Raw genomic sequence first — 72,089 nt, 5'->3', positions numbered from 1 at the left:
GAGGAAATGTCCTTGAAATGGGTGTTCCAACAAGACAAGGACCCCAAACACACCAGTAAACGTGCAACATCTTGGTTCCAGACCAACAAGATTGACGTTATGGAGTGGCCAGCCCAATCCTCGAATCTTAATCCAATAGAAAACTTGTGGGGTGACATCAAAAATGCAGTTTCTGAGGCAAAACCAAGAAATAGAGAAGAACTGTGGAATGTAGTCCAATCATCCTGGGCTGGAATACCTGTTCACAGGGGCCAGAAGTTGGTTGACTCCATGCAACACAGATGTACAGCAGTTCTCAGAAACAGTGCTTATACAACGAAATATTCATGAAGTGATTCAAAGGAAAGCAAAATCTTCAAACATTTTTCAGTTTATATAGTGAATGTTTGAGTTTGTAAAGAAGTATACAAACACTGCTATTTTTTTGAACAGTCTAATATTCACTTTTCTTAATTTGTTTAGAGGAACAACACAACTTTGATATATTTTTCTTCATGGTTTGATTTGGAATAGAATGTGTAGTGTTCCCAATGCATTTGTGTGTAGGGAAATAAAAGTTAGAAGGATTTTGAGCTTTATTCACTTTTTTCAACACACTGCTATTATTTTGAACACAACTGTATATCCAATGTACAAGCAGGTATTATCAGCAAAGGAACTAAGGAGTCCTGATGGAATTATGCACATACACCTGGGTATATATAGTTATTAATACAGATACCTCCAGATTAATGTTGCAGCAAAGTCCAGTTGCAGGGGGCCCTGAGGATGATACGACATCTGTGTTTGTGTCAGAAACCTGAAGACAAGATCAATGGTCAAGGAGAGATCCTCCAACTGTTGTCCAACCAGCCTGGAACAAAGCTTTGTACCGGCAGGAACTGTGGTGCTGCACTGGAACTCAGAGTCAGCTTATCTACTATGTGCTTTTGTCCTTCCCCAGTAGTTTCTAATCTAACATGCAACCAGACCTTTACCAGAAGAGGTCATTGGATGCCTAAGCTGACAAAATCTCACATAGTGTGATATTGCCACATAATATTAGAAATTTCAAAGTATAGCTTAAGGCCACTCACATATCATCGACTTGTAAAAGGCACATTTATTTATATACAGTAGACTCCAGGTAAGACATGAACATTTCCACAGCCTTTCTTATTCCAGGGATCTCACATCAGCCATAGAACAGAGCAGAGACTCCACACAGACCAAACAAGGCTCCCAAAGAGCTTTCTATACTTTGAAATTTCTAATATTATGTGGCAATATCACACTATGTGAGATGTTGAAGATCCCTATAGAGTGAATGCAAAAGAGGGTTTAGGATCCCTGTAAAAGTCCTTAAAGGCTTTTCACTCACCAAGTTCTGGTGAGTGCATTTGATGTTGGTTTCTGCACGGGTGGAAGGTGGAAGTTTATTTGGAATTTTCTGATCACACATGGACTTTTTGGTGTCTGATAACAATATAATTAAGGATATGCACTATTAATTTTTACACTTTATATAATAATATTCCTTATGAGTGGATTAAGAAGTCTAATTTTGCACTGTTTATTTATATTTTTTATGGTTTATGTTTTCACAATGTGCACAGCAGCAGTTTAGATTTAGATTGTGCAGTTTTTGGCGCAGGACTAAGTTTTATTATATTTTATTACATCTTGAAAACACCCAAGGACATCTCTGAGTGATGGAGAATGTACACTTCAACTCTGGAATCACACCCTCCCTTGCCAACATTTGGAGGGCTGCCTCCTCTATGCTTGCGAGGGTTGAGATTCCAGCACCAGACACTGAGTGGGATGGTGCTTTAGCAACTAATGTTTTAGCCAACCCTAACAGCTGGATTCCAGAGTTTAATAATCTCCCCTTGGGAATCTACCCTCTGTATCAAGTGTGGAAACAATTGCACCTTGTGAAGAAACCTTGTATCAGGGGGGATGGTGTAGCTGTGTTGAGAGGCTCCAGGAGTTCCAGAGAATGATATGAATACATCTGTGCAGCGAGACACAGTTGAGGAATCCCAAGACAGGCTTGGGTACTTGCCCATTTATGATGGCTGCCAACTCCTATGTCTTCCAGGAATAGGGGAAAAAAAAGAACTCCTAAGCTTGTTTGCAGCAGTTCATGAATCTACATATAGCACTCAAATATGGGTGGGAATTTCCCTTTTTGACTGAAGAGTTACTTGATCGAATTGTATAGCAAAGGGACTGTTTATACCAGCAAACACTATGGGAATATCTAAGTGTGTTTTTTATGAATGACGAAAACCCATACCCAACCCATGGTGTTTAATGTATGGCCATGTACAAAAGCCTTTAAATGCTCAGTTGATTTGGGTGGAAAGGCATGAATACAAACACTTACCTTACTCCTCACTAGAACTGGCACCCCGTCCACTTTCAGACACTTCAGAATGTGGGTTGGCTTCTGTCATCCTTTCATACTGTATGAAACAGGGCTACTGGCCCTAATGTTTATATTAGGAAGTGAGACTAGCCTGCGGCGAAGCATGCAGATTTTTGGGGGACCAGTTACATGGAGATAAGAAAGCCAGTGAGGAATAGGCAAATGTTTCTACTTTTTCCTTTCTTCACTAGCTAAATTAATATTTATTCCACGCAGTGTGGGGGAAGACCTAACAACATGGCTAAACTTAACATAAAACTGGACATTTCACTAAAGTGACATAAACTTTACTTGAAAAAAAATTACATTCAAGTATATATTCTTAACTCAAAAAAGTCCCTTTGATTGCTCTCAGCCTCCTCCAAATCTCCTAATTCCTTTTTTTCTGTTGCTGATCTGACTTCTTGTTGAGGGTGGCTATGTTTGGTCTCCATGGTCCCACTGTATGTTGAACCTTGCCACCCTCTTTTTCTCACTGCCAAGATAGACTAGAAACTATGGACTATGATATTTGTAGTGTGCACATGATGCTTATGTGGGAAGACAGAAGATGAAGAAAAACAGCCCGGGTGTGAAGGAAAGTGAAAGTCATCCCAGGCCATACTCCCAACATGTTTCGCCCCTCCTACAAGACTTAGTCTTAGGCTTACTAATGCCCTGTAGGTGGGGTGAAACATGTCAGGGGTGTGGCATGGGAGGAGCCGGGCTGAAATCGATTTCATTTTCCCTCACATTTGGGCTGTTTTTCTTTGGAGAGCAGCTTTTCATTTTCTCTCTTCCCACATGTGCACAGCGCCAACACCTCCATCAATGGGAGTCACCGGAGCACTATAGGACTTTGCTTAGAGCGGTTCCGAAGTCTTTAGGGTTTATGGTAAAGTGCAATGCTTGTCCCAAACAAAATGAAATGAGGGTCCCATGGAGGCAAAAAAACACAATAGGAAACAATTTCATGCCATACAGATTACATGGCCATTAAAGTGTTACTAAACCCACAACAGTAAAATCAGTCTGTATTTGTAGTAAATCATGCTTGCTATGCTCACTGTGGAACCTAAGGGGTTAATCCCCCCCACTGTGTTTAAAAAGCTGTTTGATCCTGTCTTCTCTTATCTTCCCCTTCTTCCACTGTCCCCAGTCCATCTTCTGATAGAACAGAGCCTTGGGGACAAACTGCACATGCTCAGTTTGGTGTGTATTGCTAGAGAGTTTTTTTTCTCTTGGGAGAGTGCATGTGATCAGCACAGGGCCAATTAGCACTGTCCAGACAGAGAGTCAGGAGTAATGCAGCCTCATAGGACAATCAGGGGAGAATGAAAACTCCTCCTAGAAGCTTTAACCAGTGCACTGCTGAACACTGATAGAAGTCACAAAACTACTCTAATTGCTGATGAGAAAAGGTATTTAACAATTTATATTTACTAAAATAACTGCATTTCCATGTTCGGTGTACTGTGTACTGTGCAGAGTCATGGGTTTAGTAACACTTTAAGTGGTAGATATGTATGGATTATTTTTGGAGAATAATGATATTGTTTATTGTTACTTTAACAGTATCCAAGAAGAGGACTTTAAGGACCTATTTGATTCAGTAAACTCTGGCATTTTGCTGCATGAACATACATGAAAAGTAGAAATCCCATTCTTTTATACAGTCCTGTATGTGATTGGTTCAAATCTCGCCAGTGCAGTTTAGTGCGAAAGAAAAAGGGAAACTTTATGGGCCTATTTACACCTACAGGCATGTGTTACCATGCACACAGAACAGTGTAAAACCGGTCTAAAACATGACTGAAAGATGTTCCAATCAGGTGTAATTTACAGTTCGTATTACAGTATCCGTCTTCTAGAGGTGGCTCCATTGACATGGGTTACCCTGTGCACACCAGCATCTGAGGCGAGGAAAGATAAATAAGGTGACAGCCGCTTGACCTGCTTGCAAGATGTTTAATGTTCTTCTTTGAGTAGAACAAGGCGAGCAGGTTTTTCTATCATGCCATTCTCATTACACAGGATCCAGTATCTGGCAACAAAGACCTTCACAAAGCTGCAAGAAAGTATATCAAGTTCTGCGGTTCAACTTCAAAACACAAAGGAAGAATGCTTAGGAAATCGCCAGATCTAACATGTAGGCTGATTAATTCTTCAACTGCAAATGACTTACTTCCCCTCTGTGGTTGGTATCTAGAGCTGAGCGGAACAACCATTGTTAAATACCCTTCTGAGAAATGTGCCTATTAAAGAATCTGTCCACTGATAGCAGACGTTTCACTAGGAATATCTGTGCCCCCCACAACTATCCCTGTCCCCAGGAAGTCACGGTGTAATTCAAAGAAGCATGAAACTAACAATGAGCCAAAACAACCCATCTGGAAGAAAAATATATTTGAAATATATTCTTAAAATGTTCTTCCTGAATACATTGACATATATTTGAAATGCTACAATTTTGGCCATATTCAATATATTTCAAAATAAATTTCAATATATATATATACAGTTGTGTTAAAAATAATAGCAGTGTGTTGAAAAAAGTGAATAAAGCTCAAAATCCTTCTAATAGCTTTTATTTCCAAACACACAAATGCATTGTGAACACTACACATTCTATTCCAAATCAAAACATGAAGAAAAATATATCAAATTTGTGTTGTTCCTCTAAAAAAATTAAGAAAAGTGAACATTAGACTGTTCAAAAAATAGCAGTGTTTGTATTCTTCTTTACAAACTCAAACATTCACTATATAAACTGAAAAATGTTTGAAGATTTTACTTTCCTTTGAATCACTTAATGAATATTTCGTTGTATAAGCACTGTTTCTGAGAACTGCTGTACATCTGTGTTGCATGGAGTCACCCAACTTCTGGCACCTGTGAACAGGTATTCCAGCCCAGGATGATTGGACTACATTCCACAGTTCTTCTCTATTTCTTGGTTTTGCCTCAGAAACTGCATTTTTGATGTCACCCCACAAGTTTTCTATTGGATTAAGATCCGGGGATTGGGCTGGCCACTCCATAACATCAATCTTGTTGGTCTGGAACCAAGACGTTGCACATTTACTGGTGTGTTTGGGGTCGTTGTCTTGTTGGAACACCCATTTCAAAGGCATTTCCTCTTCAGCATAAGGCAGCATGACCTCTTCAAGTATTCTGATGTATTCAAACTGATCCATGATTCCTGGTATGCGATAAATAGGCCCAACACCGTAGTATGAGAAACATCCCCATATCATGATGCTTGCACCACCATTCTTCACTGTCTTCACAGTGTACTGTGGCTTGAATTCAGTGTTTGGGGGGTCGTCTGACAAACTGTCTCCGGCCACTAGACCCAAAAAGAACAATCTTACTTTCATCAGTCCACAAAATGTTGCGCCATTTCTCTGTAGGCCAGTCAATGTGCTCTTTGGCAAATTGTAACCTCTTTAGGACATGTCTTTTTTTCAACAGTGGGACTTTGCGGGGGCTTCTTGCAGATAGCTTGGCTTCACATAGACGTCTTCTAATTGTAACAGTACTCACAGGGAACTTTACACCTTCTTTGATCTTCCTGGAGCTGATTGTTGGCTGAGTCCTTGCCATTTTGGCTATTCTTCTATCCCTTCGAATGGTAGTTTTTTGCTTTCTTCCACGTCTTTCAGGTTTTGGTTGCCATTTTAAAGCATTTGCGATCATTTTAGCTGAGCAGCCTATCATTTTCTGCACATCTTTATATGTTTTCTCCTCTCCAATCAACTTTTTAATCAAGGTACGCTGTTCTTCTGAACAATGTCTGGAACGACCCATTTTTCTCAGAATTTCAGAGAGAAATGCACTGTAATCAGCATGTACAACATTTGCTGCCTTCTTTCCTTAAATAAGGGCAATAATTGCCACCTGTTTTTCAAAGAATGAATGACCTCACTAATAGAACTCCACACTGCTATTATTTTGAACATGCCCCTTTCAATTAGTGATTCAATTACACAGAATCAGAAGCATGCATGTCATGACTGTTGGGTCTGTTGGATTTCTATTACTCTACTACACCTGCTAGTAAATTATTTGCCATGTAGAAATATAATTTCTACCAAAAACAGTGACTGATCAGGTTAGAGATGTCTGACTGCTATTATTTTGAACACAACTGTATATATATATATACTGCATGTTGAAATGTGTTTTTATTACAAAATATATGAAAAATATTTTTTAAAATACATTTAAAATAAACTGTATGTCTTTAAAAATACAAATCTACATTTTTGGAATGCATTTACAAATATATGTAAATATATATGTTAAAATGACTTTTTTATATGTTAAAAAAATCAGAAGTATATATTTAAAAAAATATATTTTTAAAAACATTTTTCATATATTTTGTAATATATAAAAAACGCATTTCAACATGCAGTATGTATATACATTGACATATAGTTGAAATGCTACAATTTTGGCCATATTCAATATATTTAAAAAAAAAAAAAAATAAAAATAAAAAAAAATATATATATATATATATATATATATTGACAAAATTGTAGCACTTCAAATATATGTCAGTATATTTGGGAAGAATATTTTTAAAATATATTTCAAATATATTTTTCTTCCATGTTGGAAAACCAAATAGGAAACTGCTGCCAACATCCCTATAAATAGTACAAAAAAGATACGACCAGAAGGTCAGAAAACCCCATGGGACTTTAAGGGCAGAGAAGTATAAGACACACAGTTTTAAAGACCAATAGTCAATCTTTATTCATAATAACAAAGAGTGGCCAAACGACCAGTAGAGCAAGATAAAACATAGTATGATACACCAATTAAATGTACCAACATATACCCAAATGGATTATGGATACACCAATGTAGATACACGTATTGATTAGCAGTGGTGTATTCTTCCCATAGCTCCCAACATGTTTTGGAATGAAGTTCCTTCATCAGGGAAAAAATTAATAGTATAGTGGTACTGCAATACAATAATATCATATCAATAATACATATAATCAAAATAACAATGCATATTCCAAGTTGTAAAGGAATGTAAAACACGACAAAACAGTGTATGCAAATGCCTCCATGAATAAGAAAACTTACAATTATTGCATTTATCAGTGTAACTTGTTTCACAGAAAGAAATATAGTAACCACGATCAAACAGAGGGTTTTCAGATAATAGTACCCACACCTCCAGCTTTCAGAAGGCCACTGTGTGACGGGAGTGACTTTGGGTGGGGGGAACATGGAACACAGCCCCCTTTGGAGAGGTGGGGAGACCCCTGTCTCAGTTCCCCATATTCCTATTATGTGTAAGTCACCCTGTGCCTGTTAGGGGTACAGGGTGATCTGCCCTGATATTGTGTAGACATGTATAGGTGGGGTGCGGGGGTTGTTCATTGTTTACTACCACGTGGTCCTGCTTGGGAACAAACTATTATGGGATGTATGGGTTTGTGTATTGTCTACTGCCACGTGGTGTATCCCATTGTTCTGTTGTGTGTCTTGCTTGGGAGTAAAGGATTATGGGATATATGTGTTTGTACTGGCTTGGTGAGTGGTGTTTCCAGCAGCCCTTCCCCCTAATGGGATGGCATGCTGATGTGTTTCCTGTTACTGAATGTATTGCCCGGCCCTGTGTATATATCTTGTACTGTATCTATGTTAAAATAAAGCAGTCCATTTCCTGTTTTAAGACGAGCCTGGTGCTGTTTCGTCTTGTATGGTCAGCAGTGGTGTCCATGGATCTGTGTTCGGACAGTGAAGTGGGAGGCTAACGGAAATACCCTGGTGCAATTGGGGTCCGGTTCCGTTACACACTGCAATGATCCTAATGAGGCACCACCCATAAGAGAGGCCAATCTATATAAAATACATAAATCAACTACAGTTTGGCTCACTGCCAAGTGAATACATACGGCATAATAAGGGCCCAAAGTTAGGAGTGGTTAAAAGTAATAGTAATGAGGTATTAATGTTACAGCACAATAAGTCCAAAAAAGTATAGCATAACACTGACACCTACAAATTGCATAAAAATAACATGCCAAATGGGTGTCAGCAAAACAAGTATGTGTCTGTGTTCTGAATATAGTGATGAAAAGCAGTTATGTTAAGATAGCATCATACCTGGTCAGAAGGGTGTATCGATCACCATGGAGGTATGCCCAGCAGGGAAGTCCAAGAGTTAATGACTGAATGGTAGGTACTGTATATATGGATAAGAAGAAGGGGATGATCCTCAAAAATGGCCAATGGAGTCCCTGGAACAGGGAATGCACGCCCACTGCACAGGTGCATCGCAGTGCAGCATGCAACCTAGGATCCCCAGACATGGCAGTGCGTGGCGTCGCCACATCAGACCGGTGCGCAATGACGTCACGCATCACCATGCCTCTGGCGCGTTCTTGACAGCCACCGTGCCAGAAACCGATGCACAATGACAGAGGGAGCACATCCAGTGCCCAGAGACCGAGAGGGGAGGCTCCTCCGCCAGGCCAGCTGACAAAAAAATTGTTATTTGTACTAATTCAAAGAAGCTAATGGCAGTTTTATCTTTCCATCTCTAATTTCCATTTTTATATTATGTAAGAAAATTATATATTAAGAATCTGATCACATACACAGAATTTTTTAGTTCCTCTTTGTATATAGATATTGTGTCTATGTTCTCTTTGCATTAAGAATAGCTTCTTCTACTGCACTCCCCATTACTATTCTCATTGATATTTTAGAACTCTCCAGTTTTAGTAAATTCAGCCCTTAGTTTGTTAAAGCACTGTGTCTCAAAATACCAACCTAATTGTTCTCTTTGATAAAGACCTCCTGCTTTCTAGCTCCATTGTCACCTCCTCTCATGCTCACTTCTAGGACTTATTCTGAGCCTCTCCCATTCTCTGGAGTTCCCTACCCCAATTTGTCCACTTTTAGATGATCCCTGAAAACCCTTCTCTTCAGAAAGGTCTACCCTGCGCCCTACTAACAACTGTACTTTAATTTCTCCGTCAGCTCATCCCTTACAGTTATTACCTTTTGTATCTCTTCACCCTCCCTTCTTTCTTTTTAGGACAAACTGGGCATTTTTGGTGATTTTGTTTTACAAAAATTATTTTAGTTTTTATGTGGCTGAAAGAAAAAGGACCTAATAAAACACACTCTTTTCTACTTTAATGAATGTTATTTTTTAAATATTGTCACTGTAGATAAAATGTATGCATTTAATAAAATGTCCTATCTCAAATGTCACCAAAATTATGATTCTGGTACAAAGCATTACAAAGTTTTCAAATTAAATGAAGCCTTCTTTTCAATTTTGCACTTTTTATTTGTAAACAAAATTATAATTATTATTATTATACAGTATTTATATAGCGCCAAAAATTTGCTCAGCGCTGTACATTATAATGGGAGACAGTACACTAACAATAAAATGTGATACACGAGGAGTTCGAGGGCCCTGCTCCTTGGAGCTTACAATCTAGGAGGGAGGGGAGAGTGGTACAGGAGGAAATAGCTGTGGGGGATGGAGTGGTGGGAAGAGCGGAGGAGATCAGCAATTAGGTGAGGGCTGGGTAGGCTTCTCTGAAGAGATGGGTTTTCAGGGTGCGCCTAAAGGTGAGAAGGGAAGGTGACAGTCTGACGGATTGGGGTAGTGAGTTCCAGAGGATGGGGGAAGCCCTGGAGAAGTCCTGGAGATGGACATGGGAGGAGGAGACCAGGGAACTGGAGAGTAGGAGGTCTTGTGAGGAGCGGAGAGTCCGTTTTGGGTGGTGGATGGATATCAGGTCGGTGATGTAGTTTGGGGCAGTGTTATGGATAGCTTTGTACGTCAATGTTAATATTTTGAATTTTATGCGTAGGGCAATCGGAAGCCAGTGGAGGGATTGGCAGAGGGGGAAGGCGAATACGGAGCGGTTGGTAAGGTGGATGAGTCTGGCCGCAGAATTCAGGATAGACTGAAGCGGAGATAGCCTGTGTTGGGGTAGGCTGGCGAGGAGGGAGTTGCAGTAGTCGTGATATGATAAGGGAGTGAATGAGTTGCTTTGTGGTTTCAGGAGTTAGGAACGTGCGTATTTTGGAGATGTTGCAGAGGTGGAGTCTGCATGAATTTGTCAACGTTTGGATCTGGGGCTGGAAAGACAGATTGGAGTCTAGAACGACACCAAGTACTTTGGCTTATGGGGTGGGGCTGATGGTGGCATTGGTTGTGATGGAGAGGTCAGGGGGGGGGGGGCGTGGGCGGGGGGAAAAACTACTAAGAGCTCAGTTTTAGCAAGGTTTAGTTTGAGGAAGTGGAGTGACATCCAGTCTGATATGTCGTTCAGAAGGCTAGTGATTCGGGCAGAGACTGAAGGGGTGAGGCGAGGGGTGGAGAGATAGATTTGAGTGTCATCGGCATAGAGGTGGTAGTTGAAGCCATGTATACAAATATAGAAATGTATACAAACAAAAAAATATACATTGTATTAGAAAAATAGAAATAAGCAAAAACAAAATCAGCAGGAAAACTGAATGAATGAAAGGGCTAATTACAGTAAATAATAAAAGAATAAATAGGATCAACTTTTAATTAAAAAGATTTTTTTTTTGTCGGGTTGTTATAACTGACATCATATACAGATCAAAGCTCATCCCTTTATTTTACAGATAAAGAATGGATACACAGGTTGCAAAATCTCTCTGTCTTGTGTCTGGACAGTGTTTATAAAAAAGAAGGTCCATTTTTTGACAGCAATAGCCTTTACAATTGCTTTATTTCCACAGCAACTCCTGACTTTGATTTTGACAACTGGGAATTGCTAGCTAATGGAAGGGGGGCAGCAGGGGGCAAGAACAACAGGGCATTTTACACACACCATATTTACTTTGAAGACGTTTTTTAGGCATGTATAGCAAACCCAATGTCCACAACTGATTATGGTTATATGACAGTTGAATGATTTGGTTTACTTATTTTTTAAATTACATGCAGGGTTAAAAAGCGTTTTTATGACACTGCTATTTTTCTGTTTATCATTTGTTAATTGCTGTGTGAGTATTATCCATTTATGTGAATTTTTCAGTAAATGTACAATGATGATATCTATGTCCAGAAAATACGATTCTAACTCATAGATTACACTGTATTGACCTTAGAGTTACCCCTGAAGAAGGAGGTATTTGACTTTGAAATGCCTTGGGTACTTTCCACAGTCTATGCACATCAAGTTTCATGTAACAACCCTGTACCTGAATATTGTTACATTGGTAGTACAGCATTCATGCATGTATAATTCATAGTCGTGAAACCTCGTTTATACTTCTTATGATGTTTCATTACAATAACGATTGATGTAATTCTTTTAACAATTTGTTATATTTCTGCCATTAAAGTATCATTTAATGGGGGATTATTTTTACAATAGACTGCAGACAGAGATTTTCCAGCACATTTATATAATCTACTCTGGTAATTGAATGCTCATCCTGGACCTTCCCATTTGTGTCCAGATTCCCAGACAACTAGGCAATCTTCGCACACCTGCTGCCAATGTCAATACCAATAATCAGTGTTTTCTTTGCAGAGGAATGACGCTCAGACATCACATTCAACATTGTGTCTCTGCAGAATGGCTCTTCACAATAGACACCACATGATTGTGTAACCTTTGGGCAGATCTTATCTATACACTTCTTCAGGCCATGCCAGTTTGTTACAACATTACAGAGAATACTGCTCTAGTGTTTGATGCCAGGCACTGTGGGGCAAAGCTATTTTAGTAATCATTGACCCATCAACTGCTCTACAGATTTTTTTATCTTTATTTACAGCGTTGGTTGCTTTGTTGGTGTAGAAGGAGGTTTGGCATGGCATTGGAAGAACCAGACAGGACAACTTCATGTCCGACCAAATACTGCAGATTTACAATCCAAACACATGGCTGCATGGTCTACCTTAAAAGAGAAATCTGCAATCAGACTGGTGAGGTGCGCCAATGTTGTCCTGGTGTACCTGGTCTTGGCATGGACATAGTATCCAACTGCTGTTCTGTGCAGAACTTGCTATAAAGACGAACACCAGCCATCCCCTGCATACTTGTTTTGCTTTGTGTCTATTAAGGTTCTTTGCGGTATAAGCCAAGGAAGCAATTTAAACTCTGTAATATATTAATGTGCCTTACTAAACAGAAAGGCTGCACATACAGCTGAAGGAAACAATTAACAAAATATGCACACAGTATACACATGCCTAAACTATCAATCCTTCCCAACAGATAAGCATGGAAATGAATGTAAGAGAGATACAGTAAAAGTTACTTAAACTTGTTCTTTCTGGTAAAGGAGTCTTCTCATAGCTGCTTGCTTTTGAGTCCTCCAAACAGCTGTTTCCTCCAAAGTCTCAAAAATCCCAAAGCACATTTCCTTTGTCTCCTGAGCACATGGCTTCCAAATCCCTCCCCCTATTTCCTGCTACATCATATCCTGTAGTGAGCTTCCTGTGCTGAGCTCACAAACCAGTCCCACAAGTTCATTAGCATATCAATAGGGGGAGCCTTATCTTCCAAACACAACACAGTTAACTAAAATAACAATTAACATATCTAAGCTATAAAAAAAAATCACCAATATATCCATAGCAGCACAACCCATCACACTGGCCATATTTGACCCCTTTCTTAGTGGCAGGTGCTGGGGGATCGTCGGCTTTCTTTACAACTTACCTTTTCGTGGAGCGGGTCCAGTGTCACCACGTATAGGTTGCATGCGAAGATCCAAACCATCCTGCAGGGATCGTCGGCATGCAACCTATACGGGGTGATAAATATAAATAAACAGCGCAAACATAGACCTCTATATCAAATCAATATATAAAGTGCAAACATATATAGAAAATTATATTAATAGTGAAAGTCCATCATGATAATAGACAACAAAAGTTCATAAATCTCAAAAAATTCGTGCAAAAAGATCAAAAATTCTTCTAATGCAAAGAAAACTTCCACCTTCCACCCGTGCAAACCAAAATCCAATGCACTCACCAGATTTAGGTGAATGAAACGCCTTTTAGGAATTTTTATGGGATCCTAAACCCTCTTTCGTATCCACTCTATAGGAATCCTCACCTTCAGTATAGACTCCACCATACAACCGGGGAGAGAAAATCTCAGATAGTGTGATATTGCAAAATACCGTTTTTAAATAAAATCAAGGATTAAGGCCACTCACATTTAAATCACTTTAAAATGGCATATTTATTAGGACAAGCTTCTTCCAGATGGACAATGAATGTCAGACAACCTCCTCAGGAATCTCACATCACAGCTCCAGGATACAGCAGAAGCTCCACAGAGACCAAACATGCACAGATCCCAAAAGATGGCCGCTCAGCGTGCGCTCCACTCACGGGAAGTGACGTCAGACGTACGGGGTAAAGACCGGAAATGCGTTAACGCGTTTCGCCCCTCCCATCGGGCGTTCTCAAGACGTCCATTTCCTGTCTGAAGCTCCCTTAAATACCCAATACGGGGTGACACTGGATCCGCTTCACGAAAAGGTAAGTTGTAAAGAAAACCGACAATCCCCGCAGAATGGATCTGCGGATTGGGGAGCATAATGGATCAGAATCCATTCTGCATGGATCATCAGAATTTGTGTCACCAAGTGTTATCGCACCATGTGACACCAACCCTAGGGATGCCCCTGCCATTTCTTCATATGCATTTAAGGGGGTTCACCAATGAGATGACTTAATCTCCCTTAGTGAGTTTTTTGTTCGCACTGGACTTTCTGTGATTGGTGGATTTCCCCATTCAAGAGAGATCATGTCAGCTTGCAAAGTTTGGTGGAGCACAGTTAAGAGGAGATCTGAAGAGTGAGATGTGTCTTGGATCTCTGTAAAGATAGGTTGAATGGAAAGTCACTATGTAGTCAGTATCCTGGCTCCCTCAACCCGGGGGAGTACAGCACTGTTACCAGTGTTCCCCTTGGTATTGACCATTACGCTTCCTCTCTGGGGTTGAGGCAAGGAGGAGTCATTGGTCCTTGGTGCAGATTAAGCAGCTTAAAAGAAAGTCTTTCTGGGAAAACATTGCTCATGATAGGAGGCTGATACTGGAACTTTAAAACTATGTTCATTATGCACAGAACACAAAAACATTTCAGTAAAATAAGTTCAACGGTTAATTTTAGTAGTGTGCACATTGACCACTCCTTACACATGAGGGGAAAGGGGTTGGTTAGGACAACAGATGGGTCACGAGTGCAAAGATGGTTGGGACCACTGAAAAAGCATATGAGGCTTTTTGTATTGGGAAGCTTCAGTTCTCCCCAGGAAAGCCCAGAAAGAGATAAAGATACCTAACCTGTTGTTGACAGGGCAGAGGTGCTAGCAGAGTATATGTTGATGGGTACAGCAAACAGAATAAATTGACTTCTATTCCACTTTCTGCTCACTTTCTAGAGAGTGACTTCAAGTAAATTTCCTAGTGGGACTTTTTCAGTTTTAGAACATGGTGAGGAATTGAGGTGATCAAGTTCAAGGATGTACTGTAGATTATACCAACAGACTTTAGGTTTGTCATTTGTCAACTTTTTTCTTACAGTTTTATTTGCTTATCAAACTGTACATCACAATATGATTTGTTTAACATTTTTGCATTATTTGAATGATGTTATTCATCTTACCCTTTAGTGGGAATTCATAATGATTTTGACATGATTCTCACATTTTACTAGTTTTTTGTATCATGTTTCAAATTTGAATTAGAATTTTCCACTAGTAGTTATCTTTATGTCCTAAAAGGCAGTTATCAACCTTTTCTGAATGACTGCTGTGATTAGCCAATCTTCTGTTTTCAATCGAAATGGTCAAACTTGAGACAAAGGACAAGAAAAGCTGGTCGTGCACCAGCAGAATTTCATTGGAATATTCATATTGAAATACGGAAAAACAGTTTGGCAAAGAATTTATTTCATTATGATCAATTTCAATTATTATTTCAATACATTTTATATGAAAATCCTTGCCGATGTATTGAATTCTACATTCAATCTCAAGATGCACACGCATCTTATAATAAGTGAGATCTTTCCCAAAGAACACTACCTACACAGTTAGAATTTTATTTGTTCAAGAAACATTTTCCATCCTTCTTCAATTTTCATTTTCACTAAGATTAAAAGTGATTATCGATTTCACTCCATTAACTATTAGAAAGCTGAATGAACATTCCAAAAACAATTTATTTTTTTAAATGAAATTCTACTGGTGTACTGTATAGCCAGGTTTAATTACCAACTGTAATAAATAAATAATTACGAGAAGGAAATGCAGCACATATTTGGCAAATATGGATTCCTCCCATGATTATACAATTAAAGAGAATGTACTTATTTGGTTTATATTTAAATTATGTTTATTATAATTAAGACTCAAATCAAGAACATACTGAATAACTCAAAAAGAGTGATACATTTGTGCTTCCTGTACCTAGGAGCCCTAATGTCAGGTCACAGCAATGTCAGATGGGGAGTCAGGGAGTGTGCCTAAAGTTGTCTCACTCCTGGGGTCCTGGAATATTTATTTGTCATAACAAGAGTTTCTACAACTAAAAATGTTATGTTAGTTTGCAAACTAGCAAACGAAAAACTTGAGTTGAATAAAAACTATTATATTTTCCCTTTAACCACTTCCTTACTGCGCTATAACTGAAATACAGCTACTGCATGGCTTTGTGGTTCTGGGAGGGCATCCATGGACGTCCTCCTGGAACCATGCCCCTTGCGCGCCCCTGTGGCCCACTTCTGGCAATCTTTGATCACAGATTGAGGTAAAAGGCCAATCACAGTGAGCCTTTAACATGTGATCAGCTGTCTCCAATCACAGCTGATCACAATGTAAACACTCTTGCTATTTATCAGCAGTGCTTTCCTCACGCACTGTTAGTGTGAGAAGAGGAGAGCCAGTAACTGACAAGTGTGACAGGGGCATGTTCACAGATACATTATTATTTGATTATCAGTGCAGCCTCATCAGTGCTGCCAATCATTGCCCATTAGTGCTGCCCATCATTGCCCAGCAGTGCTGCCTATCAGTGCCTCCTCATCAGTGCCCCCTATCAGTGTCACCTATCAGTGCCCATCAGTGCTGCTTATCATTGCCTCCTCATCAGTGCCCCCTATCAGTGTCACCTATCAGTGCCCATCAGTTCTGCCTATCGGTGGCCATTAGTGCCGCATATCAGTGCCCATCAGTGCCCATTAGTGCCGCCTATCATTGCCTCCTCATCAGTGCCCCCTATCAGTGTCACCTATCAGTGCCCATCAGTGCTGCCTATCATTGCCTCCTCATCAGTGCCCCCTATCAGTGTCACCTATCAGTGCCCATCAGTTCTGCCTATCGGTGGCCATTAGTGCCACATATCAGTGCCCATTAGTGCCGTCTATCAGTGGCCATTAGTGTAGACTCATCAGCACAAATTATGAAGAAGAAAAATACTAATTTGCTAAATTCATAACAGAAACTAAAAAACATTGTTTTTCCCATAAATTTTCAGTCAATATCATTTGTTTAGCAAAAGATAACAATGGTGATTAAATACCACCAAAATAAAGCTCTATTTGTGTGAGAAAATGATAAAATATTAATTTGGGTACAGTGTTGCATGACTGCGCAATTGGCATTCAAAGTGTGGGCAGGAAGGGGGTGAAAGTGCCCGGTATTGAAGTGGTTAAACAAATATGTACCAAACATCATGCAAAAGTGGGCAGAATATATTTATTAACATTAATAGGTAGTTCAGATGTTACATGTTAGTAGAGTAACTCTTCCACTCTAGTAACTTTACTTCTTATTTTTCATTGCAGGTAAAGCATTATAAGCAGAAGCAACTTATTATCATTGAGTTCTTGATTAAGGAGGGGTGCAGGCTGTCTGACATCCACAGAAGGCAACAGAATGTTTATATAAATTACACCATTGCCATGAACAATGTCTTGTCATTCATGACTCTTGTCAATGGTGCCACCTCCATAAACATTACGTAGCTTTCTATGGGTGTTGGACAGCTTGCACCCCCTTCTTCATCAAGACCTCAGTGACAGCACATTGCTTCTGCTTGGAATCTATTATTTACCTGCAATGAAAAAGAAAAATCAGAAGAGTTACTATAGAGGAAGAGTTACTCTACAAACTTGTGAAACTTATGTAAGTTAATAAAAAGGTTTTTCCCACTTTTGCATTACTTTTCGTACATTTAAAACATTTTTACATAATTGACACACACTGAAAGATGACTAAAGTGAAGTTCCAATTGAATAAAAAAAAATAAAAGTCAACAGCTACAAAATCTGTAGCTGCTAACTTTTAATATAGACACTTACCTGTCCCTCGATCCCGCAGTGTCCTCACCATGGCGCCGGCTTCTTCAGTGTGGGCACCTGGCCAGGACAGCTTGCAGCTTCACAGCCAGGTTCCCACTGCGCATGCACAAGAAGCGCTGCACTTTGTAAATGGTCCCGTAGACTTCTGGGACCTGTCACGTGTCCCAGAAGACTATGGGGAGGGAGGGGGAGGACAACTTCTGATTGCCTTAGGTGATAACACCGGCATTGGGAGCGGGTACCTGTCAAATACTCGCTCCCCCCCGCTCCCCAAAGGGGCCAATCCTTAATGGGGAGTGGGGGACAAAGGCTTAATGCGGAACGTCTCCTTTTTTTAAAATAAATTGGAAAACCTGTGTAACCCCTTTGCGCTGGCGCCTCCCAGCCCTTTAAGGGGTTTCTGTGGCCGGGCAGGGTTTAGGGTCATGTGACCGCCATGATTGGCTGTCACGGCGGTCACATGATCGGAAGATGTCCTGATCACAAGAAGAGATCGGGACCTTTCCGTGGGACATGGATACATGTTCTGGGACCGCGCAGAGCGTGTGCTCTCAGCACATTATTATTATTATTATTATTATTATACAGTATTTATATAGCACCAACGGTTTGCTCAGCGCTGTACATTATATTGGGAGACAGTACACAAGACAGTACAGTAACAATACAATACAATACACAAGGGGTTCGAGGACCCTGCTCCATGGAGCTTACAATCTAGGAGGGAGGGGAGAGTGGTACAGGAGGAAATAGCTGTGGGGGTTGGAGTGGTGGGAAGAGCGGAGGAGATCAGCAGTTAGGTGAGGGCGGGGTAGGCTTCTCTGAAGAGATGGGTTTTCAGGGTGCGCCTAAAGGTGAGGAGGGAAGGTGACAGTCTGATGGATTGGGGTAGTGAGTTCCAGAGGATGGGTGAAGCCCTGGAGAAGTCCTGGAGATGGGCATGGGAGGAGGAGACCAGGGAACTGGAGAGTAGGAGGTCTTGTGAGGACCGGAGAGTGCGTTTTGGGTGGTAGATGGATATCAGGTCGGTGATATAGTTTGGGGCAGTGTTATGAACAGCTTTGTACGTCAATGTTAATATTTTGAATTTTATCCATTGGGCAATCGGAAGCCAGTGGAGGGATTGGCAGAGGGGGGTGGCGGATACGGAGCAGTTGGTAAGGTGGATGAGTCTGGCTTCAGAATTCAGGATAGACCAGGGGTGGACTGACAACTCATGGGGCCCCCGGGCAATAGGGGATCATGGGGCCCCTGGGTCCTTGCCCAAACTCAAAGAAGCCTATGAAAAAGGTACCAGGGGCATCTCATGGGGTCCCCTACTGACCCTGGGCCCTTGGGCAGTGCCCGAGTTTCCAAATGGTCAGTCCACCCCTGGGATAGACTGAAGCAGGGATAGCCTGTGTTTCGGGTAGGCCGGCGAGGAGGGAGTTACAGTAGTCAAGTCGGGAGATGATAAGGGAGTGAATGAGTTGCTTTGTAGTTTCAGGAGTTAGGAACGTGCGTATTTTGGAGATGTTGCGGAGGTGGAGTCTGCATGAATTTGTCAGCGATTGGATCTGGGGCTGGAAAGACAGCCCCATGTTTGTTTACAAACGGTACGCAAATATTCTGCCACTCAGCGATAAGGCCCAGCCGCCAAGAGGCCACATATTTGCGTACGCTCGGCGTGAAGGGGTTAATAACATTTTCAGTAAGGTCATTTTTGTTGTAGATTTACTGGTACAATAATAATGCCTAAAGTATATGTAAATCCTAGCACTGAACTTTTCTTATACGATCCCTTTTTGTTCATTAGAGCTCATGCACACGTTTTTTTAACCACTTGCCTACCAGGCACTTTTACCCCCTCGTACCCTGGCCAATTTTCAGCTTTCAGTGCTATTGCACGTTGAATGACACTGTGCCCATATGACATTTTTATCATTTATTTTCCCACAAATAGAGCTTTGTTTTGGTGGTATTTATTCGCCACTGGGGTTTTTATTTTTTGCACTTTAAACAAAAAAAGAGCAAAACATTTGAAAAAAAGGTTTTTCTATTATAAAATTTTGCACACAGGTAATTTTTCTTTTTCACTGATGTGCGTTGATGAGGCTGCACTGATAGGCAGCACTGATGGGTACTGATGAGGTGGCATGGATAGGAGGCACTGATAGGCTGCACTGATGAGGTGGCACTGGTGTGCATTGATAAGGAGGCACTGATGATGCTGCACTGATAGGCAGCACTGATGGGCACTGACAGGCGGCACAGATGGGCACTGATAGGCAGCACTTATGGGCATTGATGGGCGGTAGTGACTGGCGGCACTGACTGACAGAACTGACCGGCGGCGTTGACTAACGGCACTGACTGGCAGCACTGCTGGGTGGCATTGATGGGCAGCACTGATGGGTGGCACTGCTGCGCACTAAGGGGCGGCACTGATGATCAGGGCACTGATCATCAGTGCCTTGAATATCAGTGTGGATGTCCTCTGTGTTATCAGCATTTGCTCTTAGTATCTAAATAGTGATAACCTGTGTATCCATGCACTCTACTTTAGGAAAGTAGCGTTTTTCCTTAATTGCATTAGGGTAAAAAACCTTCCACTAGTTGTTCCCCTCAACCCCCTTCCTAAATACTGACTTGAGTCCTGTATCGAACCAGTGCTTTGCCTGTCTGCAGCAGCACTGGTGCTCTCTTTCCCATCTCACAGCTCAAAGCCAATGGCTCCCACTACTGTCAATCAAATGGTGTGAAGAGGCAGTGTTTGTGGGGGAGGGGGGCGGAACCAATCCGTACTGTGTGTGTCAGTTGATGCACACAGCCTACCTCAGGAGTGAGCTTGCAAGTGTGCCATCATATGAAGTGGCTTCCTACTGGGGCGCACCAAGCAAAGGAGCGCTGGAAGAGGAACCAAGAAGAGGAGGCACGGGGCTGCTCTGTGCACAGATATGAATAATATGCTTGTTAAAATCCTAACAACTGATTTAAATATGCATTGTTATCTTTTTTGAGCTGTTCAAAAAAATACCTTTAGTTTTAAAGGGAAATCTTGTGATTTGATAAGTTCCTGCGCTCTCTGCATGCGCTGGCTTTTATTCATTTCATGGTTCTTTAAGGACTTCAAGGCCACTCCCCTCTATGCCATGGACAATAGAAGAAGAACAATGTTCCATAGTGCGTTTTCGATCTATCTTCGATAGAAAGTGTTGCAATCCTAAGACTGAAAGTGTTTTACCAGGATCACAAGGTAAAAATAAAGGAAATACGTCTAAAAAAAGAAAACTAATGAGTCACCACATTGTAAGTGGTTGTAAGGGCTGAAGGTTTTTTACCTTCATGCATTCTATGCATGAAAGTAAAAAACCTTCTGTGTGCAGCAGCCCCCCAGCCCCCTCAATACTTACCTTGTCCCAGGGGCGGACTGACAACTCATGGGGCCCCCGGGAAATAGGGGATCATGGGGCCCCTGTGTCCTTGCCCAAACTCAAAAAAGCCTATGAAAAAGGTACCATGGGGCATCTCATGGGGCCCCCTACTGACCCCGGGCACTTGAGCAGTGCCCGAGTTTCCAAATGGTCAGTCTGCCCCTGCCTGAACCTCATTGTGATCCAGTGATGTGAATGACAGCCTTGGGTCTCTGTCTCCTCATTGGCTGAGAGAATAAGTGGGAGGCATTGGCTCCCGCTGCTGTTAATCACAGCCAGTCAGCCAATGAGGAGAGAGAGAGAGCAGGGCCAAGCCTCAGCTCCTTGGGAGAATGGACACACAGAGCAGCTGGCGCCCCCATAGTAAGCTGTTTGCTGTGGGGGCACCCGGCAGAAAGGAGGAGCCAGAAGAGCCTGTGGAGGCCCAGAGAAGAGGTGGATCCAGGCTGCTCTGAGCAAAACCACTACACACAGCAGGTAAGTATAGACATGGCTGTTATTTTACAAAAAAAAAAATTAACCTTTAGAATCGATTTAAGGACTGACAAGCTACAATATTTATATAACTTTTTTCTTTGTTGTTTTTCAGTTTAGAAACACTTTGACGATTAGAATCTTGTTTTGTGTTCATCCCAGAACCCCAACTCTTTAAATGTCTGCTTTTTTTTAGAGGTAAAACTTTCTAAGCTCCTATGTGGTTAGGGGCAGACTGACAACTCATGGGGCCCCCGGGCAATAGGGGATCATGGGGCCCCTGTGTCCTTGCCCAAACTAAAAAAAGCCTATGAAAAAGGTACCAGGGGCATCTCATGGGGCCCCCTACTGACCCCAGGCCCTCGGGCAGTGCCCGTGTTTCCAAATGGTCAGTCCACCCCTGTATGTGGTTCATTCCTCTGGGTCACTACGTCACTATTGTGTTCAGTAGGGGTTGGAGAAAGGAAGTAAAGAACTCAGAGGAGTTCAATACTCCCAAAATTCTGAGATGCTGAATAATGAAAATGACCTCAACCCATTATTAGTTTACCTTTAAGCACAGCTGCTGTGTTTGCTGGAATGCTTTAGTAACTCACTGGTTGGTTTCACTTGCTACTGTGAAATATCTGAGATCATCAAGCTCGTAGATCATATACTGACTCGTTTACAAATTCTTTTGATCACTACTATATTATTATGTGTAAGTTTGAGATAGTTTAACAGGGTGTGATCTGTTGAAACACATACCTATGGAGGAGATATTGCGACATGAGTACCCGTGTTCTATATATGCATGCTATACATACATTCATTCCAATATACACAAGTGTGGATCTACGCCTGAAATCTGATCTGTCAGCAGGCTATAAAGAAACAAAAGACCCGATCAACTGGAAAAACAAAACCAAGCAAAAGTACTTTAGAAACATACACACTATATATATATATAGTATATACACACTGTATATACACTATATTGCCAAAAGTATTGGGACAGCCCTCCAAATCATTGGATTCAGGTGTTCCAATCACCTCCATGACCACAGTTGTATAAAATCAAGCCCCTAGTCATGCAGACTGCTTCTACAAACATTTGTGAAAGAATGGGTCGCTCTCAGGAGCTCAGTGAATTCAAGCGTGGTACCGTGATAGGTTGCCACCTGTGCAATAAGTCCATCCATGACATTTCCTGGCTACTAAATATTCCACGGTCAACTGTTAGTGGTATTATAACAAAGTGGAAGCAACTGGGAACAACAGCAACTCAGCCACCAAGTGGTAGGCCATGTAAAATGACAGAGTGGGGTCAGCGCATGCTGAAGTGCGTAGAAGTCACCAACTGTCTGCAGAGTCAATAGCTAAAGACCTCCAAACTTCATGTGGCTTTCAGATTAGCACAACAACAGTGCATAGAGAGCTTCATGGAATGGGTTTCCATGGCTGAGCAGCTGCATCCAACCCTTACATGACCAAGTGCAATGCAAAGGGTCAGATGCAGTGGTGTAAAGCACGCCGCTACTGGACTCTAGAGCAGTGATGATGTGTTCTCTGGAGTGAAGAATCATGCTTCTCTGTCTGGCAATCCGATAGACCTGACTGGGTTTGGCGGTTGCCAGGGGAACGGTACTTGCCTGACAGCATTGTGCCCAGTGTAAAGTTTGGTGGAGGGGGGATTATGGTGTGGATTTGTTTTTCAGGGGTTGGGCTTGGCCCCTTAGTTCCAGTGAAAGGAACTCTTAAGGTGTCAGCATACCAAGATATTTTGGACAATTTCATGCTCCCAACCTTGTGGGAAGAGTTTGGGGATGGTCCCTTCCTGTTCCAACATAACTGCACACCAGTGCACAAAGCGAGGACCATAAAGATATGGAGGAGCCAGTTTGGGGTGGAGGAACTTGACTGGCCTGAACAGAGTCCTGACCTCAACCCAATAGAACACCTTTGGGATAATTTAGAGTGGAGACTGCGAGCCAGATCTTCTCGTCTGACATCAGTGCCTGACCTCACAAATGTGCTTCTGGAAGAATGGTCAAACCTTCCCATAGACACACTCCTAAACCTTATGGACAGCCTTCCCAGAAGAGTTGAAGCTGTTATAGCTGCAAAGGGCGGGGCCAACTTAATATTGAACCCTATGGACTAAGACTGGGATGCCATTAAAGTTCATGTGTGTGTAAAGGCCGGCCGACCAATACTTTTGGCAATATAGTGTGTATATATATTATTTATTTCCGGTACTTATATAGCGCCATCAATTTTACGCAGCTCTTTACAAATATATTGTACATTCACATCAGTCCCTAACCCTCAAGGGGTGTACAATCTAAGGTCCCTAATTAACATTCTCATACTAGGGTCAATTTAGACAGGAACCAATCCACCTATCAGCATGTCTTTGGAGTGTGGGAGGAAACCAGAGTACCTGGAGGAAACCCACACAGGGATAACATACAAACTCCAGGCAGGTGGTGCCATGGTTGGGATTCTAACCAACAACCTTAGTACTGCTAGGCAGAAGTTCTAACCATTTAGCCACTGTGCTGCCCATATATACATATTATTCCCAAATCCACATTTTAGTAGGGTGCTCATCACTAGCAGCATCCACCATATAATGTAGTAAAACCCAAAAGCGCATCACTCCTTGAAGTGATATTAAACCCCCAGCATTTTTACATTTTTTGATCATAATAAAAAACATTCCCCATTAGATTATGTGTTAAAATTCTTACCCCAGCACTTGCAGTTTACAACTCTCAATGCTGTTGGCTCTTGCGCTCTCAGCGCTGCTTCCCTGAACTTGAACTATGGTGCTTTGTGTTTCTATTGATGCATATAGTATAAAGAGCTGTAGTAGTTCCTGCATGTAAGGGTGGCTCCATAGTATGCTAAAAGAGAAAAGAGCCACCCTGAAACAGGAAACCTGGGGCAGTGATCATGGTACCAGCTTAAACTGGAACATAAGCAGGAATTAAAAATAAAGAGTCTGCATACTCGACTGCCAAAAGTGAAAACTGATCATTTAATGTCAAGTTTAATACTCAAAGGAGTCTATTTATAAAAAATAATTGCCCATAATCCCCATAATTTCTCCAATATGTTTTTTTACACAGATCATCAGCTCCATCTTGTGACCATAATGTATCATTTTCATGAAATACCTCAATCAGGAAAATACTGCATTATGGACACTAGATGGAGCTGATGACCCTAGGGTCCCTTAGTGTCCTTTATTCCACTGAAAAAAGGAACATCACACAGTACACGAATGTCGACGTGGCTGCTTGTCTCTATACTTATAAATGACAAAATGTAAAAAAAAACACTTCCAAATTCACTACTGTATCAACTACACTATACAAATGTTAATGGAAAAATGGCTACAATTATAATTGGGAGATATTTGTTACCCCATGTTCTGTCCCATATGAGAGTATTTTTTTCTGCTGTTGTATTGAACTGTATCAGGTTACTATTGTTCTGTAATATGCTGTTTAGGGCCACTACAGCATATATATATATATATATATATATATATATATTTATGTAAAATGTGGTATCTCCCTCTGCAGCTTAGTGCTAGTTAGTTCAGTCCTAGCTAAACCCTTTTGGTTTCTTCCATGTTCCTTCAGTCAGTGATTGTTGTTCACAGAGACTGGAACTTAGGAAAGTCATTGTCTTATTACACTTCAAAAAAATGAAAAAAAAAAAAACTTCTGTATTGCACTTTTCCAAAGTAAAATTCCATTGGATTTAACGTCTGTGTTTTATTATAGAGTTAAGCTGCCTGTGCATGGTGTCAAGTCAACAAGTGACCACACTGTCCAGCCAAACTGGATTTGTGGCGGTATGCCAATGCATAAAGTGGCATTTCAAACAGATCACCCCATAACAGGAAGTATCTAAACAAGGACGTTCGTGGTAGGATCACCAGGTATTCTTTAAATGAAAGCTGCAGATTTTAAAAAATAAATAAATAAAAACAGCTTTTAAAATTGAAATACCATTTAAATATTATTTGAAATTCATAAATAATGAAATTGTTGGACAGTAACTTACCAGTGTCCTTTTTTTACCTTCAGTGCAGATAGATTTTGTCCAGAACTGATCATCTGTCTGTAGCCAAAGGCGATTGCTGGATGTGCGGATACATGGGAAGAGTGGCTGATCTCCTGGGATTTTCAGGCAGAACGATTCAGAATAGCGCCAAAAAAAAACAAACTCCAAAATACATCCCAAAATTCTGTGGATGGAAATGCCTTGTTGATGAGAGGTCAGAGGAGAATGGCCAGACTGGTTTAAGCTGACATAAAGGCTCTCATAACTCAGATAGTTACTCTTTACAACTATGCCGGGCAGATATGCATAACAAAATGCACAGCATATCAACCTTGGGGCTGATGGGCTACAACAGTAGAAGGCCACATCAGATTTCACTCCAATAATAGAAAGCTGAGACTGAAGTGGACACAGTGTCGCCAAAACTAGACAGTTGAAGACTGGAGAAATGTAGACTAGTCTAATGGATCTTGGTTTCTGTTGAGGCCCACAGATGGTAGGGTCAAAATTCAAGGAATCTATGGCTACAGCATAAACTTTCATTTTTATAACATCATCATTGTAATATCAAGACAAACAATAGTTAAATTTGACAATCCAATCTAAGCTTACCTCCCATGGTGTGATCAGTGGCATAACTTGGGGGGCAGCAAATGCAGTTGCTCCGGGCGCAACATTTAGAAGGACACAGTCAGGGAAATCTCACCAGTAGAACACCACACTGTTCGGTTTGCGGTTGAACATTCGAACCTAATGAAAGTTTGATGGCGAACTTCAAATCCAGGGGATAATTCATTAAGTGGTATCTTATTGCATCCGAGTATGCTGTAAGACACCGCACAACATTATTAAGTTATTTTAGTATTTTAGTAGTGAAAACATGCAATAATGTTTCAACTGTTAGTGGGGTTCCACTGACAGCTGAATGTAAAAAGAATTGCCAGCAATTAAAAATATAGCAAAAAAAACCGGAGTGGGGTCCCCTCCCTATCCATACCAAGCCCTTCGGGTCTGGTATGATTTTGAAGGGAAACCCCACGTCAACATTTTTTTAAAAATGGTGTGGGGTCCCCCCCAAAATCCATACCAGACCCTTTCCCAAGCATGCACCCTGGCAGGTTAGGAAAGGGGGGGATGAGTGAGCACCCCCTCTTTTTAATCATTCCAGGCCACATGTCTGTGACATGGGGGGGTGCTTTGGGGCAAGGGGGGCTGCCCTCCAAATCACCTTGTCCCCATGTTGATGGAGACAAGGGTCTCTTCCCCCCAACTGGCCTGAGGTTGTGGGGGGTCTGCGGGTGGGGTGGCTTATCAGAATCTGGAAGCCAACTTTAACAAGGGGGCTCCCAGATCCTGGCCTCCCCTTGTGAATGAGTATGGGGGTACATAAAAAGTGTAGTGTAAAAATTGACAGTAGACAGTCTTTTACAAGTCCTTTATTAAAAATAAAAATAAAAAAAATGCCCCCCGAAGTAGATCCAACATCAATGCCCACCACAACCGCCGACCCAAGAAAAAAAAAAAAAACCTCCGCTCTCGATGTTGGCTCCCGCCATCTGACAGCTCCACCGGCCTGACAGTTCTTAAATATCTAAGCAGCAGGGCCACCTGGTGAGATCAACCAGGTGACCCCACCCCCTTGTGACATCATGACCGGGGCATGCATGCGATGGTCAGGTGCATTTCTTTGGCCAGTCACTGTGGGGCAGAACACAGGAACACCCGATGTTTGAGTCGAACTTATGTTTGACTTGAACATCAAAGACATCCCTACTCACCAGTGGGGAGATTTCTTTAGATCCAAGGATATTGTGGTTGAAGCAGTACACTGAAGTTCTTGCGGCTATTGGGTGTTGCTGTTGTACACCTTCTCTGCCCGGAGATTTGCCGTCCAATGTTATCCTGTTGAAGGAATCGGACAATGAATGTTTCCCTGTCTCCATGGGAAGGGGCTTACCAGTCTGTCCACTCACTCTTCACCAGTCTCGGCTCATGCAGGTCCTGGGCAGTGAGGGCCTGCCGTGCTAGTGGAGGTGATCGGGGTCCTGCTGGCTCTGATCCAACAATGGTTGAGTACACATACACCTTCTCCCGGTAGGAAACCTCTTCCTTGGCCCAGTAACACTCTGAAGCCTGGTCCTATATTTGGGGTGTCTGCTGAGGAGAAGGGGGGAGAAGAGGGCCCCCAAGGTCTTATATAAGATGGGCACTCTAGTGAAAGGGGGAACACTTTGGAATGCTGTAAGGAGAGACTCTGAGAACCATGACCTACAGGTACATACTGGGGACTGTAATGTAAGGGCAGACTCTGATGTGAACAGAGGGTTCATCCTGATTGCTGCACTCTATGTGCTGTTTTGTAGGTTAGTTACTCCTGAAGCCTGCACTCTACAGTATACATTATGTAGTACATTACAAGGGTTAGGGGGGTGCAAATTACTTTGCCCGGGTGTTGACAACCCAAGCTACACCACTGGGTGTGAGTGCTGTCTGTCTGCTGGTCATCTCTTTCCACAAATTCCTAGATTCCCTGCATGCTTTGTAGTTTCTCTCAAGCTGTTTACTTTCAATTTCTAAGGACTACATATCCCATGGTACCTTGATGCTGGAAAGCAGAGATTCCTGTACTGACTATACCTCCTGAGACTCTTCCTGTCTTGTCCAGAAAGCAGGCTCTGTGAAATGTGCAGCACAGCAGTGCCTAATAATCCAGACCCAAAGCAGCATCTTTAGGATTCTTCAGAATTGGCATTGGGTTTGATTAATAGTCCTTTATTAACATGCAAATCTCTAAAGCTGCCTTTATATATCTGCAACTCATGATACATTGGAGTGATGGTCAGTACGAAGAATGCTCCTTACACTTGAGGACACTGGGAATGATTACCCCCTAGGGGCGGACTGACCATTTGGAAACTTGGGCACTGCCCGAGGGCCTGGGGTCAATAGGGGGCCCCATGAGATTCCCCTGGTACTTTTTCATAGGCTTTTTTGAGTTTGGGCAAGAACACAAGGGCCCCATTATCCCCTATTGCCCAGGAGCCCCATGAGTTGTCAGTCCGCCCCTGTTACCCCCTTATAAATAGCTAAGAAGATCAGTGGTGTCAGTGGGAACTTATCTGAGAGGCAGAAATTGTGCATTGCTCAAGGAACCCCTAGCAACCTCTGGAGCAACCCTGGTTGAGAAACCCTGCTCTAAAGTATCAAAGTCAGACCCTAAAAATAAATCAGAGCAACTACTAATGTTAACATGTTACAAAACCTGGGGCCCTGCATTCACTATATCTAGTGTCCCACAGTACACAGAACATGGAAGTGCAATTATTTTAATAAATATAAACTGCTAAATATCTTCTCATCAGCAGAATATAGCAGTCTAGTGACTTCAGTGTCTGGCCGAGCACTGGGTTTTCATTCTCCTCTGACTGTCTTGTGAGGCTGCATGACCCTTGACCCTCTGTCCTGACAGCAATGGGTGGCCTTGTGCCGATCACATGCACCCTTCCCCCCAAACAAAAACTCTCTAGCAATACACACCAAACAGGGCATGTGCAGACTTGCCACTGCTGCTTGTACTATGGCAGATGGATTGGGGACAGTAGAAGAAGGGGAGGATAAGAGAAGACAGGATCAATCAGCTTTTTTTTTTTTTCTTTTACACAATGTGGAGGATTAACCCCTTAGATTCCACAGTGAGCATAACAAGCATGCTTTACTGAATATACAGACTGATTTTACTGTTGTGGGTTTAGTAATACTTTAATGGTTTACTGTACATTGCATTTTATATCTTTTGATATAGTCAAGCATACCAATATCACACTCCATGAGTATATATTGGAGGCAGTATCTCTTCACACTGACAAAATGTTTCTTCCTGCATTGTGCAAAGTTCATATAGGTTAATCTATTCACTCATCTGCAGTCTCTCCCTTCCCTCTAGCTCTGTTCTTGAGTCACTGCTAGATATTTACACATTCATTTTCCCAAACATCTGCAGCCTGCCTCCTTACCAACCCTGAAATCCATGTTCTTCTTTTGAGCCTGGTATCTCTAGTTCTACACAGAATTTAGCAACTTGCCAACCACATAATGCATATATGCATGTAGGCAGGTGCAAGGTACCACATCCTGGAGAGGACGACCAAGGTAAACATCCTTTCTCTATGTTTTCCTGGGTGGGTCAATGAAGCAGTGTTTTGGTTGGCTATACTGTGGCCATTTGACCCTTGGCAGCCATCTTCAGTCAGCAGGGTCTATTTAAGTCCCTTCCCCTAGATTTTGGCGTGCTTTTGTGCGAATGGCTAATGTAGAGGGAGAAACCTCGCCTGTCAGGTATAGTAACTAGAGGTAGAGACAGGTTTCTGGTGGGAATGGAGAGGCTGGGGATGTGCTAACCTGACAGAGGCCCATCTTAGGCTAGGCCACACTTCCCCCTCCAAACAGCTGCTGTTGGCACCTCTCCTCAGCAGCGTATGTGACTACATTGAACTGTGAGTTATTTCCCTAAGCGACGCTCCACCACTTGATGGTTTGTAACGTTGGCATTCTGCTGAATAAAAGTTTCAAGTGTTGCTACAACCAGACTCTATGTATTTACTGCTCGTACCACACTGCACCTCCCCACATGCGGTAGCAGGAAAAGTGAGCTTTATTGCTTAGCCATCACACATTTGTGTCAGTGACTGACTGACTTACTTGCTGTGTTGAAAGTGCTCTTACTTTTATCCCCAGCACATGGACCAAAGTGTTTCTGACAGCTCTCGATCATGGCTCCTAATTGGGGTCCATCAGGACAGGCTCCCAATCATGTGACCTCTAAAGGAACCAATCACAGTAATCATGTGAGAAGTTGTGCCGGCTCCTGGCATTAAATCCTATTTAAAGGGCTGCCATGAGGCAGCAAGAAGGAGTTAAAGTTGGCTCCAAATAGGAAGATGTGTAGACAATAACAATGAGGCTATACATGTGGCATAAAAGGTTCAAGGTAAATGTCATATGCATAAAGTAGCTTACATAGTGTTCTTCCCTGCTCTAGTCTTCAGTAACATTTGAGTTTCGCTGCATTGCTCCTCCTAAGTGTTTAGGTTAGCAACATCACATTGTGGAGGGTTTCCTTTAGAAATGGAAAGTTCAAGTGTTTGACTAAGCCATGTCTTGCCTTAACGGGATCTTGACAAATCATGTAGAAGATAATCCCATTTTCAAGGGCTCAGTCTCGAAGGATATCCTTCTAGGAAGAGAACCTGTTTAGAACCATCTTGGACAAAGGAATCATGGGTGTTAAGAGTACCCTTGTCCTCCAGAAAAAGAACCTTAATGCTTCCAATGGTAGGCCTTTACCCTTTAGATCAAGAAATGTTTCTTTTTGCACCTTTCAGGCCTAAAGCTTCAGGTGAAAGCCTGAAGCACAAGTCTTTTGGTATATGTGAACTTCTAAGCTAGCCAAGCTCAGGTCCAAGCCTGTTTCCCAATGAAGAGGTGTCCTCGCTGGTCACCCTCCCCTTTGGCCTGCAGAAAGTATGGCAGCAGGCATAATGTACAGGAGGCGAATGTGGATGATATAATGGCAGATAGTATGTACAGGACAGAAGTACAGATTTTATGGCAATGGACAGTATATGGTGAAGAGTAGTGCAGAGGGCAAAACAGTAGCAAGTGTATGCAGAAGATGAATGTGGAGAGCATAACAGTGAGCAGTACATGCAGAATAGGAGTGCGGAGGGTATTACAGTTAGTCTGGTTGGAAAAAGGCAAAAGTCCATCCAGTTCAATCATAAAAAATAAAGTTATAATCCTATACCCACAAGGGATCCAGAGAAAGGCAAAAAACCCAGAAATGCATGATCCAAGTTGCTCCTGCAGGGGAAATTATTGCTTCCTGATCCCCCAAGAGGCAATCAGATATTCCCTGGAGCAACTTTACCTATAAATGTTAGTATCCAGTTATATTCTGTGTATCTAAGAAAGAACCCAGGCCTTTTTTTAAAGCAATCCACTGAGCTGACCAACTCTTGAGGGAGTCTACTCCACATTTTCACAGCTCTCACTGTGAAGAAACCTTTCTGTGTTTGCAGATTACATTTCTTTTCCTCCAGACGTAAAGAGTGCCCCCTTGTCCTCTGTGAATAACTCTACACCGAATTTACTATATGAACCACTGATGTATTTATACATGGAGATCATATCCCCCCTTATGTATTATACATGGAGATCATATCCCCCCTTAATCTCCTCTTCTCAAGAGAGAATAAATTCAGTTCCTCTAATCTTTCCTCATAGCTGAGCTCCTCCATGCCTCTTATCAGTTTGGTTGCTCTTCTCTGCACTTTCTCCATTTCCCCAATGTTCTTTTTGTGAATTGGTGCCCAAAACTGAACTGCATATTCCAGATGAGGTCTTACTAATTATTTGTACCGGGGGAATATGATATCTCTCTCTTTGGAGTCTATACCTCTTTAATTACAAGAGAGGACTTTGCTTGCTTTAGAAACCACAGCTTGGCATTGCATGTCATTATTACGGTGGTTTGCAGGTGCATGAGAAAAGTGTTTAGGGTATGTGCAAGAAAGGAATGCAAAGCATATCACAGTAGTAGTAAGTTATGGAGAAGAGTGTTGCGAGTATGATGGCAGGAAGAATATACTAAATAGAAAGGCAAAACGAATGATGGCAAGCAGTATGTGCAGGAGAGGAGAAGGAAGGGTGAGGAAGATGGACAGGAATATTTGTCAATGGAGAGGTGAGCAAGAATGCCAGTCCTCAAGGCGATGAATGTCTACAAGTAGAGGGATTGAAGTTAAGCATCTAGGAAGAAGGGAGTGCATTTTGAGTGTTAAGGTGTAGAGACAGGTAACAGGTTGCATTGTTAGGTTGGGTGTTTGTTGTGAGGAGAAGGTAGGTGGCTAGGAAGTGATGCTCCATTAGCTGGGGTGGTGAGGCAGCCAGGGATGTCTGTCTAACAGCAGAATCTACAGCGGGTGCTGTCAATGCACAGGAGGAGGGGGAAATAAAGTGTGTTGTGAGTGAGGGAGTGATGGCTGGGGAGTGATGTGTACTATATAATGGCTACGGTGGGAGTAATATGCACACTGTGAGTATGGGTGAGGGCATGGTGTCAGCATGTGGGGGGAGGTATAGGATAGGGACGAGCTTTGAGGGTAAGGGGAGTGCTTTTGAAGAAGATGTGCTGTGCCACAGTAGGAATGGTATGTGCTGACAGGTGAGTAGTGAGGAATGCATGTGCTGTAGGTGGGTTTGAGGGCACAGTGTGAGTGTGGGGTGATTGGGATGTGGATGTGCTGCTAGCACTCTTAACAGGGGTAGATGGCTGTTGATAGATGTTCCAGATATCTGATATAAAGCAAAGAATTAGGACGGGGGAGAGATTTGCTGGAGTTCTGCTATGGGGATTTTGTACTACTTCAAACATTGCAGAAGGCAGCAACCACATAATGGTGGTAAGTATGCATTTTAGGATATGGAATGTAGGGTACTTTAACCAATTGCCCTCCAGCGGATTTACCCCCCTTCCTGACAAGGCCATTTTTTGTGTTACGGCGCTGCGTTACTTTAACTTACAATTGTGCGGTCATGTGATGCTGCACCCAAATGAAATTTACATCCTTTTTTTCCCACAATTAGAGCTTTCTTTTGGTGGTATTTGATCGCCTGTGTGCTTTTTATTTTTTGCGCTATAAAAAAAATACTGACAATTTTGAGAAAAAAACATTATTTTTAACCTTTTACTATTAAACATGTCCAGTAAAAAAAATTTAAAAATCAAAGTTCGTCATAAATTTAGGTCAAAATGTATTCTGCTACATGTCTTTGCTAAAAAAAAAAATCCCAATATGTGTAAATTAATTGGTTTACGTGAAATGTATAATGTTTACAAATGGCGGTATATACAGTATACTGGGATTTTATTTATTTTTTTTATACTAGTAATGGCGTCGATCAGCGACTTATAGTGGGACTGCGGTGGGCATTCTGACACTGGGGGGAACTGACTTGGTGTCACTGACATCCCCAGTGACACCAATACAGTAATCAGTGCTAAAAAAAACCACTGACACTGTACTAATGGCACTGGGCAGGAAGGGGTTAACATGAGGGGCATTCAAAGGGTTAACTGTGTGCTGTTTTACTGTAAGCTGTGTCTGTGGTTTCAACTGCAAGCACACTGCTTTGTATGGCTCTGCTATGCAGAGCCATACAAAGCAGTGTTCCGGAGCCAACAGGGGAGATAACTGTATTTTTTCCATATAGTTCTCTCCCCCCATCGGTAATGCTCAGCGACCACCGGGTGCCGGCGAATAATCACTGGCTGGGACCCAGTGTTTGACAGCTGGGTCGGGAATAGCAGTGCAGGCAGGACTCGTGCGCAGCTCACGCATGCCCCCTACCCGGGAATGCAAAATCACGTATATATACAGGTGATTTTGCACATCCCTGCCACCCTGTAGCAGTATATCTTCTATAGGGCAGCGGGAAAGTGGTTAAGGAAGCTAAGGGTGGGTGGAGGAGGGCAGGGGCAAAAGGATAAGTACACTTAAAAATTTCACTTAACTTTTAATGCAGGGTGGATGCCCACATGCGCAAGTGGTGTGAGATGGAATTTCACGGGGATGCTACAAAGAGTGGCTTGTGTGCCTTGAGCATTGGCAGTAGGTGGTTGTATTGTATAGATAGTAATCTAGTTGTTTGTTTTATCAAAAGGAGAAAATAACAGAATTAATATAAAAGTAAAGTAAGTACGTAATTGTCAGAGTATTGCTTTTAAAACCATTATAATGCAACATCATGATTGTATACTGTTTAAATTCATACATGTATATTGTTTCACTCGAAAAACGTAAAGAATATTTTGCTGCTGGACACCTAAAGATTTCAGAAGAATGGCTTATGAATCCATTTTCTTAAATGTTGGAGTAAATGTCAGATGATGAAGAACTGAAGGAAGCTCTGATTACTTTGTGGACAAATCGAGCTATTGAAATGTAATTTGAATGCAACTTTGGAGGAGTTTTGATGTACAACCCTAGATATGTTACCAAGACATGGTGGTCCTCATTCCATTGCAACAACATACCTGTCAATATTTGCTTTTTGTCATTCAAGAAAAAATCTCTGAATCCAGAATCAGACCTGTGGATTGTAGTCAGCCAGAAAGCTCCAACTTTTGACAAAATCATGAATAAAAAGCAGGAGCAAAAAAGACATTGGATTTTATGTCTGCAATTGGGATTGATTTTGCCTTTTTTTTCTGAATAAACTAATTGCTCAATTTATATTTGCATTTTATGCACTGAATTAACAGCTTTTTTTTTTAAGTTCAATTTGTTCACTTGCAGTATTGTACTGTATGTGGTTCAATTTATGTTTAAAAAATTAGAAATTAGACGTCTTCATCATCAAATGTGATATTACTGTTGTAGAGTCTGAAAACATTCATTACCCTGGTGTGTGGGGCATAGAAAAGGTTGGGAAACACTGCTTTAATGACTGTCATTAAAACAAGAGATGCCACCATCCACCATATTTCTATCCTTACAGCACTTTTTTCTAGTTTATTCTCATTGCATTGATTACAATCTAATTTTCAAGTTGATTTTTTAGTTGTATGTTACACCTCAACTAACCAACTTACATCTGTAGAGGACCATGAGCTATCTTGAAAATGAGCTCCACAAAGATGTATTATGCTTTAAAGATGCAACAAAATAAAGATAAAAGCTAACTGTGAAAAGGCGCTATCGCATTAATAGAAAAAGGAAATGTCAGCAACAAGGTGAAATACAAGGTGAAAAAAAATTCTTTATTCTATGCAAGGAGAAAAATATTTCATAGAGCAACCAATGCTGGAGAATTTCTAACCAGGTAGCAACACCTTACCTTTGTCTTGTCTACTATTATTATTATTATTATTATTATACAGTATTTATAAAGCGCCAATAGCGCTGTACATTTCAAAGGGGGACAGACAGAACATGTGACAGAACAACAACAATACAATGCAAAACATGAGGGGATCGAGGGCCCTGCTCTTTCGAGCTTACAATCCATTAATACCTTGTGCTTTACAACCATTCATCTTACAGGTGTTGCCGGCTATCTAATACTTTATTTGCAACAGTAATGTCAATGTATCCTAATTAATATCTTAAATATGATTATCTACTATGTCTTTATGCAATTAATGTGCACTGTTGGTTCAATAACCTCAACCTTAATCAAAATTTATTGAATCATAAAAACAATAGATGGCACCAAACAGATGCCTTGATAGTGGTGGAGACATTATGTCATACTGTCATGGCGCACTAGCACTGTTCATAGAGGAGCAAGGCTTGACATGCTGGAATGCAGTGGTATGGCATGGGAAATTTCCACTAAGCCTGCACATCAATACATTTTGAAATGAAATAATACTAATCTGTGGTGAATATATTGTAAATCAGAATAAACCCTGTTTGCTACTACTTACAGCCATAGATGGGGCAGTGCTAATAATGATGTAAATAAAAAGAAAAAAACGGGAAAAGGAGCCCACTGGCATAGGGGTAATGATGTAATTTGGTTTCAGTTTTGTTTATACATATACATAGTCAGTACATTGTATTTGACATGTATAAATATTATTGACATATACAGTGGTTTGGGACCTTGCTGGACCCCTTTCTCAAGGTAACAAACATCATGCCTGCCTCTTTGAGAAAGGGGCCAGAGAGGCCCCACAACATCACTTTTTGCTTTCTTTTTGCACTTTATCGTTAAGCACTTTATACATGTGAAACTCAATATACATTTTTATTCTGAGGGCTCATTTTTGGCATGCTATCTACAGTTGTGACCAAAATTATTCAACCCCCACTGAAATTGAGTGTTTTGGCCAGTTTGACATTGCTTTTGATCATTCAGTCATCTTGCTTACATTTACATTAAAGAGGCACTTGTAGGTCAGACAAATATAACATAACAGTTATAATGAAATAACCACAAATGTCTTTTCTGTGCTCACAGCATTATCAGTTTTATTCAACCCCCAAGTGACATTCAATCTTAGTACTTAGTACAGCATCCTTTTACAGTTATAACAGCTTTTAAACGTGAAGCATAGCTTGACACAAGTGTCTTGCAGCGATCTACGGGTATCTTCGCCCATTCTTCATGGGCAAAGGCCTCCAGTTCAGTCACATTCTTAGGCTTGCGCACTGCAACTGCTTTCTTTAAGTCCCACCAGAGGTTCTCAATCGGATTTAAGTCTGGTGACTGCGATGGCCACTCCAAAATGTTCCAGCCTTTCCTCTGCAACCATGCTCTAGTGGACTTGGAGGTATGCTTGGGATCATTGTCCTGTTGAAAGGTCCAACGTCTCCCAAGCCTCAGGTGTGTGACGGACTGCATCACGTTTCCATCCAATATCTCCTGGTACTGAAGAGAATTCATGGTACCTTGCACACGCTGAAGCTTCCCTGTACCTGCAGAAGCAAAACAGCCCCAAAGCATGATTGACCCTCCACCATGCTTCACAGTAGGCAAGGTGTTCTTTTCATCATAGGCCTTGTTCTTCCTCCTCCAAACATAGCGTTGATCCATGGGCCCAAACAGTTCTAATTTTGTTTCATCAGTCCACAGAACACTATCCCACAACTTTTGTGGTTTGTCCACATGGCTTTTGGCATACTGCAGTCGACTCTTCTTATTCTTTGGAGACAGCAAGGGGGTACGCCTGGGAGTTCTGGCACGGAGGCCTTCATTACGCAGTGTGCGTCTTATTGTCTGGGCTGAAACTTCTGTACCCACATCTGACAAATCTTTTCTCAGTTCCTCAGCAGTCACACGGGGACTTCTCTCCACTCTACGCTTCAGGTAGCGCACAGCAGTCGAAGTCAGCATCTTCTTTCTGCCACGACCAGGTAGCGTTTCAACAGTGCCCTTTGCCTTGAATTTGCGAATGATGCTTCCTAAGGTGTCTCTTGGTATGTTTAACATCTTTGCAATCTTCTTATAGCCATTGCCCTTCCTGTGAAGAGAAATCACCTCTTCTCTTGTCTTCCTGGACCATTCTCTTGCCTTCACCATGTTTGTAACCACACCAGTAAATGTCTAGAAGGAGCTGAGTATCACAGTCATTTTAAAGCTGCCTAATTGGTGCTTATTATGCTTGATTGCTGCTCGGTGACATCCACAGGTGTTTTCAATACCTGATGGAAAGCACCTGTATGAACCTCTGTTCTTCAGAGTGGTAGTCTTTAAGGGGTTGAATAATTGTGGCAATGAAGAAACCACATAAGAACCATTTACTACTGTATTACATAAACAATTGATGTCATTTTAGTTGCATTTGGGTAGTTACAACGTCCTTGTAGGATTTGATTCTGAATACAATTCCAAATGTACACTATAGTCCCTAAACCCCTTTACAGCATTGGGGGTTGAATAATTTTGGTCACAACTGTATCTCATGGATAAGCAATAAATTGGTGTCACAGTTGACCATGCACCCCTTTTGAGGGCAGAAAAGGGTCTGGTGTTAGAAGAATTGATCTGCAGTTTTAAGTTTGAAGCCCAGCCTTGGTGGAAACCATGACTCCTTCCATTGATACATTAGAGCAGGGCTTGAAAAAGCCGCTCACCAAATGCGAGGAGAAATTCCTCTGTGGCGAGCGGCTGCGAGCGGTGAGCACAGATGAAGCTTGGAGCGACTGCACCTGCGCTCCAAGCCTCATTGTGAAGCCGAGCTCCGGTTTACAACTTCCGGTTTCCGGCTTCTGCGGCACCACCTCCAAGGGGACACGTGCAGGAGAGGTCCGCGCTCCTCCGCTGAGAGGAGACACCCTCTCCACCACCGCAGGGGACAGTAAGTACTGTATACAACATGTCCTATCACTATAATGGAGTACAGGGGAGCTGGGATATACATTACTCAGTAATGTATATCCCAGCTCCCCTGTACTCCATTATAGTGATATGACATGTATGCAGTAATGTATATCCCAGCTCCCCTGTACTCCATTATAGTGATATGACATGTATGCAGTAATGTATATCCCAGCTCCCCTGTACTCCATTATAGTGATATGACATGTATACAGTAATTTATATCCCAGCTCCCCTGTACTCCATTATAGTGATATGACATGTATACAGTAATGTATATCCCCCCTCCCCTGTACTCCATTATAGTGATATGACGTGTATACAGTAATGTATATCCCCCCTCCCCTGTACTCCATTATAGTGATATGACGTGTATGCAGTAATGTATATCCCAGCTCCCCTGTACTCCATTATAGTGATATGACATGTATGCAGTAATGTATATCCCAGCTCCCCTGTACTCCATTATAGTGATATGACATGTATACAGTAATTTATATCCCAGCTCCCCTGTACTCCATTATAGTGATATGACATGTATACAGTAATGTATATCCCCCCTCCCCTGTACTCCATTATAGTGATATGACATGTATACAGTAATGTATATCCCCCCTCCCCTGTACTCCATTATAGTGATATGACGTGTATACAGTAATGTATATCCCAGATCCCCTGTACTTCATTATAGTGATCTGACGTGTATACAGTAATGTATATCCCCCCTCCCCTGTACTCCATTATAGTGATATGACGTGTATACAGTAATGTATATCCCAGATCCCCTGTACTCCATTATAGTGATCTGACGTGTATACAGTAATGTATATCCCCCCTCCCCTGTACTCCATTATAGTGATATGACATGTATACATTAATGTATATCCCAGCTCCCCTGTACTCCATTATAGTGATATGACATGTATACAGTAATGTATATCCCAGCTCCCCTGTACTCCATTATAGTGATATGACATGTATACAGTAATGTATATCCCCCCTCCCCTGTACTCCATTATAGTGATATGACATGTATACAGTAATGTATATCCCAGCTCCCCTGTACTCCATTATAGTGATATGACATGTATACAGTAATGTATATCCCAGCTCCCCTGTACTCCATTATAGTGATATGACATGTATACAGTAATGTATATCCCCCCTCCCCTGTACTCCATTATAGTGATATGACATGTATACAGTAATGTATATCCCAGCTCCCCTGTACTCCATTATAGTGATATGACATGTATACAGTAATCATTACTGTATACATGTCATATCACTATAATGGAGTACAGGGGAGCTGGGATATACATTACTGTGTACAGTTTTATATTTCAGACTATTTATTCTTAAGAAAAATGTAATTTCATAAGCTTTAAGGGGGCGTGGTTGGGGGCAGGCCGGGGGTGGGGTTGGGGGTGGACCTGAGCAAGGTTGGGTGGGGCAACTGGAGGTGAGTAAGTTTTGTGACTGGCTAGTAGGTCTGGACTCGAAATTTTAACCCCTGCATTAGAGGAATGAATAAATAAAATAAAATACAACAATGTGCGCTAACTTGTGAATGAGCTACTAAAATAGAGCCGCTGCAATAACACTTAAAAGGTGATTCCACACTTAAAACATAAAACATATATAAATATTGTTGCGCTAACTCATATATACATAATAGTCCATAATATGTATTAGAGGAATTAATGTTGTCCCCTTAAGATGTTGTATTCTCAGGATCATAAGGTAAAAATAAAATAAAAAGGCCTGAAAAAAAAAGAAACTAATGCAGCCACCACACATCTAAGAACTGGTAAACTGCAATATATTAATTTTTTTTGGGGGGTTAGAAATGCTTTAAGTTGTAAGCTTGTTTCAATGCTGGCACTGAAAATGAAATACATAAAAGCTTTTCACTGATAAATCAATTTATCAATATGAGATAAATATAAAAAAAACAAACTACTTTCTATGTATAGTTTGCATACCATACGTACAAGAGCTCAGTCATATTTGCTTTTCCCTTATCAGGTGGAGTGCTGTCTGCTTAGTTGTGCTATACAGGCCATTATCCTCCCATTTGATACAGAATAATAATGTAATCAGCACTGGATCATGTAAACCAGCTCATTTAGAAGAAAAAAAAACCTATGTACAGTTCATAAATACAGGTATAGTAACGCAAAAGAAACCACCGAACATTTCCTGACATTTTTACATATAACTTTCACACCTCTCTTAGAAAATATAATTACCTTTGTGCAATTGTGGAAGTAAATCAGATCTCAGTTATAAAGAGTCTCCAAAGATTTGTGTCTTTTGAAGTGACCTATAAAGAGAAGAATATTTCAGGTGTGACCCAAGATATCATGAATATGAAGCCATTAGAGCAAAGAAAAGCTTGAGATAGACATCTTTTCACACCTCACAATGATGTATACCTTGAGGGTTCTTTGCACAGATGAAAAAACTCAACAAGATCAGTGTTAACAATGTTCAATTAATTTCACAGGCTGAAAACTGATACATGGAGAACAGTGAATACTAATTCCTAAAGAAACGCAACACCTTTTTTTTTTAAATGGACCTAGTTTTCTGTTCCTTATTAGTGGATGAATAAACTGCCTTACATATAAAGATATATTTTTTTTCTGTGTGCAGTGTTCCTTTGACTTTTCAAAAAAACAAACAAACACCTAAAACCCCCTCCCCTCCATAAAAACAAGAGATTACAATAACAGTTTTGAGCAAGTTAAAGGATAAATTAATGTATCCATTCCTTGTCCCCCCGCCAAACCAAAAGTACCACCCCCTACCCCAGATACATACTTACCTCCATCCCACAGCTGCTGCCTTATTAACATCCTGATGGTAATATCTTCTTTGTATGGCTAAGTAGAAGGTCCCCAGAAAAGCCTAAGAAGACCCGGTACGCAGGCAAGGAAATTCAGGCTGCAGGAAGGCAGGGGCAGGAAGGTACCCTTTAAAAAATACACAAACTCTAAAATTAGGGTAAACCCAGCTCTGGGCCAGGGGTGGACTGACAACTCATGGGGCCCCTGGGCAATAGGGGATCATGGGGCCCCTGTGTCCTTGCCCAAACTCAAAAAAGCTTTTGAAAAAGGTACCAGGGGCATCTCATGGGGCCCCCTACTGACCCCGGGCCCTCGGGCAGTGCCCTAGTTTCCAAATGGTCAGTCTGCCCCTGCTCTGGGCTCATTTGGAGGTGTATAAATTAAAAAGCAGCTATTGCTGTAATACTCATCTCCTCTCCAGTGCTGTTACCTGTAGTAATAGCTTTGTGTCACTAGGTGTTCTAAGTATTATGGTTTGAGTTAGACCCAGCATCATTCAAACTGGAAATCTCTTGGCATCCTCATGTATCACCCTCCTCAATAGGCTGCTAGTAAGGGTAGGCAAATTTACTTCTATAGCTTTCTTCTGATCAGTAGAGCAGCATGTGACTGCTTTAAGCTACTCTGGGCTTTGCTGACTGAAAGTTTGACTGCTTCCTCCTGTCTTCTGGAGATATCTAGAATATAGTGGATGGGAGAACCAGATGAGCAACCTGAATATTTATGTAGCTCCAGTCAATCCCTGGGGTGGTGTGCCCAGATGGTATTTGGGGAGAGTATAAATAGTTTGGAGCTTCAGAGAGCAAGGTTTTTTCCCCAGGGGGAGAGGTTCGTAGGCATAAAGGCTTTTGGCCCTTCCTGACAGTCCAGAAGAGGATTCGGCATGTCTCTTCGAGGTCCCAGCTGTGCATAGCTGGGGGGCTGATCTGCGGCAAGTTCCTGGAGAGCTAAAGAGGGGTTTCACCGAGGATCCAGCCTGGAGGCTCATTGACTAGACTGTCTACCTGAGACTGGAGGAAGACATCCAAGCAGGCCCGGACTGAGACAAAAAAATAAGTCTGGGAATTTTGTACTGAGCAGCCCCAAGCCCGGGACCCTTTCCTTGGAGCCCAGTGGCAGAACGCCAGGGCCCGGTCACCCGGACGACATTTATGACCCTGGTAGTTCCGCCATTAATTTCAGTATGTGTTTATTTTTATTTAATTTTTACAATTTTATATTTTATTATTTTTTTACATTTTTTGTAGGAGAGACAGAAGAAAGAAAGAGAGAGGGAGAAAGAGAGAGAGAGAGAGAAAGAGAGAAAGAGAGAGAGAGAGAGAGAGAGAGAAAGAAAGAAAGAAAGAAAGAAAGAAAAAGAAAGAGAGAAAGAAAGAAAGAAGAAAGAAAGAAAGGAAGAAAGAAAGGAAGGAAGAAAGAAAGAAAGAAAGAAAGAAAGAAAGAAAGAAAGAAAAAAAGAAAGAAAGAAAGAAAGAGAAAGAAAGAAAGAAAAATAACAGACCTGAGAGAGGGATTCTAGTGACTGTTGCGGTTGTTAACCACTGGTGCGCTAGTATTAAGGCTTGCCTGGCCTGGAGCATTGTTTATAGTGTCCCAGTGCTGTCCACTTTATGTCCTACTGTTTCTGAGAAGAAGGTCCTCACATTCCTATTAGTGTTCTGTAATAAACCTTAAAAAGGCAACCCCTTGACTATTTATTTGAGCCAAAGGAGTAAAAGTTGCTGTTTGCCTGGTTGCTGCTACACAGAGGGAAAAGAACCTGGGCCCTAAATCAGCGCCTCCTGCCAGGATAGCTCCCCACTGTGAATGAAGAGTCTCATGTACCTGCCCCCTCGGAGACATTACCACGGTGCTGTGCATTCATATACAATGATGCAGAGACGGCACTGATGTCATCATATCAGCACTACTCTTTGCATCATCGAGGACCACCCGGAGAAGATTCAAAGTCTTACTTGTCTTGAGTCTTGACATGCGTCAAATTACACAGGCTAGTGCAGCAATGGGCAAACTACGGCCCGCGGGCCATATATGGCCCGGCGGACCTTTTAATCCGGCCCGCGGAGCGTGGCAAACATTGGCTGTCAGGATGTAGGCGGGGCAGCGTGACGAACTCCTCTCCTCTCACAGTCCGCCCTGAAGACCGGAACGGCGCGGGAACACGGCGAGAGGAACGCGCGGAGCAAAGGTAAGTGAATTGACACGGTGGACTTGGCTTACTACTTGGGGGGGGAATAGTACTGTGGGGGATGAAATACTATATGAGGGATGAATTAATATGGGGGATGAATTAATATGGGGAATTAATTACTATAGGGGGGATGAATTACTATAGGGGGAATGAATTACTATATGGGGGATGAATTACTATGGGGGATGAATTACTATATGGGGGATGAATTACTGTATGGGGGATGAATTACTATAGGGGATTAATTACTATATGGGGGATTAATTACTATGGGGGATGAATTACTATATGGGGGATGAATTACTATGGGGGATGAATTACTATATGGGGGATTAATTACTATAGGGGGGATGAATTACTATATGGGGGATGAATTACTTTGGGGGATGAATTACTATGGGGGATGAATTACTATATGGGGGATGAATTACTATATGGGGGATGAATTACTATGGGGGATGAATTACTATATGGGGGATGAATTACTGTATGGGGGATGAATTACTATATGGGGGATGAATTACTATGGGGGATGAATTACTATATGGGGGATGAATTACTATATGGGGGATGAATTACTATGGGGGATGAATTACTATATGGGGGATTAATTACTATGCTTACTATGGGGGAATATTACTATACTTACTATGGATGGCATGGTAGTGGCTGGGCCGGCCAGCAGCTAGTCCGGCCCCCGGGTCCAATATATGAACCCATTGCGGCCCTCAAGTCAAAAAGTTTGCCCACCCCTGGGCTAGTGTGTCCATGTTGAAAAGTATTTGCGTCATGTCTGCCAAGTCTGTTTGACAAGTCAAAAATTGCAATTTGTTAAAGGAATGTTGCAGTTTTGAAGCCCTTTATACAAACTGAGCTACAATGTGGTGCAGATATTAGACGCGGATTTCTGCCTGATTATGTACAGATCTGCACTTAAAGCTGATTCCCTTTTATAAGCATCTGTACACACTCTCACTAGAGCAGGGGTCTCCAAACTTTCTAAGAAATGGCCAGTTTACTGTACTTCAGACTTTAAGGGGGGGACTGTGCCAAGTGGGAGTAAACAATGCCCTGTCTTTCATATTGGTGAAGAAATAGTTGGTGTCAGTGGAAGGAATTATGCCCCATCGCTGGTGTCAGTGGGAGGCATAGTACCCCATTGTTGGTGTCAATGGAGGGAATAGTACCCCATTTTTGTTGTCAGTGGAAGGAAGTATGCTGCATTGTTGTTGTTAGAATAAGAAATAATGACTCAAGGACCAGATAAAGGCAAGCAAAGAGCCACATCTGGCCCTAGGGCAACTGTTTGGAGACCACAGCACTAGAGCAAAACTGATTTGGGAGAAGCTGCCTACTCTTTCCCTCTGCCCAGCTGAACAGAATGTAGGAGGCAGCTGGTAGGTTCCTTTCTTCTGAAGTGTGCTTGGATGGACACTCACCAATAAGGGAGCAAGTAGTGGGTAGCTTTGTGCTGCTCTGCTGCCTGCACTTCTCTCTTTCCCCTGTGGTCAATTCCTGATCGAAAAAGCATAGAGGAAAAGTAGCAATACAGTGAGCTGCTATAGCTCCTTGTACAATGACAGCACGCTGGGTGCGTGCCGCTACTGTGCAATATGTGCCTAGGGGCACTGTCTGCACAAATATACATGGTTCAGTTCTACAGTCCATTGTGTTAAATGCGTATACCAACAACAATGCACAATGTACAGTATGTTTGGACATCAGATTTTACAACTATGGTAACATCCAAGGCATTAAAAGCCTAAAAACTTGAACTCTAAAAGCAAACCTCCATTACTATGAAGGCAATGCTGTCCCTGATCTCTCTACTGGTTTGGTAGGCCTTCATAGGTTTCATAGGTCAGTTTTTAATAGGAAAGCAGATGGACTGGCAGGAACACCAAGGATTTTACACAAAGGAAGCAGTACAAAGAGAGCAGGATACTTTTTCATTTTTTCATACATGTACATGGTACAGCAGGCCCATATCATGAATCTAAAATGTTGAGTTTACATATGCTTTAAAAAAAGAGAAAAAAGAACCTAAAAAAAAACTTTATATATATACAGCAGGTAAAATAAGTATTGAACACATTACCATTTTTCTAGGTAAATCTATTTCTAAAGGTGCTATTGACATGAAATTTTCACCACATGTAACAGCCCATTGAATCCATAGATACAAAGAAACCAAAACAAATAGGTTCAGAAATTAAGTTATGTGTAATAAAATGGAATGACACAGGGAAAAAGTATTGAACACATGAAGAAAGGGAGGTGCAAACAAGCATGGACATATAAGACACCAGCTGAAATGAATCAGTAATTAGAAAGCAACCCTGCCCCTTGTCAGTGCAAATTAATATCAGCTGGTTTAGTCTCAACTGATGGACTATAAAAAGGTGTCTTATTACCAAGGTGTCACACAAGAAACATCTCATGACGGGTAAAAGCAAAGAGCTCTCTCAAGACCTTCGCAACCTTATTGTTGCAAAACATACTAATGGCATTGGTTACAGAAGGATTTCTAAACTTCTGAATGTTCCAGTGAGCACTGTTGGGGCCATAATCCGGAAGTAGAAAGAACCTCATTTCACCATAAATTGGCCACGACCATATGCTCCTCACAAGATTTATGACAAAGGAGTGAAAAAAATTATTAGGAGAGTTGTCCAAGAGCAAAGGACCACTAGTGGAAAGCTTCAGAAAGACCTGGAATTATCAGGTACAATTGTTTCAACGAAAACAATAAGTAATGCACTCAGCCTCCATGTCCCGTATGCAAGCTCACCACGCAAGACTCCATTGCTGAAGAAAAAGCATTTTGAAGCATGTTTAACGTTTTCTGCACAACATTTAGAAAAGCCTGTGAAATAGAGGGAGAATGTAGTCTGGTCAGATGAGACCAAAATGTAACTCTTGGATGCCAAAATATACACCATGTTTGGAGGTCAAATGGCACTGCACATCACACCAAAAACACCAACCAACAGTGAAGTTTGGAGGTGGGAACATCATGGTGTGGGGCTGTTTTTCAGCATACAGTACTGGCAAACTTTGTATCATTAAAGGATGATGAATGGCAAAACTTACCAAGATAATCTTGATAAAAATCTGCTGCCATCTACCAGGATGATAAAGATGAAATGAGGGTGGACATTTCAACAAAACAATGATCCCAAACACAAAGCCAAGGAAACTCAATTGGTTTCAAAGAAAGAAATTAAAGCTGCTAGAATGGTCCAGCCAATCACCTGACTTGAATTCACTAGAAAATCTATGGAAAGAACTAAAGATCAGAGTTCTTAGAAGAGGCCCACAAAACCTTCAAGATTTGAAGACTGTGTGGGAGAATGGGCCAAAATCACACCTGAGCAATGCATGTGACTAGTTTCTCCATGCAGGTGTCTTGAAGCTGGCAATACCAACTAAGGATTTTGTAGGAAGTATTAAATACATTTCAGTTAATGTGTTCAATAATTTTTCCCCGTGTCATTTAATTTTATTACACATAACTTAATTTCTGAACTTATTTGTTTTGGTTTCTTTGCATATATGGATTGCATGGGTTGTCACCGACATGTGGTGAAAATGTCATGTCAATAGCACCTTTAGAAATATATTTTGAAAAATGGTGACGTGTCAAATACTTATTTTACCCGATATATATAAATATATATATATACACACCTCTACAGGCTGGCCCATGAAGCAATCTCTGTTAGGTAAACATTACCTCTGATGTAATACGTACCATAAAATTGCTTAATCCTGTGTAGCAAGTATGGTACACGTGAGAATGAGGCAAACACTTGAATGGCACGCTATTTTTCCCTTCAGGGCTCAATGATTTACATATAACACTAAAAAACAAAAAAGTATCGTATTTTAATAGGCTGATGTAAATTGAGGGCTTTTCTGAAGAGATTTTTATTTTTTGAAAAAAGAGAATTGATTTAAACAATTCCTCACTAGCATAATAATCTTTGCATCGTCTCAGCCTCAAGTCTATGGGAACGCTCTGATGCTGTCTTTTCGAAGATCTTCTTCCTTTGCAGGAAAGTGGGCATGAAATTGTTGGCAAAATATACTATCTTCTTATGTTACCTCTGTATAGAGAAACAATGGAAAAATTCAGTCACCGTTTAAAATGGGATTACAAATCATTTAAAGATATGTACAGTATATTGCTCTTTATTACATTTAAAGTTAGAAAAACATATATGCAACAAATTGTGCCTTTTGTGTTATCTACATATGAAATACTACATACTGTTCTTATTTTCTATTCTCATTTTAAGCCAGTAGGTAGAGCTTAACCAAATGTTCGATATAGCTAAGCCTTTGTGTTAAAAAGATGAGTAGAATCAGAAGCAATGTAGCCATACATACAGTGCCTTGAACAAGTATTCATACCCCTTGAAATTTTCCACATTTTGTCATGTTACAACCAAAAACGTAAATGTATTTTATTGGGATTTTATATGATAGACCAACACAAAGTGGCACATAACTGTGAAGTGGAAGGAAAATGATAAATGGTTTCAACATTTTTTACAAATAAATATGTGAAAAGTGTGGCATCCAATTGTATTCAGCCCCCCGGAGTCAATACTTTGTAGAATCACCTTTCACTGCAATTACAGCTGCAAGTATTTTTGGGGATGTCTCTACCAGCTTTGCACATCTAGAGAGAGACATTTTTGCCCATTCTTCTTCTGCAAAATATCTCAAGCTCTGTCAGATTGGATGGAGAGCGTCTGTGAACAGCAATTTTCAAGCCTTGGCACAGATTCTCCATTAGATTTTGGTCTGGACTGTGACTGGGCCATTCTAACATATGAATATGCTTTGCTCTAAACCATTCCATTGTAGCTCTGGCTGGATGTTTCGGGTCGTTGTCCTGCTGGAAGGTGAACCTCCACCCCAGTCTCAAGTCTTTTGCAGACTCTAACAGGTTTTCTCCTAAGATTGCCCTGTAATTGGCTCCATCCATCTTCTCATCAACTCTGACAAGCTTCCCTGTCCCTGCTGAAGAAAAGCATCCCCACAACATGATGCTGCCACCACCATGTTTCACGGTGGAGATGGTGTGTCTAGGGTTATGTGCAGTGTTAGTTTTATGCCAAACATAGATTGCTTTTAGGACAAAAATTCAGTTCAATTTTGGTCTCATCTGACCAGAGCACCTTCTTCCACATTTACTGTGTCCTCCACATGGCTTCTTGCTAAATGAAAACGGGACTTCTTATGGCTTTCTTTCAACAATGGCTTTCTTCTTGCCACTCTTCCATAAAGGCCAGATTTGTGGAGTGCACTGCTAATAGTTTTCCTGTGGACAGATTCTCTCACCTGAGCTGTGGATCTCTGCAACTCCTCCAGAGTTACTCATGGGTCTCTTGACTGCTTCTATGATTAATGCTCTTCTTGCCCAGCCTGTCAGTTTAGGTGGACGGCTATGTCTTGGTAGGTTTGCAGTTGTGCCATACTCTTTCCATTTTCGGATGATGAATTGAACAGTGCTCCGTGAGATGTTCAAAGCTTGGGATATTTTTTCTATAACCTAACCCTGCTTTAAACTTCTCCACAATTTTATCCCTGACCTGTCTGGTGTGTTCCTTGGCCTTCATGATGCTGTTTGTTCACTAATGCTCTTTAACAAACCTGAGGGCTTCACAGAACAGTTGTATTTATACTGAGATTAAATTACACCAAGGTGGACTCTATTTACTAATTAGGTGACTTCTGAAGGCAATTGGTTCAACAAGATTTTATTTAGGGGTATCAGAGTAAAGGAGGCTGAATATAAATGCACACCACACTTTTCAGATATTTATTTGTAAAAAATGTGGAAAAGCATTTATTTTCCTTCCACTTCACAATTATTGGTCTATCACATAAAATCCCAATATAATACATTTACGTTTTTGGTTGTAACATGACAAAATGTGGAATTTCAAGGGGTATGAGTACTTTTTTAAGGCACTGTAGCAAGGAATAATAGTGAATGGGTAGGACTTTCTAAATCTAGCTATACACTGTTCAAATTTTGTCTGGGTGAAATTTGGCTTAAATTTGATTTACTGGTTTGCCCTGTTGGCCCCCTCAGTCCGCTTTCCTTTGATTGAAAAATTGAGGGAGCCAGGAGGAAAATTGAAAGCGGAAATGAAAATTGAAGGCCAATCAGATATAGCTGTTCAGGGAAACCACAGGGCCCAATACAGCCAACCCCCCACCCAAAAAACAAAAACAAAACACAGTTTTTGCAGCTGCCGGTGGGAAGGAGAGGAAAGAAGCAGGCAGCACTGTGGGGGTGGAGGCACACAGGGGGGCCTGGGCAGTAGAGGAAACATATGGTTCACAGGAAGGCAATTACTGGAACTGATCCCCTGTATGGTTTTCTTTGCAGCAGCTGAAAGCCATTGGGAGGGAGAGGAGAAGAGGCCAGCTTTCAGCTGTTGCAGAAAGAGCCAAACAAGGGATTGGTTCTAGTAATTGCCCCCCACATCAAATTCACCCAGATGCCTGGACCCCCCCCCTGCTGGCCTTGGCCCCATACAGGAGGACTGGTGGTACCCCCTTATCCACAGCCCTGTAGCTGTTGTTCAGGTATTTTGACAAACAGTGTCTGTCAAAATACAATAGCACAGCTGGGGGATCCATCTAGTTGTGTTCAAAATAATAGCAGTCAGACATCACTAACCTGATCAATCACTGTTTTTGGTAGAAATGATATTTCTACATGGCAAATAATTTACTAGCAGGTGTAGTAGAGTAATAGAAATCCAACAGACCCAACAGTCATGACATGCATGCTGCTGATTCTGTGTAATTGAATCACTAATTGAAAGGGGCATGTTCAAAATAATAGCAGTGTGGAGTTCTATTAGTGAGGTCATTCATTCTTTGAAAAACAGGTGGCAATTATTGCCCTTATTTAAGGAAGGAAGGCAGCAAATGTTGTACATGCTGGTTACAGTGCATTTCTCTGTGAAATTCTAAGCAAAATGGGTCGTTACAGACATTGTTCAGAAGAACAGCGTACCTTGATCAAAAAGTTGATTGGAGAGGGGAAAACATATAAAGAAGTGCAGAAAATGATAGGCTGCTCAGCTAAAATGATCGCAAATGCTTTAAAATGGCAACCAAAACCTGAAAGACGTGGAAGAAAGCGAAAAACTACCATTCAAATGGATAGAAGAATAGCCAAAATGGCAAGGACTCAGCCAACAATCAGCTCCAGGAAGATCAAAGAAGGTGTAAAGTTACCTGTGAGTACTGTTACAATTAGAAGCCAAGCTATCTGCAAAAAGCCCCCGCAAAGTCCCACTGTTGAAAAAAAGACATGTGCTGAAGAGGTTACAATTTGCCAAAGAGCACATTGACTGGCCTAAAGAGAAATGGCGCAACATTTTGTGGACTGATGAAAGTAAGATTGTTCTTTTTGGGTCTAGTGGCTGGAGACAGTTTGTCAGACGACCCCCAAACACTGAATTCAAGCCACAGTACACTGTGAAGACAGTGAAGCATGGTTGCGCAAGCATCATGATATGGGGATGTTTCTCATACTACGGTGTTGGGCCTATTTATCGCATACCACGGATCATGGATCAGTTTGAATACATCAGAATACTTGAAGAGGTCATGCTGCCTTATGCTGAAGAGGAAATGCCCTTGAAATGGGTGTTCCAACAAGACAACGACCCCAAACACACCAGTAAACGTGCAACATCTTGGTTCCAGACCAACAAGATTGATGTAGATTGATGGAGTGGCCAGCCCAACCCCCAAACATTTTTCAGTTTATATAGTGAATGTTTGAGTTTGTAAAGAAGAATACAAACACTGCTATTTTTTTGAACCGTCTAATATTCACTTTTCTTCAATTGTTTTAGCGGAACAACACAAATTTGATATATTTTTCTTCATGTTTTAATTTGTAATAGAATGTGTAGTGTTCCCAATGCATTTGTGTGTATGGAAATAAAAGCAATTAGAAGGATTTTGAGCTTTATTCACTTTTTTCAACACACTGCTATTATTTTGAAAACAACTGTATCTGCGCTGTATAACATGGCTGGAAGAATCCCATAGATTGAACGCATTAATATAAAGGTAGCCTGTTCATTCATATGGGCTGCCTATAGCTCGATTCATATTGCTGCGACCCCAAAGTCATGTAACTTGCTTGCGATTTCCTTGCGCCTTGCTTGAGACTTTTTTGATTTAACATTGCAGTCTATGCCACTCAATTTGCACCAAAGTTGCAAAAAAGTAGCACAGGAACCTTTTTTTTTTGGCGCTGTATTTTGAATTGAATTGATTAAGACGACATGCATTTAAATGAATGTGTTTTGACTTGTCATGCAATTTTATGTGTCGCATGATGAGCTGCAGCTGTGTGAACTGGAAGCAACTTACCACAAGGGACCAAAAATCATGTATGTAGCATTTTAGACATTGCAGTGCATGCCAATGAGGCACGATGGGGTGTCAGTCAGAATGAGTGGCACTTTATCAAATCAAAGAGTTGCAGTATCGTGCGTACTGTATACTGAGCATTGTATTCAGTGGTGAAGTTAAACAATCTTTCACCTGGGACAAAGACTCCGTTAGCAGGGAAATCAGTCATCAGTGCAAATTCCCCATTACATTGGTGGTCAGTGTAAATTTCCCTTTACATTGGTGTAAGTGCAAAATTGCCCTTACACTGGTAGTCAGTGTAAATCCCCTCTTACATTGGTAGTTGATGTAGAAATGTCACCTCCCATCCCCACCCAGTATTGCCGCTGATCCCATCCACCCCAATCACTGCCACTGATCCCATCCCCCCAAGTACTGCCACTGATTCCATCCCCCCACTAGCACTGTCACTCATCCCACCCCCCCAGCACTGCTACTTATCCCATCCCCCCACCACTACCATTGCTCCCATCAACTCCCAGCACTGCCACTGATCACACCCGCTCCCCAGCACTGCCACTGATTCCAGGAGTCCTAGAATCCCTAGGCGTTTTCTGTCTATTAGTGAACAATCAGTGAATGGTAACGATGTGCAGTAACCACTAGCAAACAATCAGTGGACAGTAGTGATCTGCTGTAATCTCTAGTAACCAATCAGTGAGCAATAATAATTTGCAGTAACCTTTAGCAACCAATCAGTGAGCAGCAATGATGTGCAATTACCTCTAGCAGCCAGTGAGCTGTAATGATGTGCAGTAACCTCTAGCAACCAATCAGTGAATGGTAAGGATGTGCAGTAGCCTCTATCAACCAATGGGTAGGTAGTAATGATGTGCAGTAACCTCTAGCAACCAATCAGTGATCAGTAATGATGTGCAGTAACCTCTAACAACCAATTGGTGAGCAGTAATGATGTGCAGTAACCCCTAGCAACCAATCAGCAAGCAGATATCATGTGCTATAACCTCTAGCAACTAATTAGTGAGCCGTAATGTGTGCTGTAACCTCTACCAACCAGCCAGGGAGCTGTAATGATATGCTGTAACCTCCGGTAACCAAATGCAATTGCTGCCTAATCTGCTAAATAAACTGAGTCTAGCTGCTATTTGTTGTATGCCTCAGAGCAAGTGGAGAGCGTAATTGCATCGGGGGAGGGGGGGGGGCAAGAAAATGTTTGCCCAGGGTCCAATCTATATTAAAGACGGCCCTGATAATAGGCCCCCTAGGCCCACCCTCCTAGTTTTTACCCTGATTGTATGAAACAAATGATAGACAGAATTCCATAGCTCTTGTTTCAGGTTAAGGATTCATTAAGCATTGAAGCCAACAAATTGGTATAACAGCCAAAGAACAAGTATTTTCAAGAGGAAGGGTCAGCAATGGCAGCACATTTCTGTCAGGTGTATTTGAAATTGAAAATGAACAAAGAATATTCCTCTACAGTGTGTAATTTTTTATTTCTGTTTCCTCTTTCATTCTGACAGAACAGAATCCCAGGAGATGATCCCACCCCCCTTTAGCACACAGCAGGTGATTGAGAGCCTTAGCTGTGTATGTTTCCAAAAAGAAAATAGGAGGATGATGACTGAGGGGTGCCAACCACACTCAAGGAGGAAAACAAAAGTGCAGGCAAATATGTTCAAAAACGTTTTTTGGAAAGGGAAGGTAGATGTGCAGCACATGGCGGTCAACCAGTGGCGTAGCTGAAGTTTGCAACCGCTTTAAGAGAGTCTTGAAATAGCTTTGAGAGATGGGAGGAGCTGGGAACTCAGTGTTCACCATCCAAAGCTATAAGATGAGTTCTGTTTCATTATTGTGTTGCATTATTTTCTATGTTTACATAATCATACATATAAAAGCAAGCAGAAAAATGCATGTTTTCAATTACTGCATACCAACTGCAGCATCCAGCTGTTTCTACTAAGCTTAACATAGGTATCTTGTTGAATTCCTGTTGTTTCATTACATAATACCATCTATCTGGTGTTCTGAATATTTGGTGCCCGAACATGGAAAATAGAGAGACACAAAGCACACAATTAATTCACCATGACCCTACATGGACAGATTCATAATCCATATTTATGGCTTTGTTTTCTTACTCTTGGGCATAGCTTTGAATTATTGCTATATTTGTAGTGATCTATGATAATTGCAGTAAAGTATGAAACACTTTTTATGAGTCTTCTTGTGTTGTCGGCATCCGTGAAGGATTTCAGATGTTTCTAGTTACATTTTTGTGGTTTAAAGGAAAGCTATGCTGTATTTTGAAGGGGTTTAGGTTTTGAGTTGTTTTTGGTATGTTTTGTAGGAATTTTAATTACTATGACAGTTAATAATTTGAAAATTGTTGTAGCACCCTCCTAGTCAGGTGCTAGAAGGTGTATAGTTAGAATAGTATAGCTGAGTTTCTCTGCTTACCAGAAAGACTGTTAGTAAAAATCAACTTAGGCCCTCTGCTTAACAGAATGCTGTGATGGAAAATTCAGGTCTGCTCATGATGTTCTGGTGTTGTTTGAGTTTGTCTGAGTTCTGCCCGACTTCAGGAAGCTATGAGAGCCTTCCAGAACATGGGTAGGGGCTAGGCAACCAGCATGAATATGGATACAGCCCTAGCTAATTGCAGAAGGGGGTGGCCCCATTGCATGTTAGAAGTGGTATTTATGTTCTGTGAGCACATGGGTTCAGCGTCTTTCCTGGTAGAGGATTGAACAAGCCAGGCTGGAGGCAGGCTGTCTCATCTGGCACTTTCTGCCTCAGGTGGGTCAACCTGAGGGCCTGAAGTTACAGAGAGTGACTCTGGTTCTACAATGAGCTGACTGAGGGGAACTGTCTGCCAAAGATCTGTCTGGTATCACTGGAGAGAAAGGCGGTTGGAAGATTGGAAGGAAGCAACCATTCTGTCCTTGGACTTGTGAGTACAGACACTGAGAGATCTTGGGGACTCTGTGTGCTTTGCTACCCCTCTGGTGCTTGATAGTCAGTGTGGGTCTGAACAAAGGGGACACTGGCTAGTGTTCTGAAGAGCTTGTCCAACAGGTGCTACTGCAAAGGGCTTTGCTCAGTTCTATTACCTGTCAGGAAAGGACTCATCGCTGGTGGTGCTGTGGCTCACCTGCTCTATAGGTTGCAGTACCAGGCCATACCAGCAGGTGCCTTTCAGCAGCCAGGATCTCACCTCCTGCAATCAAGCCATCACCTGAGGCTGATTGCAGGAGGTGTATTTAAACAGTTACCAGGCCTGCAATCAGTGCATCTGCTTGAGCCTTTGAGCCTTTGTTGTTCTGTATCCGTATCCTGTCATCTACCTGCTTGATTCTCCTGCTCGATTCTGACCATGATTGAACTCTGACTGCACCAACCCAGCTCTCCTTTCGACTATCCATTTGCCTACTTCTCTGTACCTGATCCGCCTGATTGATACTGACCTGACCTGCCTGACCACTCTATCTCTCCAGCCCTGACCACGCTTGTGTTTCTGTACATATAGATATTCGTTGAAGGTTTGGTTTTTGTTTGCACTGTGTGTTTTTGTATTCTGGTGTAGCTCACAATAAATTATATTATTACATCACTCCTGAAGCCTGATATTCCCTGTGTCAGTCCACACATCTCTGGTCATATCCGGATTACTGACATTACCTCTGGGCTGCCATAGTCCAAGGTAACAAGCCTGTACCTGAGGAGCTCAATCCTGCAACCGCTATTACTGCTAAAGGGACTTTGCTCACTCCTAAACTACTTGTTACTGCACTTTAAAGAGAAGTCTGCTATCTACTTTCCATCAGGAAATCAATACTGCTCAACTAAGAGATACGTTCAGATGTCCTCAGTGTAAATAGTTCTGATTTGGAGTATCCTACTGCAATTCCCCTTCCCTATCCCCAGTTCTAAAATAAACTCCAAAAACAAACATGCCCTAGACTGGTCATTGAAGACAACGAGAGGAAGTGTGTGTGAGTGTATTTGGTTGAAGAAATACACTGTGCCTGGCTGCGGGGCAAAGTAAGGGGAAACCGCAACAAAAATACAAGCGGCCCTCACGAGGGTAGTGCTACATCATGGTCCAGTGACTATGTAAAAAAGATGGTGCAATTAAGGGTAAAAATATTGCAAGTTACACTATCCATGCCTATATGTTCTTGCATCAGACAGCACCATGGGTTAGTGGTTAGCACTGTACTTCCAATGACTTTCTTGTTTTCCTGTGATCCCAGCACCCCAGTTCTCTCAGAGACTTTCATTTGTGTTCCTGTGATTCTGGGACACCTGGGGTGAGTCAAAGGGCTGTAACCTACGAGCCATCCTGCAGCAAAGCCCTTCACCCAATGCAGGGTGCTCTGGAAAAAAGCAGGTGGCTTCTTGGACTCACCGCAGTTGAACATGCAGGCATTTTAATCTAGTTCATCTGTCAGATCTATCTATCTCTACCTCATCTAATCAGAGACTGCCTTGTATTAACTGAAAGAAAAATAGAAACTTTTATTTTTTTGTGACCAATACAGTTGTGCTCAAAAGTTTACATAACAGAAATTTTGGCATTGATATTGAAAATATGACTGATCATGGCAAAAAACTGTCTTTTATTTAAGGATAGTGATCGTATGAAGTCATTTATTATCAAATAGTTGTTTGACTCCTTTTTAAACCGTATTGATAACAGAAATCACCCAAATGGCCTGGATCAAAAGTTTACATACCCTGGAATGTTTGGCCTTGTGCAGACACACAAGGTGACACACGGATTAAAATGACACATCTGTGGCTTTTTAAATTGCAATTAGTGTCTGCATATAAGCACCCATTGAGATTAGACGTGACTTTTCATGTGACTTGACAGATCAAAGTCACATGACAAGTTGCACACCATTGGCTGCTATGGAACTGTTCAAATCAGTGCACATTTTTGTGTGATTTCATTTGCGACTTGCCTTGACATCTGTGTATGAAGTCACACAGATGTTGGCAAGCTGTACATGAAGTCGCACTGATGGCAGCTTTGAAATTGTGCTGAAGTAACGCGACCTCAATGAGTTTGTTAGCTCTCACGTGGATGCACTGAGCAGGCTAGATACTGAGCCATGGGGAACAAAAAAGAACTGTCAAAAGACCTACTTAACAAGGTAATGGAGCTTTATAATGATAGAAAAAAAACAAAGATATTCAAAGCCTTGAATATGCTAGTCAGTACTGTTCAATCATTTATTAAGAAGTGGAAAGTTATGGATCTCTTGATACCAAGCAAAGGTCAGGTAGACCAGGAAAGACTTCAGCTACAACTGCCAGACGAATTGTTCCGGATAAAAGAAAAACCCATAGGTGACCTCAAGAGAAATACAGACTGCTCTGGAAAAAGACAGTGTGGTTGTTTCAAGGAACATAATCTGACGATACTTGAACAAAAACTTAGTTGCATGGTTGAATTTCCAGAAAGAAGCCTTTACTGTGCCAATGCCACAAAAAAAGCCCAGTTACAAGTATACGTTGACATACCTCACTGGGCTTTATTGTGGTATTGGAGCAGTATCTTTCTTGCTGGTAAATATTTCAGCTGACATTATCACGCTCACCTGTGCTGCCTTCCAACATTGGATCTTTCCCATTGTACAAGGCTGCCGGGAGTACTGCCAAGAGGCCTCCAGTACCACATCCAATTCACGGCTAGGCACTGTCATAAAGGGTTAGTGCACATGTTTTAGGTATTTGAGCTACACATCAATGTGCTAGCTGCCAAGCCCTCTGTGCTTTCTGATGTTTTTCACACTCCCTCTATGTGCCCCATGATCTCTCTGCAGCTCTATGGTTCCTTGTGTCTCTAGAGTTCCAGGTTCCTAACAGGTTCTTTTGTTACTCCTTGAGTATCCTCTAACCCTTATACTCTGTGTTTCTGTGATCCCAGCACCCCAGTGCTCTCAGTGCCTCTTCTGTGGTCCCATGAGTCCAGCCACCAGTGTTTCCAAGGACTCTCCTGTGTTCCTGAGACCCCAGCACGACAGTGCTCCCAGAGGCTCTTCTGTGTTTCTGTGATCCCAGCACTCAAGTAATCCCAAAGGCTCTCCTGTGTTTGTGTTCTCAGCACCCCAGTGCTCCCAAAGGCTCTCTTGTGTATGGGTGTTCCCAGCACCCCAGTGCTCCCAAAGGCTCTCCTGTGTTCCTGTGATCCCAGCACCTGAATGCCCCCAAATACACTCCTGTGCTTATGTGATCTCAGCAAGCCAGAGCTTTCAGGGATTCTCTTGTGTTCTTGTGATAACAACAACCCAGTGTTCCCCCATGTCTGTTTGGCGAGTCAAAGGGCCACAACCTGGGATCCAACCTGCAGCAAATCCATCACCACTTGCAGGGTGCTCTTACAAAAGAAGGTGGCTTCTTGGACTGTGCACCACGACACTTCTTAGGGCTCTCACCTCTGTTGAACATTCAGGCAGTTGCAGTCCCTCCATGTCTCCATTGTCTTCTGCCAAACTATGCCCCAAGCTTCAAGTGTCCTCTTGGTGACCCGCAGGGAACCAATACTTCCCAGTGTCACCTCTGTGACCTGCATCTCCACACAACACAGTTACATTCCCCAATTTCCCGGTTAGCCTGTTCCCAGTGGATACGGACTCCGTTCATGACTGGCATCTTGGACTGTTTGCCAGAAATCATCAGCCTATTATTATAACCAACAATTTACACAACTGGAGTGTCATAACTGGTGAAGATAATATCCAGTGATGACAGTTGATATTTTACATTCCATTTCAATGTCTACCATTAAGGAGGTTTAGCAGCTCAATGTTTTTCATCATTATAGACATTTATGAAATATCTGTTTTTGAGCTAAACAGCCAAACTGACAGCCATACTGAATTGTGTATATACTGTACATGACTTCTTCGTCTCACTCCAGGCACTCCAGAGGCCAAATTTAAAGTGAGGCTTTTGTTCTTCCCTGAATAGGCAAAGCACAGGTTCACTTTGGTCTCTATTTACATCCATGTGCACATGGCTGTGTATGCATTAACCTGTGTTATGATGTGTGGTAATGCGTGAATACCATGATGCACAGTATTTGTTCTGCATTGCATTGCTATTCATCTGGCATTTCGACCCTACACACGTACACAGTATAAAGAACCGCACCTATCCTACAGTGCACCACAACACACATATGTGAATATTCCCTCCATTGCACAAAAGTAGCGGAGGTGCATTTTTGTATATATTAAGGCTTGTTATTAAGGCATACCACCAGAAACACATTTATAAGCATCAATAGCAACTTAAAGCCGACCACCAGCCTTACCTTCAGTCTTGCACAGTTGTACAGGCTCCTCTGCTGTACTGGAATGTCTTACTCTAATTTCAATGAACAATGTAAGCTTCTCACAGTGTACATTAGAAACTGCACCAAGTCAAATAGAGCCCATCTGATTTCCTTGCTGGAGGTCATCCAGCATCATCTAGTTGTTTCCTCCCAGCCCGACTGTCCCAGTCCACTTTCATTCATTGGATTTCAGTTCTTTCAACTATGGAGTGTCAACATCACATGTAGGTGTTACTGAGGGCAGTCTTTCCAGTAATGCTATCTGTCTAGGAGCACCTGCTCCTCCATGTTCCTATAAAGGCAAGTTGATATTTGAATAACTTCTCCACTGCATCAGGGCTGAGGACGTTTGAGAGGAGTATTAAAGCACAGCATTGTGATGTTTTTTGTAGCCATGTCAAGCATCCTGCTGGCCCCTCCTACCAGCCATGATTTGCCTGTATTGCATAAAGAATCACAGAGACTCAATGATAAAGTCACTGGGTCCAAAATAAGGCATGTAATTAGAGATGAGCGAATCGAACCAGGCGAACCGGAATTCGAGTCGAATTTCAGGAAATATTCGATTCGCGTCTAATCCGAAATTTTGCCTACTTCGGGTGCGCGAATCGAATATTTCCCGATCAGCCGGCAAAAGTGTCCCTGCAGTGAGCTCCGCTATTTCTGACAGTTCTCTGACAGAAGGAACACATGTTTAGCGGTTGAAACATTGTATCTATTAGTTTCCATTTAGGATACAGATGTTTCAACCGCTGTACATGTGAAGAAGCTGTCAGAGAACTGTCAGAAATAGAGGAACTCTGCACATACACTTTTTGCCGGCTTGGAATTATTCTTATTTTCATCCTACTTCTTCTTCTTCTTCTTCTTCATCCTCATCCTCTTCTTCTGAGGATGAGGATGAAGAAGAAGAAGTAGGATGAAAATAAGAATAATTCCAAGCCGGCAAAAAGTGTATGTGCAGAGTTCCTCTATTCTGCAGATACACTTAGAGGAGCTCTGCAGATACACTTAGAGAAGCTCTGCACATACACTTTTTGCCGGCTTGGAATTAATCTTATTTTCATCCTACTTCTTCTTCATCCTCATCCTCATCCTCAGAAGAAGTAGAAGAGGATGAGGATGAAGAAGAAGAAGAAGAAGTAGGATGAAAATAAGAATAATTCCAAGCCGGCAAAAAGTGTATGTGCAGAGTTCCTCTATTCTGCAGATACACTTAGAGGAGCTCTGCAGATACCCTTAGAGGAGCTCTGCACATACACTTTTTGCCGGCTTGGAATTAATCTTATTTTCATCCTACTTCTTTTTCATCCTCATCCTCATCCTCAGAAGAAGAAGAAGAGGATGAGGATGAAGAAGAAGAAGAAGTAGGATGAAAATAAGAATAATTCCAAGCCGGCAAAAAGTGTATGTGAAGAGTTCCTCTATTCTGCAGATACACTTAGAGGAGCTCTGCAGATACACTTTTTGCCGGCTTGGAATTAATCTTATTTTCATCCTACTTCTTCTTCTTCTTCTTCATCCTCATCCTCATCCTCAGAAGAAGAAGAAGAGGATGAGGATGAGGATGAAGAAGAAGAAGAAGAAGTAGGATGAAAATAAGAATAATTCCAAGCCGGCAAAAAGTGTATGTGCAGAGCTCCTCTAAGTGTATCTGCAGAGCTCCTCTAAGTGTATCTGCAGAATAGAGGAACTCTGCACATACACTTTTTGCCGGAAACCGCTGTATGGAGGGAATGTCCCAGAACTGTCAGAAATAGACTATTTCTGACAGTTCTGGGACATTCCTTCCATACAGCGGTTGAAACATTGTATCTATTTGTTTCCATAAATGGATCCATTTATGGAAACAAATAGATACAATGTTTCAACCGCTGTATGGAGTGAGTGTCCCAGAACTGTTAGAAATAGTCTATTTCAGACAGTTCTATGACATTCCCTCCATACAGCGGTTGAAACCGCTGTATGGAGTGAATGTCCCAGAACTGTCAGAAATAGACTATTTATGACAGTTCTGGGACATTCACTCCATACAGCGGTTGAAACATTGTATCTATTTTTTTCCATAAATGACATTCTGCAAATACACTTAGAGGAGCGCTGCAGATACACTTTTTGCCAGCTTGGAATTAATCTTATTTTCATCCTACTTCTTCTTCATCTTCTTCTTCTTCATCTTCATCCTCATAAGAAGAAGAAGAGGATGAGGATGAAGAAGAAGAAGAAGAAGAAGTAGGATGAAAATAAGAATAATTCCAAGCCGGCAAAAAGTGTATCTGCAGCGCTCCTCTAAGTGTATCTGCAGAATGTCATTTATGGAAAAAAATAGATACAATGTTTCAACCGCTGTATGGAGTGAATGTTCCATAACTGTCAGAAATAGACTATTTATGACAGTTCTGGGACATTCACTCCATACAGCGGTTGAAACCGCTGTATGGAGGGAATGTCATAGAACTGTCAGAAATAGACTATTTATGACAGTTCTGGGACATTCACTCCATACAGCGGTTGAAACCGCTGTATGGAGGGAATGTCATAGAACTGTCAGAAATAGACTATTTATGACAGTTCTGGGACACTCACTCCATACAGCGGTTGAAACATTGTATCTATTTGTTTCCATAAATGACATTCTGCAAATACACTTAGAGGAGCGCTGCAGATACACTTTTTGCCAGCTTGGAATTAATCTTATTTTCATCCTACTTCTTCTTTTTCTTCTTCATCCTCATCCTCATAAGAAGAAGAAGAGGATGAGGATGAAGAAGAAGAAGAAGTAGGATGAAAATAAGAATAATTCCAAGCCGGCAAAAAGTGTATCTGCAGCGCTCCTCTAAGTGTATCTGCAGAATGTCATTTATGGAAAAAAATAGATACAATGTTTCAACCGCTGTATGGAGTGAATGTTCCATAACTGTCAGAAATAGACTATTTATGACAGTTCTGGGACATTCACTCCATACAGCGGTTGAAACCGCTGTATGGAGGGAATGTCATAGAACTGTCAGAAATAGACTATTTATGACAGTTCTGGGACACTCACTCCATACAGCGGTTGAAACATTGTATCTATTTGTTTCCATAAATGGATCCATTTATGGAAACAAATAGATACAATGTTTCAACCGCTGTATGGAGTGAGTGTCCCAGAACTGTCATAAATAGTCTATTTCTGACAGTTATGGGACATTCACTCCATACAGCGGTTTCAACCGCTTTATGGAGGGAATGTCATAGAACTGTCAGAAATAGACTATTTCTAACAGTTCTGGGACACTCACTCCATACAGCGGTTGAAACATTGTATCTATTTGTTTCCATAAATGGATCCATTTATGGAAACAAATAGATACAATGTTTCAACCGCTGTATGGAGTGAGTGTCCCAGAACTGTTAGAAATAGTCTATTTCAGACAGTTCTATGACATTCCCTCCATACAGCGGTTGAAACCGCTGTATGGAGTGAATGTCCCAGAACTGTCAGAAATAGACTATTTATGACAGTTCTGGGACATTCACTCCATACAGCGGTTGAAACCGCTGTATGGAGGGAATGTCATAGAACTGTCAGAAATAGACTATTTCTGACAGTTCTGGGACACTCACTCCATACAGCGGTTGAAACATTGTATCTATTTGTTTCCATAAATGGATCCATTTATGGAAACAAATAGATACAATGTTTCAACCGCTGTATGGAGTGAGTGTCCCAGAACTGTTAGAAATAGTATATTTCTGACAGTTCTATGACATTCCCTCCATACAGCGGTTGAAACCGCTGTATGGAGTGAATGTCCCAGAACTGTCAGAAATAGACTATTTATGACAGTTCTGGGACATTCACTCCATACAGCGGTTGAAACCGCTGTATGGAGGGAATGTCATAGAACTGTCAGAAATAGACTATTTATGACAGTTCTGGGACATTCACTCCATACAGCGGTTGAAACCGCTGTATGGAGGGAATGTCATAGAACTGTCAGAAATAGACTATTTATGACAGTTCTGGGACACTCACTCCATACAGCGGTTGAAACATTGTATCTATTTGTTTCCATAAATGGATCCATTTATGGAAACAAATAGATACAATGTTTCAACCGCTGTATGGAGTGAATGTCCCAGAACTGTCAGAAATAGTCTATTTCTGACAGTTCTATGACATTCCCTCCATACAGCGGTTTCAACCGCTGTATGGAGTGAATGTCCCAGAACTGTCAGAAATAGACAGAAACTGTCACAGAACTGTCCTTCTTCTCATCCTTCTCCTTCTTCTCATCCTTCTTCTCATCCTTCTCCTTCTTCTCATCCTTCTCCTTCTTCTCATCCTTCTCCTTCTCCATCTTCTCATCCTTCTCCTTCTCCTTCTTCTCATCCTTCTCCTTCTCCTTCTCTTTCTTCTCATCCTTCTCCTTCTTCTCATCCTTCTCCTTCTTCTCATCCTTCTCCTTCTCCTTCTTCTCATCCTTCTCCTTCTCCTTCTTCTCATCCTTCTCCTTCTTCTCATCCTTCTCCTTCTTCTCATCCTTCTCCTTCTTCTCATCCTTCTCCTTCTCCTTCTTCTCATCCTTCTCCTTCTTCTCATCCTTCTTCTCATCCTTCTCCTTCTTCTCATCCTTCTTCTCATCCTTCTTCTTCTCATCCTTCTCCTTCTTCTCATCCTTCTCCTTCTCCTTCTTCTCATCCTTCTCCTTCTTCTCATCCTTCTCCTTCTCCTTCTTCTCATCCTTCTCCTTCTCCTTCTTCTCATCCTTCTCCTTCTCCTTCTTCTCATCCTTCTCCTCATCCTTCTCCTTCTCCATCTTCTCATCCTTCTCCTTCTCCTTCTTCTCATCCTTCTCCTTCTCCTTCTCCTTCTTCTCATCCTTCTCCTCCTTCTCATCCTTCTCCTTCTCCTTCTTCTCATCCTTCTCCTTCTCCTTCTTCTCATCCTTCTCCTTCTCCTTCTCCTTCCTCATCTCCAAGGGCATTTAAATTAAAGGTACAGTGTTCTGCACTAATTTAAAGGCTCTCTGAAGCCTAGAAACCCTTTTAATAAGTTAACTTCGTAGCGAATTAATTCGCATCGAATCGAATTTCATACTGGAATTCGCCGAATCAGCCGAATCGAATTTTTGAGAAATTCGCTCATCTCTACATGTAATGAAATGTAAACGTTTTCATGTAAAAAAAAAAAATATTTAGCACATTCAAAGGGTGCAGTGGGGAGAGTGGACAGAGGAGCAACCAAGAAAGACAACATATAAAAAAAGTAATCTTCTGGTTAAAGGTAAGAATATATTTACTTATCCTTACAGGTAAACACTGTTCACCAAATCTGGAATACCTTGCAGATAAATGCCTCTGTTGTTTTTTTTTTTAATCATGGGAATTTAACCCCTTGGAACCAGGAGGTAGGGCTGGGTTTCTAACCATGTGACTGCTGTGATTGGCTGTAATGTAAGCACTGAGCAATTTGTTAACAAAAATTAATAAAAAAAAAACAGGCTACCCTGACAGTGTGTATGTACTAGAAAATTGTAACAAGACTTATTTAAGGACGCTGCTTCCCAAATTTGAGCGCTTGAAAAAAGTTCAACAAGGGTACAATATACACTTTATAACGAGGTTAAAAAAAATTATAATGCCTGAACACAGTTTTGCAACTTAAACATGCATTGGTACAAGAGTACATATCATTGCAATGCCTTAGTGTACCCAGGTGGATTATACCTTTTACAGGATAAATTGGGCTTTCATATGGTGGTAAATGATAATGGATATCTCCTGATTTTTTTTTTATTACTATCAAAGAAAAACTGGCATAAAATAATACAAAACCACAACCTACCACCAAAGAACAAATCAAAATAAATTATCTTCCTCCAGACGATTGCAGTTATACCTTATATGTATATATTATTTGTTGTTTGTGCCTGTACTATGGTCCCGAAACAATAGTGCACATTGTGCTTTTTAATCCTACCTAAAACATTAAAAAAAAATTTAATCCTATGTAAAATACACTGACCCCGACCTGACCTTTGATCCTGACCTCGACCGAAACCCTGACACTGACCTAGATCAGACCCTAACCTAGCTAATTGTTCATTTTTTTTTCTAGATTATTTTTACACACAATTTGTCGGTTTACACTTTTCTCCTATAGCAAGAAGAAAAAGATACAATGTATCTTTCTCTCCATTCAGAGGAGAAAAAAAACATAGGGGCAGGCTACACAGTGACTGATCACTGTGATAGCCAATCACAGTGATCACGTGATCGGGAACCAGGCTTCCCAGTTCCCGATCATTAGTACAGGACCCTAGGCCCTCAGTGAGAACCTGGTCCCTGTGCTGGGAGTGCGCTGTGTAAAAGTAATCGGGGACATCTTCCAATGGGGACACTAGATATGGGGACCTGGGGGGATTTCCTTAATTTGCAGGGATTTCCTCTCACTTCCTGTTTCAGCTATGGGGCAGGAATGAAAGTAAATCTCCCCAATAGAAAAAAGGTGGCAAAAAGACTGACAAGGGTTTTAACCCTCCCATATAAAAGGTTTTGCCTATAGATCTACTTTAAGCATAGCTACAAGGCAAACATTCTCCCCCATCTGGGTGTATTACAACATCTTTCTGTCTTCTGTACTTATACCCCTCTCATTAATCAGTCTGAAGTGGTTGTTAAAATTGCATCAAGTTGGTCAGCAGGAGCTAAAAATTACTTCAGGATTGCTTTAAAAGGACAAACTGGAACATCTTTGCATATAATCAAAACAATTGAGCGCTGTCTAGTATACATTTATTTGCACTAACATTCAAATTTTCATATAATTTGCACATAATGATATAGATGAGTATACTGTACATCTACTGTTTTTTCTTCTTTACATTTTTTACTACCTAATTAAAAGCTGTGAATGAACAGGGAACTGCAAATTTTGCTGAGAGAATGCAATAAGGCATATATATCTGGAAACACAGAACAGTATTGCCAGGCCCAACCAACCTTTTAAAAGCAATTAGAAAAGCAAATATAATAACCTATAAACAGAGGTTTGAGGGTTTGTTGACAGCTCAGACAGTTATGGAGAGGGATACCGGATATACCTAACTATAAAGGCAGTCAAGAGGGTATTGCTAGTAGTAGTAGTAGTATCTAATTAAAGTAAACCCAAAAGCAAAACATTTTAAATTGCAGTTTACTAGTCTTTGGTGTGGTGGCTGTATATGTTTCCTTTTATCAAGCTTCTTTTTCTTTATTTTACCTGATAATCCTATAAATAACACAGTTCCTCTCCCTGGATGGCTATGTCTCTCCTCCACTGTACCTACCTAACTGGATGGCCAGGGGGCACTTTATGTATGGAAGACTACAGGTCCTGATGGGATACTGGGTAGAGTGCTCAAGGATTGTGTTTACCAGCTGGCAGAAGTGTTTACTGATATTTTCTATCTTTCTCTGTCTCTTTTGATTGTTCCATCAAGGTTTAAGGAAGCCATAATTGTTCTGGTTCCAAAAACATAAACATTCTTTCAGTTTGAATAATTATAGACCAGCAGCACTTACACGTATTGTGATTAAATGCTTTGAAAATTTTTATTGGAATTATACTAAGTCCTGCCTTTCACCTGATGAAATAATATCAATATGCTGTGGAGAGTCAGCCTGGGGCAGAGCTAAGAGCCTACTGAACAGGTGAGCTCAGAGAGACAGTGGGGTGGCGGTATGCGAAGAGAAGATATCTGTATGTAGCTCAGTGATAGTTTACACAGGGTCACTGAAAGACTCGCAAGTCTTGAGAGTTCCTAGTTGGTTAACTTGGTCAGCCTGGCCAATCACCTCAAGCATGAGCCTTTTCTGTTATCTTTGCATCTATGTTGAATCCAAGCACATACAAGTGAAACTTGAAAAATTAGAATATCGTGCAAAAGTTCATTTATTTCAGTAATGCAACTTAAAAGGTGAAACTAATATATGAGATAGACTCATTACATGCAAAGCAAGATAGTTCAAACTGTGAATTGTCATAATTGTGATGATTATGGTTTACAGCTCATGAAAACACCAAATCCACAATCTCAGAAAATTAGAATATTACATGCAATCAATAAAACAAGGATTGTACATAGAACAATATCAGACCTCTGAAAAGTATAAGCATGCATATGTACTCAGTACTTGGTTTAGGCCCCTTTTGCAGCAATTACTGCCTCAATGCGGCGTGGCAGGATGCTTTATTTTAAGCAGATACACTCATCGGCCACTTTAGGTACATTTGTTCATTTGCTTGGTAACACAAATTGCTAATCAGCCAATCACATGGTACAACTCAATGCATTTAGGCATCTAGATGTGGTGAAGACTGCTTACTGAAGTTCAAACTGAGCATCAGTATGGGAAGAAAGGGGCTTTAAGTGACTTTGAGCATGGCATGGCATGTTGGTGCCAGACGGGGTGGTCTGAGTATTTCAAAATCTTCTGATCTACTGGGATTTTCACGCACAACCGTCTCTAGGGTTTACAGAGAATGGTCCGAAAAAGAGAAAATATCCAGTGAGCAGCAGTTGTGTGGATGAAAATGCCTTGTTGATGTCAGAGGTCAGAGGAGAATGGGCAGATTAGTTTGAGATGCTAGAAAGGCGAGAGTAATTCACGTCAATATGGACCAAAATCTTGGAGGAATGTTTCCAACACCTTGTTGAATCTATGCCATGAAGAATTAAGGCAGTTCTGAAGGCAAAAGGGAGCCCAACCCAGTACTAGCACGGTGTACCTAATGAAGTGGCCAGTGAGTCTACAGGTGAAACTCGAAAAATTAGAATATCGTGCAAAAGTTCATTTATTTCAATAATGCAACTTAGTGAAACTAATATATGAGATAGACTCATTACATGCAAAGCAAGATAGTTCAAGCTGTGATTTGTCATAATTGTGATGATTATGGCTTACAGCTCATGAAAACCCCAAATCCACAATCTCAGAGAATTAGAATATTGTGAAAAGGTGCAATATTCTAGGCTCAAAGTGTCCCACTCTAATCAGCTAATCTGTATTGGAGTTCCCGGATCCCTGTTGTTGGTCTTGTCTTCTTTTTCCTTCCTTACTCTTTTTTCTGTTTGTCTTTGTTTGTTTTTTGTGAGGCGGTAGATATCTACCTTTGCTTTGCTTTACTATTGGTGTTATAACACTGTATTTTTGTATTTTCTGTGCCATTGATAGCCCCTGTGTAGGTGTACCGTTTGCTTCAGTTTTCTTTATCTAAAACGTTTAAAATTACTAATAAAAACTATTGAACTATAAAAAGGGATTCACAGCAAGGATATTGCTGCTACTAGGATTGCATCTAAATCAACCATTTATCGGATCATCAAAAACTTCAAGGAGAGAGATTCAGTTGTTGTGGAGAAGGCTTCTGGGTGCCCAAGAAAGTCCAGCAAGCAACAGGAATGTCTCATAAAGTTGATTCAGCTGCAGGATTGGGGCACCACCAGTGCAGAGCCTGCTCAGGAATGGCACCAGGAAGGTGTGAGTGCATCTTCACCCACAGTGAAGGAAACACTTTTGGAAGATGGCTTGGTGTCAAAAAGGGCAGTAAAGAAGTCACTTTACTCTCCAGGAAAAACATATGGGAAAGACTGATATTCTGCAAAAGGTACAGGGATTGAACGGCTGAGGACTGGGGTAAAGTCATTTTCTCTGATGAATCTCTTTTCTGATTGTTTGGGGCATCTAGAAAGAATGTTGTTTGGAGAAGAAAAGGTGAGCGCTACCATCAGTCCTGTGTAATGCCAACAGTAAAGCATCCTGAGACCATTCATGTGTTGGGTTGCTTCTGAGCCAAGGGTGTGAGCTCACTCGCACAGCCATGAATAAAGAACGTTACAAAAACATCCTCCGAGAGCAACTTCTCCCAACCATCCAAAAACAGTTTTGTGATGAACAATGCCTTTTCCAGCATGATGGAGCTCCTAAAAGTGATAGATAAGTGGCTTGGGAAACAAATTATCGAAATCGTGGGTCCATGGCCAGGAAACTCCCCAGACCTTAATTCTACTCAGAACTTGTGGTCAATCCTAAAGAGGTGGGTGAACAACCCCCCCCCCCCCCACACACACACACACACACATTCTGACAAACTCCAAGCACTGATTATGCAAGAATGGCTGCTATCATTCAGGATGTGGCCCAGAAGTTGATTGGCAGCATGCCAGGGTGAATTACAGAGGTCTTGAAAAAGTCATTCTCAAAACCTTTGGTCAGGATTGTACACACTAAGAGGCATATTTATAAAGCAGCAAATGTGAGATTCAGCAAACAATTACGGCAGGTGAATCAATCATAATTTAAAGAGTATGCAATATAAACCCAACATTTCATATTCCTGATATGTGCCTGCTGTACCATGTACTTGTATGGAAAAGTATCCTGTTCTTTTTGTATTGCTTCCTTTGTGTGAAATCCCTGGTGTTGCTGCCAGTCTCTCTGCTTTCCTAATAACAACTAACCATGCTAAGCAGGAGAGCACACTATGGTAAGTTATCTAGTAGTGGTGTGCCAAAATAAAAATCCTGGTGCCGAAACCGATACTAAAAATTCAGAATGTACATGGCCAAACACCGAAACTGGAATGTCTGCATATGTGGGTGTGGGGAGGTTCAAATTTTTTTCTTTTGCATTTTTTTTAAATACTTGGTAACTGCGCTATAGCTGAATGATGGCTACAGTGCAGTTGTCATGTTCTGGGAGGGCATCCTATGATATCCTCCCAGAACGTGTGTCCTCCCGCGCACCCCCAGCGGCATGCATCCTGCAATCTCCATGATCGCTGTGTCCTACGGACACAGCTGAGCATGTGATGTGGTAAAAGGCCAATCATAGCGGCCTTTTACCATGTGATCAGCTGTGTCCAATGACACAGCATGAGGAAAGTACTGCCGATAACCGGCAATTGTCAGATCGACACTAATCATCAGGGCACTGATGAGTAGGGCCCTGATGATCAGTGCCCAGCGGTGCCGCCCAGCAGTGCCACCCACCTGTGCCCAGCAGTGCTGCCCATAAGTGCAGCCTCATCAACGCACATCAGTGAAGGAGAAAAATGACCTGTTTGCAAAATTTTCTAATAGAAACAAAAAAAATTTGATAAAAATTTCATATACTGTAGGTACAATGTTGCATGATAGTGCAATTGTCAATCAAAGCGCTGAAAGCTGAAAATTGGCCTGGGCACCAAGGGGGGTATAAGTGCCTGGTAGGCAAGTGGTTAACTTTAATGTGTATTTTTATATAAATTTTTAGCTTATGATTTTATTGCTATCACATAGGGGACCAATAGTCCCCTATGTGATAGCATATAAGTGACAGATCCTCTTTGTAGGGGGGAGGGGCAGTTGAGGAGCAGTGTATATAGTGAAGGAGCATTGTGTACAGTAAGGGAGCAGTGTATACACTTAGACTCCCTCACTGGCTGTTGCTATACGTTACTGGCTTTTTTTTCCCCCTTCACTATAGCTCTAAGAAAGAGCTGTCATTCTCTCCGCCGCTAAAAAAAACTAAGGGGCGGGGTCACAGGGTAATGTCACTGGTGACCCCGCCCCTTAGTTTCCCTTAGCGGCGGGTAGAATGACAGCTCATTCTCGGAGGTATAGTAAAGGGGGAAAAAGCCCGTAATTACATTTAAAAACTGGCAGTGCCATTTAGTGGTATCTCACAATATACACTGCCCTCTCCCCCCATATGCAGTACACACAGCCCCCTATCAGCACCTGTATCGGCTAAAATTTTCCTATTGACAACATGCCAATAGGGCTATTTTCGGCCGATATGTTTCAGCTGCTGAAATTTCGGTGCATCCCTATTCTCTAGCTATGCTGGGAACTCAGTGTGCTCTCTTCCAATGAACAGACTTGTCCTGACACCCCCCCACCCACTGCACAGCTATTTAGTGGGAAGTTCAGTGTGCTGCTGCATCTGCTCTCAATCTGTTTTAAAAAGTTAAAGTTTAAAAAAGGAAAAAAAGTTAAAAAATAAATAAATAAATAAAATACATATCCCCCCAAAATTTAAAATGTTAAAAAACAAAAATAGTTATTTTGTTGTCATTTTTTTCTGTTCTACTGTTACACTTTTACTGTTTTGTTGTTACTGTTTTATTGTTAACCATTGCTGTTTTCTTTGCAGGAATGCTTTCAGCTGCAGCACCGACCTCTTTATTCTGACAGCAACAGGAACTTGCTCTCAGAATATTCATACGTCAGTGTGGGCAGCACTGTTGGATGAGATTTATCCGCAGTTAAAAAAGAGCATATATGCTGAAGCATGGGGGCCTGGGGTGGCCAGTGGGTGGATGGCCCCTATGCTTAGGCATACATGTTTTATAATATTTGTTGGCACATTTCATGTGTGCCCACCATTAGAAGTGGGTAGATGCAGGAAGGTATATTCTAATGGTGGGCATACCACACACTTTTTCTGGCAGAGATATTTCAATAAAACAGTTGTTTTATTGAGTTACTGTTTTCTTGTTAACCATTACTGTCTTCTTTGCAGGAATGCCATTCAACTGCAGCACCAATGTCTTTATTCTGACAGCAACCAAGTCTTGCTCTCAAAATATACATAAGTAGGTGCGTGCAGTACTGTTGGATGAGAATTTTTATCTGCAGTTAAAAAAAGAGCATATATGCCGAAGAATGGG

Source organism: Staurois parvus, unplaced genomic scaffold (assembly GCF_062004578.1).
Source record: "Staurois parvus isolate SC_StPar_1 unplaced genomic scaffold, SC_StPar_1.0 ptg000475l, whole genome shotgun sequence".
In the NCBI taxonomy this organism is placed as follows: domain Eukaryota; kingdom Metazoa; phylum Chordata; class Amphibia; order Anura; family Ranidae; genus Staurois; species Staurois parvus.
Note: the sequence above shows the minus strand (reverse complement) of the source record.